We start from the raw sequence: 71823 nt of genomic DNA on the forward strand, positions 1-71823 counted from the left end.
AAAATAATTAGAAAAAGGGTAGTCACCTGTTCTTGACACTCCCTTGTCCTCCTCCTTTCCATTCATTCGCATGCAACTGCCTACTATCTGGGAGTCCTGCACCCCATGTGACCGCTGAGACCCTGTATTGTTTGCAGGTCAGGTGTCGGAGGTGGCTCCATACCGCTGATCAGTCCGGGGGGCCGTGTGTCAGCCCCTTACCGATCAGACATTTATGGTCTATCCTGATGATAGACCATAAGGCTGGGTGGGCGGAGTGCGGAAGCATGTGTTTTATGTGGTACGTGCCGCTGGCCCTAGGCGTATCAAGGCGAACATTGAAAACACCAGTCTTGGTTCAGACTGGATGATTGTTCGTTCCGAATCAATGTTGGTTTCTTCGGACTTTAGGTTTGTTGGTTCAGAATGGTTGGTGGTTTCTTCAGACTGGATGTTGATTCGTGAATTAAGGAATGTATAGGACCAGGTATTACGTGCCTTATTAATTAGTAGAAAAAGAGTATTAAATATTAAAAGAATATGAAACGAAAAATCTATTATTCATAATCTCTCACAAAATAACATATAAAGAGGTTTCTATGATCAGTAGAGGTGAGTTAGGATCTCCAATAATTGAATTAAAGGGATCCCATCATTAAAACTCAATTTTTTTGTCCCTAACAGGTAGGAATAACCTTAAGAATAGCTATTCTTCTCCTACCCTTGGATGTCTTCTCCACGCCACCGTTCAGTATAAATCCCGGTTTTCATCGGTATGCAAATGAGTTCTCTCGCAGCATTGGGGGCGGGCCTCAGCAATCAAACAGCACTGGAGGCGTTCCCAATGCTGCGAGAGAATTCTCCAGTGCTGCCTCCATCTTCTTCAGGAACGGGTCTTCTTCACGTCTTCTTCCGGCGCTGGCTTCAAACTTCTAGGCCTCAGGCAAAGCTGACTGCACATGCCCGCCGACCACAAGCAAATGGCCGCTTAAACAGTATTGTAAGCGTCCTTTTTCTTGTGGCCGGCAGGCATGTGCAGTCCTAGAAGTCCGAGTCCTAGAAGTTTGAAGCCAGTGCCAGAAGAAGACGCGAAGAAGACCCGTTCCTGAAGAAGATGGAGGCGGTGCTGGAGAGTTCTGTCACAACATTGGAGACGCCCCCAGTGCTGTTTGAGTGCTGGGGCCTGCCCCCAGTGCTGCGAGAGAACTCATTTGCATAACGACGAAAAGTGGCGGTGGCGTGGAGAAGACATCGAAAGGTAGACGAAGAATAGCCTTTCTTAAGGCTATTCCTACGTGTTAGGGACAAAAAATTCAGTTCATCCAGTCATGGCGTTTCCAACAAATATTGGTAAGTCTAACTCCCATGTGACCATACTCAAAATGATGCCAGCGGGTGGGTTAGAGACTTTATTAATATATCTATCCAGTCTCCAAAAATCGTATCCCATATACTGCATAAAGGATCATTTGAGTGGTACAAACCGACACCCATGGTCACCCATGAGGTCATAAAATTACAATAACCATAGTTAGAATTTCTGTTGGACTCTTGTAATTAACCACCCATAATGATTAAATTACGATAATGCTTCAAAGGAAAATCCTATACGAAGCAGACATAAAAGATTTCGTCAACTAGACCTCAGGGTCTGCGAGAGACCTCATTTACATAGCAAAGAAAACCGTGAATATCTAACGAACGGCTGCGCGGAGAAGACTGAGGTCTTAATGTTTGCGGTACAAATTGTTCTTCATGATGCAGCCATTAACTATTCTGTACAATGTACTGGGGCGCTGGAAAAAATCAGAATGGGGGGGGGGATATTTACATTTTAACCCCTTAAAGGGATTCTGCCATTAAAATGCTTTTTTTGTTGTTGATCACATGTAGGAATAGCCTTAAGAAAGGCTCTACTTCTCCTAGCTTTAGATGTCTTTTCCACGCCACCGTTCAGTAGAAAACCTGGTTTTCTTCAGTATGCAAATGAGTTCTCTTGCAGCCCCTTACGCTTACTGTGTAAGCAGCCATTTTTCTTGTGGCCAAGTGCATGTGCAGTCTACTCTGTCCAAGGCCTAGTAGATTGAAACCAAGCTCTTGAAGAAGACGCGCAGAGAGGCCGTTCCTGAAGAAGATGGAGGCGGCGCTGGAGAGTTTTCTCGCAGCACTGGGGACGCCCCAGTGCTGTTTGAGTGCTGGGGCCCGCCCCCAGTGCTGCGAGAGATCTAATTTGCATACCGAAGAAAACCGGGATTTCAAACAAACGGCGGCGCGGAGAAGACATCTAAAGGTAGGAGAAGAATAGCCTTTCTTAAAGCTATTCCTACATGTGATCGACAAAAAAAAATGCATTTTAATAGTAGGATCTCTTTAACAAAAATTCTAAGCTGTGCCAAAATTTAGTTTTTCTAAAAGTCTCTATATTCTGACATCCGTAACTTTTTAATACTTCCATGTACAGGGCGTCTTTTTTGCGGGGCTGGGTGTACTTTTCAGTTATACCATTTTGGGGAATTGCTATGGCTTTTATCACATTTTATTTAAATTTTTATCAAAGGCAGAACAGTGAAAAAATGGCGGCTCGGCACTTTTGATTTTTTTTTACCATATAGGAAAATTATTTTTATAGATTTGTAGAGTGGGCATTTTCGGACACAGGGATACCTAATGTGTATGTGCTTCACAGTATCTAAGTACTTTTATATGTGTTCTAGGGAAAGGGGGTGATTTGAACATTTAATATTTTTTTTAATTTTTTTTCTTTCTTTTTAAAAACATTTCAGACCCCTAGTAGTCTTGAACCCCAGAGGGTCTGTTCAATAATGCAATGCATTACAATGTATATAGAGTAGCCTGAAATAGAACATAAGGAAAGCCAGCACTAGTAGTTATGACAATGGGACGCCGACAATCCAAAAGAAAATGACAGAGGCGTTAATAGGCGTTAATAGACTATAATGGGGTCCATGTGCTTTCCGCGCGGTCTCCGCAAGGAACATGCGGACAGGAATGCACATCGCAATCTGCTTTTCTATCTGCATGTTCCGTGTGGAGACCATGTGGAAAGCACACGGACCCCATTATAGTTTTATAAACTGTTAGAAAGCCGACATTACACAGATTAACACACATTAACACAGTGTCAGCTTTCCCGATGTGTGCCTTGGTGTTGGAGATATTGGGGCCATTAATTTCGACGCCAATATCTCCCTACCCTTAGAAGGGTGTTCCTGATAGCCTAGCGTCATCACTGACAGTTCTAGTCTATTATAGAGTACAGCGATGGCGCTGAGCTGTAAGGGGGCATTCACATGGAGTAACGCCGGGCGTGTATCACAGCCGTACACGCCGGCGTTACGGCAGACTGCCGAACACTTCCCATTCACTTCAATGGGAGCGCTCGTAACAGCGGCGTTTACGAGCGCTCCCATTGAAGTGAATGGGAAGTGTTTGGCACTCTGCCGTAACGCCGGCGTGTACGGCTGTGATACACGCCCGGCGTTACTCCATGTGAATGCCCCCTAAGGCTCGCCCGTCTAACAGTAGGGAGATTTAAGTGCCTAAAATAACGGCACCGATATCTCCAGCCCCGGGGCACATACTGGAACAGGCAACAGTGTCGGCTTCTGGCGGTATATAAAACCGCAGATTGTTGAGGACATGAGATGTTCTCTTTAAGAAGGGCTGAACTACTTGTATTATTCTTTCTGGCTGTTCATGCAAAATAGGGAAACGGAAAGTAAATGCTAAGTAAGTCGGTCGGAGAATAGAAGAAAATGCTAAAGTGGTTTTTGATATGTTATACTTGGCCATAATAAATGGAAGTTTTTAATCGGTATTAAATCTTTTATAAAATACACGGTTTTACAATAATCAACACAACGATTCCCGCTATAATTGCTTTAACCCATCGTGCCAGGGATTGAACAGTATCAGCAGAATCTGCAATGCCATTGGCTTTGTCACGAACCGACTGTGGAAAAATATTTTGCTCTCCGACCCAGCGTGCGCTATTACTTATCATGTCGGCAACCTGGACAATATTATTAGCTTTTTTATAGATGTATCCCATAAAAGGATATTTAATGAGCAAGTGATTAAAAGAATATCTAAAGGTTTCCTTAAGTGTGGTGAAACTAGATTCATCACAGATGGTTAAACTTACTGTTTCTGTCCCCTGATCCGCAGAGTTCACCCCTTCAACCCTTTCCTTCACTCCATCGCCTCCTTCAGCCATCGTTATAACGTTCTTACGCTGGGTAAAACAACTGAATAAATAATGGATGATCCTGAGAAAGAAATTCATCCTTTCTTTACGCAGTATAAAATATTCGAGCTCTTGCTTCGATCTTTCTAGTTGCAAGATGTCCACCGCAATGAGAAATCAATAAAAAGTTCCATCAAACTTCATGCTGAATGCTCCTCCCATCACTGATGTCACACCTTACAGGGCCAATCACAACTTGACACTTGTGAACGTGTCAAAATGCGTCCACCAATCGCACGAAAAAAAATCATCATTGTTCCAGAAACTTTCACGACACGTGAGTGATGCAAACGGCAAAAAAAATTTAAAAACAAATAAGAAAATCTCAGATGTTTACAAAGTTGCTATTGACATGAACTTCTCACCAAATCTCGGTTACAAAACATCCAATCCACACATAGGCAAAAAAAACCAAAAATGATGTGCAATAATAGTAAAGCGTCTACGCTTTTCGTGAAAGCGACAGATACTACACCCCATTGTCGAAACCACATCCCTTAGCATATCAAAACACTTCTCGTCAACATGCATGGGCATGTCTAAAAAGCACGGCGCTATATTATTATGGTAGACGCATTCCGGGACACGTCTTACAAACTTGTAAAAGTGACACCTTCTGAAACGAAATCTATTTTACGCCATGCTAGCGATGATTTAATAACCGAAATAGGCGAGATCGCCTTAAATATCCTGAAAGGACGAATTCCGCTAAAGGATCGCCAGAAAAACATATTAAAGAAGTGACGTAAAGCTATAAGGAGACTGTGTGATAAATAGGGTTGAGCGTTCGGGATCGGGAAAGATCGGATTCCGATCGTCGATCGAGAAAATTTCACGATCAGGATCGGCTGGAAAATGATCAAAAATCGGACTTTAAAAACGATCCTGAAATGTCAAGATCAGCTCAACCCGAGTGATAAAACAATCCCCATAAAGAGAAAGAAACGCTTAGTGAATCAGACAGGTGGATTCATAGGTCCGCTATTGGGATTTGCGATTCCGTTAATAACGAGTTTGCTTTTTAATAAATAATGAACCGTGCAGAGAAAATGTGCCCAAACAGAAACTCAACAGAATAAGCCAGGTCTTTATACCACCACCCGCCGTAACACAGTGAAAGCACACAGACCTCATAGACTATAATGGGGTCCGTGTGCTTGTCGCGCGCTGCCCGCACGAATCATACGGACAGAACTTTTCTCTTCGCATATTTTGTACGGAAACCATACGAACCCCATTGTAGTCTATGTGGTCCGTGTTCTTTTGCTGGCACACCGTTTGCATTTGCGTTCGGTATTCCATTCAGGGGGGTCCTCATGCGCACTTCCAACCAACGCAGATGTGAACAAGGCCTTACAGCCTTACAGCGTGGATGGTTTAAAAATGAACCTGATTGAGTCGTTTGTAAATGTCACCCCTAAGCACCATTTCCTGGCCAAACCCTCCACACCTACAGGTGTGACACAGGCCAACTTGCTTCCTAAATTACGTCTTGTACCGATGCTACTGTGACGTTTCTAATCATGTAATGTATGAAAACCATTGTTATCCTTAAAAGTTGAATGCGAGATATAGTTGCTTATGCTTGAAAGAGGTATAATGTTATATGATAAGATGGCGCCTTCATCCAGGATGGGTGCAAGAAAAACAAATGCTCGGCTTACTGCCAGAAGACATCTCCCCAAGGTTACCACACAGGACCCGGAGTAGCTGGCTATATAGGGAACTGCTTAAACTTTCATTGAGATGTATCATACCAATCAGGAATGAATATGAAAACTTACCTTGTTGTTCTATCACTTCCTTTCTCTGACACTATTTAACCCTCGTGTGTTTAATAAAAAGTACGTCAGCACAGATTCCTCTGCTAAGAGAGGAGTTAATACCAACCTTTGCGTCTGGTATCAATATCTCGTTGCTAGCACTTAGCTCATGTCAATTAGGACAATGACAGTTACCTGGGACTATTGGTTAATTAGTCATAAACACGACTCTGAACTTATCACTACAGTCTTCTTGGTTAGATGGTAATGGATGCCTGATAGATTATATCATTTGAAGCTATCACCTGATAATACCTGTTAGGGCTCGTTCACACGTGGGCAAAGGGGCGGATTTTGACAGCGGAATTCGCTTCAAAATCCGCCCTTTTACAATGGTGGTCTATGCAGACCGCCGGGATTCTTTTCTCCGCTAGTGGCGGGCTGCTGCTAGCGGAGAAAAGAAGCGACATCTCCTATCGTCAGGCGGAAGATAGCGGCAGCACCCTCCTATGTCGGCTCATTCATTTGAGCCGACATAGGAGGGGAAAGCCGCGACCGCGATAGTCGTGGCAGGCGGGTTTTGGCCAGAGAGAGACGCGGCTCGACGCGGCTCTCTCTCTGTCAAAACCCGCGCGGACGGTTCACATGTGAACTGACTCTTGCAGATGCAAATTGCAAGTAGGCACCTTCTCTGATATCTGGTGGAACTGTCCCTTAATCTCTCCTTTCTGGTCTCAAGTACAGGATTATCTTTGCTAACTCAAACTCAGAACTAATCATCATGGCCCTGCCATTTGGTGACTTAAAAAAATGACTTTCTACTAGCATATTTATTGGCTGCTGTCAAATAGATTATTCTGCAAATTTGGCTCCAAAAAACCACCCCAGCTGTCCACCTTGGTGGACAGGGTCCACCAACTTGCAAACTTTAAAGAACTCATTACCTGGAAACTAACGACTTGAACTGATCTTTCTTTTCTTTTCTCTTCTTTTTTCTGACTAAACTAACTAATCCATCCTCACCTCCCTATCTCTGTCCCTCTCTCACCTTTTTCTCCTCTCCCCACCCCCCTTGCCCACTGTCGGCCTTTTCCCCATAACTGGCATTAATGCATGGATCCCCCGATATCTCAAACCAATCTCACTCTCTCCTCCCCCTCCCCCTGTCCTCTCCGGTGCACTATGGAATGCCCGCTCCGTATGTAATAAACTTGCCTACATCCACGACCTTTTCATTCAAAATGAATTTACATTTCTCTGCCTCACAGAAACATGGCTGACCCCCTCAGACACAACCTCCCCCGCCGCCCTCTTCTATCACTATCACTGATGAAAAACTCTCCTCCCTAATCTCCAAATCCCACCTCACCTCCTGCGTGCTCGACCCGATCCAGTCACATCTCATCCCCAAACTCACTGAAGTCATTACTCCGGCCCTAACTCATCTGTTCAACCTATCCCTAGCCAATGGATCCTTCCCCTCTGCCTTCAAACACACCACTGTCACTCCTATACTTAAGAAACCGTCCCTCGACCCGTCCTCTCCTGCCAACTATCGTCCCATCTCACTTCTCCCGTTTGCCTCAAAACTACTTGAGCAACACGTCCACTCCAAACTCTTCTCCTATCTCTCGTCCAACCTGCTCTTTGACAGACTTCAGACTCCATCACTCCACTGAAACTGCCCTAACAAAAGTCACCAATGACCTTCTAACCGCCAAAGCCAAGCGCCATTACTCTGTCCTCCTCCTCCTTGACCTCTCTTTTGACTTCGACACAGTTGACCACTCCCTCCTGTTAGAAAGTCTCTCATCACTTGGTATCTCAGACCTGGCCCATTCCTGGATCTCCTCATACGTCACCGACCGCACATTCAGCGTCTCCCACTCGCACGCCACCTCCTCACCTCGCCCTCTCTCTATAGGTGTCCCCCAGGGCTCCGTCCTAGGACCCCTCCTGTTCTCCATCTACACCCTTGGCCTGGGCCAACTCATAGAATCTCATGGTTTCCAGTACCACTGCTATGCCGACGACACCCAAATCTACATCTCTAGACCAGACATTACCTCCCTGCTGGCCAGAATTCCAGATTGCTTAGCGGCCGTAGCCTCCTTCCTCTCCTCCCGCTTTCTCAAACTGAACATGGAGAAAAAGGAGTTCATCATCTTCACCCCACCTAATGTGGCCCCTCCACCTGACCCATCTATCAAAGTTAACAGAACCACAATTACCCCTGTCTCACAGGCCCGATGTCTTGGGGTAACCCTGGACTCCGACCTATCCTTCAAGTCACACGTTCAAACCCTCAACACCTCCTGCCGCCTCCAGCTCAAGAACATCCATCGAATCCGCTCCTTCCTCACCTCGGAAACTACCAAGATGCTCGTCCAGGCCCTCATAATCTCCTGCTTAGACTACTGCAACACCCTTCTCCATGGACTCCCAGCTAACACCCTCGCCCCCCTCCAGTCCACCTTAAACTGTGCTGCTCGTTTAATCCACCTCACCCCCCGATCTTCATCGGCTGCTCCCCTCTCCTAGTCCCTCCACTGGCTACCCATAGCCCAGCGAATTGAGTTCAAGCTACTAACGCTAACATACAAAGCCATCCACAACCTGTCCCCTCCATATATCTCTGACCTCATCTCCCGCTACCTGCCCACACGTAACCTCAGATCCTCCAATGACCTCATACTCCGCTCTGCTCTCATTCGCTCCTCACACAACCGTCTCCAAGACTTCTCCCGTGCATCCCCCATACTCTGGAACTCCTTACCAAGACACATAAGACTGATCCCCACAATCACAGGCTTCAAGAAGGCCCTGAAGACTCCCCTATTCAGGAAGGCCTACAACCTCCAATAACACTATCACCTCACCACCAGGGGCGTAACTACCATAGAGGCAGCGGAGGCGGCTGCCACAGGGCTCGGGCCATTAGGGGGCCCGGTGACAGCCGCTACCGCTGCGTTTTTTTTTTTTTTTTTTAAATAGGCAGTTACGGCCCCTATTCACTTGCCGATCCTGGCTGGGTCGGGATCGGCAAGTGACACCGCGGGCCCCACAAACACTATCATTATACTCAGGGGTCTTTGCAGACCCCCTAGTATAATGATTGGTGGATCGGGAGAGGTAAGGGAACATAACAAACACTGTTACTTACCTCTCCACGATCCTGCCAGGCCTCCTTTCTGACGTCACATGAACCCGGCCTGCGTCCCGGGTCATGTGACATCTGACGTCATTTCAGAAGGACGCCAGTGGAGAAGACAGCGTAGGAGCCAGAGACAGGTAAGAAACAGTAATTTTTTATATTTTTATTCCCCCCGGGTCTCCTATTATTATACTCTGGGGTCTGAAAAGACGTCACGTCTCCCCGCCCTGTACCCGCCCACACTAAGCCACAAGCCCCGCCTACCTAGCGCTTTAGACACTAACCTGGGAGGCGGGGCAGCGAGGCAAGAAGAAGGAGGGCACCGGAGAAGCCATCTCTAGAGGTAAGTAGCTGCTAGAAATGTTTAGTTTAGCCTCCCATTCGAATGAATGGAGGCAGCCGGCGCGCAGGGGGTTAAGGCTGTGTGACGGCTGCTTCCATTCATTCCTATGGAACTGTAGCGGAGCCTTCACACTGAGTATACAGCGTATACTCAGTGTGAAGGCTAAGCAATGCATTGTGGGAAAAATCACAGATCTCGATCCCACATAAAAAGATCGTGTTCGGAATTCCGATGGCGATCGTGAGATTTTTTTGATCGCCGATCAGAATCCGATCTTTTCCGAATGCGATCGCTCAACCCTACTCACCTCGCAAGTCTCCATTGATGAACAAAAAGGATGTTCAAGACAAGCCTGTGAAATCCTGGAAGAATAAAGTTTGGTCAGAGGAGATTAAAATTGAACTCTTTGGATGCCGTAATACACATCAAAAGGCACTGCATATCACCCCAAATACACCAGACCAACAGTGAAGTTTGGAGATGGGAACATCATGGTGTGGGGCTTTTTTTCAGCATACGCACTGGCAAACTTTACATGAAGCAGGTAAGTATTGGATAAACCAATAGGGGGAGTATTAAGTATTAATATTACATTAAGGGGATCTGTTGAAGAAGGGAGGGTTGTCACAGCCCTCTATAGGAAACCAACAGTGGGTAATAGCCTTTTGAGAGCCAGTAGCTGCCATTCTAAGGCTACGATCCAGGGCATCAAATCCGCCCCCTCACAATAGAGGTCTATGTAGAATTGATACGCACAAAACAAAGCAAGGAACTTGTAGACAGACTAAGACTAAGAGATTACCCCAATTGGATGTTGTAAAGGGCTGAGGATATAGTAGAGAGGAGAGATAGGGACAGGGGTGAACCTGCCCCTTTCGCCGCCCGAAGCGAACGACAGAAAGCCCCCGGGAGGAGGAGGCGTGGCGGAGCGGGGGCAAGGCTTAGCGAAGGGGGAGGGGCTTAGCGCCGTTCGCAGGCAGAGAGCAGGCATGGAGAAGACCTGCTCTCTGCCTGAGCGTGAGGGGAGGCTGCTGGAGCAGTGCTGCGTCCACAGGGCCGCCCCAATCCACCGCTCCATGCTAAGCCAGTCCAGGACAGCTTGTCCTGGACTGGCTTAGGTAAGAAAAAATGCCGCCCTCCCTGGGCTGGATAGGGATACTTTGTTTATTGAACATCAAATTGTCAATAAAATGGAGGAACAAGAAATTAATTTTTACTACACCATATAGCCCTGAATTTAATGAGATCAAAAAAATAATAAAAAAGAACTTACCTATTTTAGAGGCAGATAAAATTACAGGAAAAATTCTAAAACGAGGAGTAGGTTTTGTACCGAGGAGAGGTGAGACCCTAGGAAATGCGCTATCCCCCAGCTATCTTTGTCCAGAAAAATCTGTTGAGGGTAATAGAATGACACATGGTTCGTTTAAATGTAAACAGCTCAAGTGCAAAACCTGTCCATATACCAGTAACATTACAGGCTTAAGAAGTTTGGCCACCAATTATGAAGTACGATATAATACACATATTGATTGTGGTACTAACATGGTGGTCTATTGTATTAGATGGGAGGTATGTGAGGTTGAATACATTGGGTGCACATCACGACCTCTGAAGGTTAGGATCCAGGAACACATCAAAGATAGTGGTAAAGGTATACTAGAAGGAATATCAGGTGCTTCAAAACATTTTGCATTGATACATGGAGGTTCTGTATCCACACTTAAATTTTGGGGTATCGATAAAGTTCAGGAATCACCTAGGGGAGGTAATACGTACCAACAGTGGATATGCAAATAAAGGTGAAGATGTTTGTATGTTTTCACAGGGAGTCTATACAGAAGTGCATTTTATATAATAATAGTGGCTTAGATCAAGTGGAATGATGCTGTAGAAAGTATGAATTAATTCGGGTTGTGTACGCTGTTCATGAATCAGTGTTGTTCTGTTGTTCTTACCAATAAACATAATTGTTAACACTGGGAGGGGTAACTAGGTTATGGAGTATATAAGAAAAGACGCTAGTTTCATTTAGAACACCCCAAAGGCTATGATTAAAGGACGCCGCGGTCCTGAAACGCGTCAGCCGGACATGTAACATCAGCGGTTTTTTATTCACATATTTGTATTTCCTATCTTTGTCGCATGTTTGTTTTTTTGGTCTTCCGTACCATTTTTAATATGAGGAATTAAAAGTTATTTTTTTACGACGATCAAGAGCTGCAGATCTACCTTTTTTCTTGCTTATGGATACAGACTGTCTTCTTTGAGTCTAAAGATTGAGATCGGGAAACGGTGAGCTGTTTATCATTTCTCTTTTTGGAAGTAATGTGAGAACCCTGGAGGAAGACAAGCTTTCCAATGACGTTGCTGCTTTTCCCCAAAGCCCCTAGGCCGAATGAAATAACAGAGAAAAGCATCAATATAACATAACCAACCGGGCCTAAAACTGTATAGAAATAGGTGCAATAAAAGTGAGAAAGAGTGCACGAAATAGAGGAATGAAAACAGAAGTGGCTGCACCACGCGGGGACACAAGGAGTGGCTATAGTCCCCAGGACTTAAGAAGGGAATGACATCAACCTACAGCCCCGTAAGGTGAGTAGCCGCTGCGTAAGGCCCGATTCACATCTGCGTTCGGTATTCCATTCGGGGAGTCCACTTGGGGACCCCTGAACAAAATACCAAATTCCTTAAAAATTGGTTAGCAAAGAAACCACGCAGACTCCATAGAATTTTTTGTTCCATGTGCTTTCCGCACGAATCATGCGGAGAGAAAAGTACTGCGGACACCCCATGGAAAACACACAGGCCCCATTACAGTCTGTGGGGTCCATGTGGTTTCTTTGCTAACCGCTTTTTAATGCATATAGGGGAAAGAATAGCCACTCTGTATCCAGAGCCGTATCTGAGGTAGGAGAAGAGGGAGAGGTACCTCTATAACTGCTGCAGAAGGCCACCACAGACAGCTGAAGTGAGCAGAAGATTGTAGGACTGGAATGGAGGAATTGCAGGGCAGTGCTGACAAGGCTGAAGTGCTGAGGTAGGAATGAGCGCCATCTTGGTAGACCCGTAATGCTCAGAGCCGGTTGAGCCAAACAGGTGGTGTAAATCCTCTCCTGGGGTTAAGCATACGAAAAATCACCAGGCATAAATTAATGCAAAAATAGAAAATCTTTAATTCAATAAAAATACACATATAACAAAAGCACATATAACAATACATATAAAATATACAGGAATAGCCGTCTAGGAGAAACACGTGTCGGGTGTCAGGCACAGCTGGTACAGTACGGTATGTAGCAGTAGTGTTCATGCATTTATTTATATATTAGATTTATGGTGCTTATTGGGTTATTGTCTAGCAGGGTTAGGTGAGGTGATTATGCAACTTGACAGTTCACCCCTGGAAGTTATTTGGGGAATCTCTCACATACCCATTCATATGGATACATAGAATGCAGAATTAACCCTGGATTGTTGGGCAAAAGTCCTTTTGTCTATAGCAGGGGTCTCAAACTCGCGGCCCCCCGAACAATTTTGTGCGGCCCGCACAAGCCTAGGGACGCCGGATCCAAGTTGAATCCGGACGTTTCACCATTTTGCCCACAGGCAGTGTTATATACTGCCGGAAAGCTGACAGTGCGCTGAGTTCAGCACACTGTCGGCTTTCCCGATGTGGGCCCGGTGTGAAGAGCTTACGGTTCGGTACCGTAGCTCTTCTATGGTCAGAAGAGCGTCTCTGACACTCAGTCAGAGACGTCCTTCTTCACAGCACAGCCAATCGCGCTGTGCTGTGAGAGCCAGGAGGAACGCCCCCTCCCTCTGCTCGCAGTACTCGTCCATAGACGAGCATTATCAGGGAGGGAGGGGGGCGTTCCTCCCGGCTCTCACAGCACAGCGCGATTGGCTGTGCTGTGAAGAAGGACGTCTCTGACTGAGTGTCAGAGACGCTCTTCTGACCATAGAAGAGCTACGGTACCGGACCGTAAGCTCTTCACACCGAGCCCACATCGGGAAAGCCGACAGTGTGCTGAACTCAGCGCACTGTCAGCTTTCCGGCAGTATATAACACTGCCTGTGGGCAAAATGGTGAAAGGTCCTCTTTAAACATTGAGGTGGAATGAAGGGGCTCATGACACTGGGGGCAGACGAAGGGAGGGGGGAGAACGGCATGACACTGGGGCAGAAATGGAGGGACATGAATCTGGGGGCAGAGATGGGGGGGGACATGAAACTGGGGGCAGAAATGGAGGGACATGAAATTGGGGGCAGAGATGGGGGGACATGAATCTGTGGCAGAGATGGGGGGACATGAATCTGGGGGCAGAGATGGGGGGACATGAATCTGAGGGCAGAGATGGGGGAACATGAATCTGGGGGCAGATGAAGGGTGTATATGTAACTGGGGGAAAGATGAAGGGGGGACATATAGTTTACGGGTGACTGTAGGAGGATTATACAATTTGGGGGGCACATGAAAAATGAATGGGCGGAGTCAACATAAAAGTGGGTGGAGCTAAATTTGCCACGGTGCGGCCCGCCGACTGGCTGGGATCTTGCTCTGCGGCCCACATGCTGAGTTGAGTTTGAGACCCCTGGTCTATAGGTTCATGCATGCAGTCACATACATTGCACAGTTAACCCCTCCATTAGGTCTTTCATGTGAGTTACTTTCTGCATGCAGGCATATATACTGCACAATTGATTTTTGGGGCAAGTCTTTGACCTTTTTGGTTATAACATGCAGGTATCCTTTTTGCACAGTTAACCCTTTTTTACCAACTGGTACACAGGGCCATCTTAATGGGTCATTATATATCTTCCTTAAGGGGTTTCAATGTTATCCCACTTGCACACCCAGCTAATTGTATGTACTCTGTCACTTTTTGCTGCTACAATACTCATTGTAACATCTTTCCATACCATCTTGTGCCTCTGTTTTTAGGTATATCAGTTTCCCTGTATCTTTTATATGTATTGTTATATGTGCTTTTGTTATATGTGTATTTTTATTGAATTAAAGATTTTGTATTTTTGCATTAATTTATGCCTGGTGATTTTTCGTATGCTTTGCGTTTATACACACCAGATGGTCTACCTTTTTGAGGTAGTTTGTGTGACATATATCCTTTCCTGGGGTTGTCGAAGACGGTGTGGAAGAGGAACTGGGGGACCCACATTTAGATTTCTCCATCTAGGGACCAAATCAGCGCTGGTTGGCTCAACGAGGCAGGAGCTCGCAGGTGTGCTGCTTCATGCCGCCATGGCCAGGCCACACCTCACTGTGGAGCATATTATACTGTGTGGGGCAACTATGGAGCATATTATATGGTGACCGTGTGGGGCCACTATGGGGCATATTACACTGTGTTGGGCCCCTTCTCTCTCTATATCACACAGTATCTGTGTTATAGCAGACATGTTATATTATCACAGGCTGTAATTACATTACACGTTCACTATAAAACAGATCCTGTGTGATGTTAAAAGCACCACGGTTCCATCAAACAGTTGATCAGCAGGGGCCCTGGGTGTTTAACCTCCACTGATCTCTTAGATCACTTATACTCTTAATATCCCTGCAGATCAGCTGTTTCCCACAGCACACAGCTCTCAGTATTGTTTCCATGCCGGACGCTGCGCTGCTCACTCACCATATTGATGATAGCCGCAGTTGTGGGAGGCTCTGGTCAAACTTTGCACTAGGACCCACAAAAATTTAGTAACACAAGTGGTTAATCCTCTTGTGGTGGTCTGCAGTTATCAAAAATATGTATTGGATAAATTCTTAATATTATAAGCAGAAGAGATTTGTTACAAGGGATGCAATAAAAAGCATTGCAGAACAAATGGGTCCTACTGTCACGACCTGAGTACTTTTATAAAAATGTGTGTGTTTTTCTGGTGGGGTTTGGTTGGGGATTTGACCCGGTGTTCTGTGGTGAGGTCGGTAAGTAACATACCTTTTCTTTAAATTTTTTTATAATAAGCCACTACCTGCTGGAGTATCCCCAGCAGGTAGCGGCCCATTTACCAACCTCCCCAGGCCTGCTCACTGCCGCCCCTGCGTCCCCTTCTACTATTGGCCGCTTCCCACTACCGCTATTATTATACTTGGGGATCTTTTCAGGCCCCCAAGTATAATAATTTAAAAGAATTTCACCGAGCAAACCACCAAGACTTCTATTCCGACTGGATAGTAGATTTAAAAACGGGAGCTTTCCAGCAGCAGTATCAACATCCGACACCTTCCAAAGGTGAAGTAGACACAAATCAAGCAGACCAATGGATGAGAAAAGAACTGCGCTTGCTCCAAATCCGTTGATTCAACACGTTCTTTTATTACGGTTCTAAATACACGACGCAGCGGACTGCGTTTCGGGGCTTCCCCTTTATCAAGTGTATTACCACTGTACACACTTAATCTTATGCCATGGGCAGGACGTCACTTGCTCTAGATGCTTCTTGTTGAATAAGCCTTTCATCAGCCCCAGATTCCTGACTTATGTGTGGTCCAGTGCGGGTCTGGAATAGGCTTCAGTTTCAGTTGTAGGTCCTCGGCTTGTTACTGGCCCATAAAAGGCTGTAGAGGCTGCACTTCAGGGTAGATCTGTATAATCTTGAGGATTTGCATCCAATATAAAACTCAATGAGCAAACAGGGTGACAACTTGTAAATCCTGAACTGAAGCCTATTCCAGACCCGCACTGGACCACACATAAGTCAGGAATCTGGGGCTGATGAAAGGCTTATTCAACAAGAAGCATCTAGAGCAAGTGACGTCCTGCCCATGGCATAAGGATAAGTGTGTACAGTGGTAATACACTTGATAAAGGGGAAGCCCCGAAACGCAGTCCGCTGCGTCGTGTATTTAGAACCGTAATAAAAGAACGTGTTGAATCAACGGATTTGGAGCAAGCGCAGTTCTTTTCTCATCCATTGGTCTGCTTGATTTGTGTCAAGTATAATAATTGGAACCCCAGGGGAGGTGAGGGAACATAATAAACAGTGCTACTCACCTCTCCGGGATCTGGTGTTAATTCTAGCAGGCTTCGGGCCTGTTTGGTAATGTCTCAGATGTCACGCGGTCTGGGATATTGCCATATAGGCCCAAAGCCTGTGTTAGTAGTAACAGCCTGTTACGGCTAGCACAGTCTTTGGGCCTATATGGTAATATCCCAGACCATGTGACATGTGGAACATTATCATACAGGCCTGAAGCCTGCTAGGATTAACATAGGATCCCGGAGAGGTGAATAACACTGTTTATTATGTTCTCTCACCTCCCCTGGGGCTCTGATTATTATACTCGGGGGTCTGAAAAGACCCCTGAGTATAATAATAGTTCATGGGTGTGCAACTGTGGGGCGTAATAGAGCTTGAAGGGTCCACTGTGGCCCCTGTAATCTCTATTATGCTCCACAGCGGCCCCCCAGCAACCTCTATTATGCCCCATAGTCTATTGTGCCACTTTAGGGCATAATACAGGCTAGCGCCCCCAACTTCCCTGCAGCCTGAGGTGGATGATTTGATGAACAACCCTCCGCCTCAGGCAGCCGAGAGGCTAGGTTCACCACTGGGTTCACATGGTGCCTTTTTAACAATAAATCGTATTATTACAGATGACGTCAGGTTGTTACCATAGTCAGAAGGGACACCAGGGATGCTTTAACAATAGGACCAACGGTGCACAATATCTATGCTATACACACATGCTGTATATATGCATACACCATATACACATTGTTATAATTGGGGGTAGTCCCTTCATGCATTCTCACATACATTACTTACTGCATCCCCACGTGCATGTACATGATGGTGACCGCACGGGCTCAGAAGCAGAGCCTGTGCGATCACCATGGGAGGTCGGCTGTATCTGACAGCCAGGCTCCTGCTGCAACAGTGGGGACGGTGATTACACTGATCCCCACTGTTTAACCCCCGCTGATTTATGGGAGGTTTCTATTATACAGCCCTTTATAATCTCCATCAGAACTAAAGTTGCCCCTAAAAAATGAGTTTTGGGAATTGTCTATTAAATCTGCAAAATCGCTGTTACACTTGTAAGCCCTGTAACATCCAAAATAAATTAAAGAATGTTTAAAAGATGATGCCAATATAAGGGCTCCTTCACATCTGCGCCCGGGGTCTCCGTTTTGCAGGTTTCCGTTTCCTGCACGAAACTGGGCAGGAGACGGAAGCCTGCAGGCATTTTTCAAACCCATTCATTTGAATGGGTTTGAAAAACGTCCGACAGTGAGCGCCCATGAGCGAAAACCATTTTTTTTTAACCCTTTCCTGACATCCGCCGTAGTAGTACAGCACATGCCGGTTGTGTAACTATGGCGGCTGCCTGGGAGCCGGGAGGCCGCCATAGCTGCCAGGTGTCTACTGCTTTACACAGTAGACAACCAATGCTAATGTCTCCGATCGGTCCCTGGACCGATTGGAGGCATGAACTCTTCAGGCACCTCAGTCAAAGCTGACCGAGGCGCCATTTTCCCGGCGGCACGTGGGCGCCGCCATTTTCTTGGTGATCGCCGGCACCCGGAGTAAGCTTCGGGGCCGACGTCACGTTACTATGACAGCCAGGAGCCTTGTGAAGGCTCCCCGACTTGTCATTACATTGCTTCTATTGCAGACTATGCTACATAGCCTGACATAGACGTGTCGGTATATTGCAACATAAAGGGGACACTCAGAGAAGACATCCAAAATCTGAATGAATGAATGACATCTTCTCATTGAATACTTTGTTCTGTACAAAGTTGAATGTGATGACAACAAAATCACACACAAATCATCAATGGAAATCAAATTTATTAACCAATGGAGGCCTGGATTTGGAGTCGTCCCCCCCCCAAAAAAAAAAATAAAAAAAAAAATAAAAAAAAACCTAAACATTGATCCAACTTTGACGTACTGTTTTTATAACCTGTCAGTATGAGGCTCAGTAGTGTGTGTGGCCTCCACGTGCCTGTATGGCCTCTATACAACACCGGATGAGGTTGCGGATGGTCTCCTGAGGGATCTCTATTGGGAGGCTTTTTTTTTGGAGGCTGATTTTGAGGCGGATTCTTGACCCAAAAAAGTCCACAGTTTTTTGGTCAGGATTTTGAGGCCGTATCCGCCTCAAAATCCTGACCACAAAAACAGCTCAGTTCTTTTTTTTTGGGAGCCATTTCTTCCGGCAAAAAGAAGCAAGATGCTCATTCTTCGGGCAGAGTTGTCTCATGATTCAGCCTGAAAACACTCCCTCCTCTGGACTAGGCCCATTTTTTTGGCAAAAAACTACTAGCGGTTTTTCCACCTCCATTTAACGTGTATTGATTTCCTGAAGAATGGACATGTCACTTCTTTTTTCCGCTAGTGGATTTTTCTGCTAGTGGAAAATCCGCTAGCAGGAAAAAATATAAAAAAAAAAAAAAAAAAAAAAAAAGCAAAAAAGCATTACAAAGTACTGTATGGTGAGGCTTTTTTTAGTCAGTATTTTCAGGCAGATTCCTGACCAAATGACTCCATGTGAACGTACCCTTAGGCTGAGTGCACACAGGGTTTTTCGGTCTGGACACTGAGGCAGAGGCTCAGGGTAGTTCAGTGGATCCAGTCGCGCACCCCGCTCCGGATTAGGCCCAATGAACGGGGCCTAGTAGGGAGTGTCTTCAGGCGAATCGGCCTGAAGAATGAGCATGTCCCTTCTTCAGACCTGACCGGCTCTCATTGATTTCAATGGGAGCCGTCTTTATGGTCAGGATTTTGAGGCGAATACGGCCTCAAAATCCTGACCAAAAAACCCCGTGTGCACTCTGCCTTAAAGCGTCTCAAAGTTCCTGCCATTTAAAGTGACGCGTCCGTTTGGAAAAACGAGGCCTGGTCCTTAAGGCACTTTTGGGCTGTGTCCTTAAAGGGTTAAATAATTTCCATCTCCTAATGAGCTCATCACTCCATGGCAGCCATGTCAGTCTCACTCAGGTGGGTTGTTTTTGGGTCTGCATTGACAAGTATTGTGCATGTGGGGGGTGAATAGTTAATTCTCCACCACCAGGTATATACCATCTACCATAAGTAATACGGCTGCCATATTATGTGATATTTATAGGACCATCTTGCATTATGTTCTCCTACAACTGTTTATCTAACTTTCACAGGGACTGCCCTCCACTTTGGGTGGCGATTCCTAGGGGCCTTGACATTTCTACTCCCTCCAGAGGCGGCCGAAACATACTAGCCTGTGGGCATTGGCACTGCCCATGTGTCTACCCAGTATTGCATGGAGCAAGTGCAGAATTTGTTGTGATATGTGCAGTAGGAGGAAAGAGGGCAAAATGAGAGGGGCGAGACTGAGCCCACCCAGCGGACACTTGTTTATTGTATACCAGATTTTGCGCCAACTAAACATCTTTTCAGGGCTACGAAGTCTGCACAACCCCAATACTTCAATATCAAAATTTGTTTATTGCACAAAAACGGCCTATGGGTCATTCCGTGTCAAGTGAACCAATGATTTTTCCCTCTATATTTTTAATTCTTTTGAGATTTTGTTATTTGGTAATAGTGTGTCAGAGAATGCAAAATGTGAAGAAAAAAAAATTCTAGAAATTTTTTGGGATTTTTAATTGATTTTCAAAGTTCAGAAAAAGTGTGAATTTCTGTGTTGCCTGTCTTTACATTTCTCCTCATAACTTAGGCTAGAAAAAACATAGAGAAACAAAATAAATGCCATTCTACTCAGAACTATACAGCCTTTCACCAAATATGTCACAAGAGTATCTTTGTTAACATTTTACCCATGTGAACGCAAACGCAAAATTTTAAAACGCATTTCCGAAAAAAACGTTTTATTTAAAAATTTCAAAAAAATGCACATGGGCCTGCTAGGCCCTTAGCCACATCTGTACCAAAATTCAAGTTGGGATCGCGATGGGATAATATTTTAAACTATAACTATTACAGTGTCATTCCGAAAATCTTGAATTCAGATCTGTTCAGCCTGTGGCCAGTGAAGTCCATGAAGTGGTAGAAGGCGGCACAGGATTGGCAATGGATGACATAACTGGTTATGTGACCTGTGAATACGATCGGCGCTGGTGGCTGGCTACTGAACTCTCCAAAGATTGTGAAAATGAAGACATAAAATTGACTTTTTTGCATCCTTCTGGTCCAGCACCATCTTTTGTGTATCCAAGAAAACCAGACATTTTACAAGTCAACAAAAATCAGATATTAACTCAGGTGGAGCCAAACACCATGACAGGCCGGACATACCCTGTGACACAAAAGGAAATGGCCATTGCTAGTAAGCGCTTATGGACAAGATTACATTTCACTCACTAGAAAGGACAAATTGATGATAAAAGGCTAGTAGTTTAGAAATGTCCTATTAATTGTTTGATTAGTTCATATTTTATAGAATGAGGATTTATCTACTGGACTATTTTTCTTAATAAATTACATGTTTAGTGATATAATAAAAAACAATTGTTACATGTAGAAATAGGTGTTATAAATATTGGTTCTTGTACTCTTGTTAACATATAATTAGGATGAGACTATTTAGAAAATCGCACTTGAGGATATGAGCAGCTTTTTTCTTTCGGTTTGTTCAATGCATTCAGGTTGAAAATGCTGAACAAGCTGTGTTCTGATGATAAGATGTATTTGTTCTGGCACTTACAGTATTTGTTTATGTTTTTTTTATTGTTGCATATAAATGTTGAATTCAGCAAGTTGTAATTTGAAAAGAAAAAAGGAAGAAGCCACACAAACATAAAATAAGATTCAAGGCTTAAAAAAAAAAAAAAAATATTGATCCCAATTTGGTCCCAAGTTGAAAACCTGTACAAATATAACCAAGAACACAAGTAACACAAATGCATTTTTTTTACAATTTTAAAACATACGTTTTTTTCACAATTGCGCATCAAAATTTTGAATTTGATTTCTCCAAAACAAAATATAAAGAAACATCGTCTTGTGACATATCAAATGAAAGCCGGTACCGCTCTGAGAAAAATGATGCCTCTCCCACCTATTTATCTTAATTCTAGCCCAAGATATGTTAAAAAATGTAAAGCCATACCAGGCCAAAATTCACACTTTCAAAACTTTAGAAGTTTATAAAAAATTAACTGATGAAGAAAAAAATTCAAAACTTTTTATTTGTAATTAACTTAAGTTGTACTTCATAAAAAATAAAAAAAAAATCTAAAGACGTCAGGTAAAAAAAATATTCCTATTTAGATCACTTGATATGGAATGACCCCTATGGCTCTAGTCAGTGACTAAATGGATCAGGGAAGCCACACCCCTTTAGTCAAGTCCCTCCCTCCAAATATAGTAAACGAGACGATGATCCCGATTTTACGGTCTAGGCGTCGCGTACATGTGAGCGTCCTGTGGTACAAAACCTTCATATTTCTAAGGTTATGTCTCTTTCAATGTGATACACACAGATACACAAGAACGAAACAGAAAATTCCAGAAATCCATTTCATTGAATAAACTTTATTTAATAAAAATTAAACACATTGTATAACAATGTCACAATACGGACTGTTCCAGACATGGCCTCCTGTGACCGGGTGCGGAGCGGAGGTCTGATGTCACCACGAGATCAGCGCTCTGACCAATCGGCAGATGTGCGCCTGCCCGTGATAAAGCTAATGGTATATAGCATCTTTTTTTTTTTTTTACACCAGTAGGATTTAAAGGGGATGTCCAAGTTGAAACAAATGACGTAGTCAGAAGGGGAGGGCTATAAAATAAAATGGATTTAGGCTTCCCTGTATCCTCCCCGCTGTTCCTGCGCTAGCCGTCACTGCTCTGTATACAGCCCGGCTGCAGTGGTGACATCGCATCAACGGGATCACTGTCTGCGGTATACAGCTCTGTATATACAGGGCAGAAGAGGTGACAGCGGAGAAGATGGAGGCAAGTACAAGTGCATTTATTTTATTGCCCCCTCTCGACTACGTCAATTTTTTAATCCCCGACAACCCCTTTAGCAGATGAAACACCAAAAATGCAGATTTTCGGAATTATTGACAACCATAAAAAGAGCAAAAATGTCAATTAACAGAAGCGGCTGTCACTGTCGGACAACCCTATAGCCGCTCATCTTGACAGGGGTGGGGAGGGGGGAACCAGTATTAAAATGAAACTTGTCCAGTTTCTTGTTTTTTAATGGACAAGGGTCTGACAACCCCATAAACATGACAGTGATGTTGTCAGAACTTGCAGTCACCTGTCACTCAGATCATGAAATCCTGGCCCCCGTCCGGACCCTCTAGATCACTGGTCTCCAGCTGGTCAGAAACTACTACCCCAGGCATGCTGAGAGTTGTAGTCCGCCAACTGGAGACCATGGATCTACGTGAATTACCGCATTCGTTCGGCTCCGTCTTCTGCTGCCATGATGGAGGACTGTTCCCGTCACAGTCTTTAACGTGTCCCCTAGGCTGTATTTGACTCATACAGCCAACATCAGTGACCGCCAGCCTTGGCGTAGCCTCGGAGCAACTGGCGGCATGTGCCCGATCCAACGCTCACCCTTTAAATTCCAGTCCAAGTGATGATAGCGCACCCATACCCACTGCCCATTGTAACGTTCGACTCTTCCCCCAACCAAGTTAAATCCGATGGGTGATCCCACCACCAACCAAGTCCCTGCTAAATGTCTCGTAGATGAAAGTCCTAGAAATGATATGGATTTAAGGGGATCCCCTTCCCCCGAGATGAAGTCCCCCAGGGATCAGTCCAAGTCAATCGAGGCCTGATAATTGTGCTGTAGTGATCTATGACCGAACTGAAGTATCCTGTCCCATAATCCTCTGAGACAAGAGGGGACATATTGTCGATGACTACCATTATGGAGGGCTGTATGAAAGGGTCTCGTCCCAGGTCACTGGCCCGTGTGCACCTCCTCCGAGGCGTGGACCGTGCTCAGGTACTGCCAGCTGAGGGCGGCCAGCAGCATCACACAGGACAGGTAGATGGGGGAGAAGCCATGGCGGGAAAGCAAGGGGCCATTGGACAGACTCAGTTTCTGGACAGTGGAGACAATGTTCTGTGTGCGTCCAGAGGAGGGGTCCGTCATGGGGATCTTCTGGTAGATCTGAAGGGAAAAAGCAAAGAAGGAGAACACAGGTCAAGTCATGTAAAACAGATGTAGAGTAGTCCTTAAAGGGGTTTTCTAAGATTTGGATAGCGATGACCATCCTGGATGACAAACAGGACTGTCACAGATCAGCTGCAGCGTTCAGGTGTCACTGACCAAGCACCAGTCACTTGAATGGGACTGAGCTACTGCTGTACCATGTGGTTGATGATGTCACAACTTAGCTCCTCCCCCTCCCTGAACAGACCATGTCTAGAAAACTCCCCCATAGACCCAAATTAATTGCCTCCAGACTATTGGGGCCTATGGCCATGAGACTGCTGTAAAGCAGATTACTAACGGCTGTGAACAGAGCAGAGGCGAAGCTCAGGCAAGATGGCTGCCAAATAATCGTGTATAGGGGAAGGAGGGGGTAAAACAAAAAAAAACACCCATGCACAACATGGTGATACTTTCCCTTTAAGAGGAAAACCAGTGAAAGAATCAGTATCACTGACCAATCAGATCGTCTCTGTAAGGTAGAGACATGGCCTTGGGAGCCACCTAGAGGCAGCTGCTTGGTAAGACAATATTATATCACTCGATTTCTTAGAGGACTGGTATGACTCCTTAGGACAGTCAGTGTGTGCTGCCGTAATAAATCTCTGCAGGCTTCAGTGTGAGGGGATAGGGGGCACAATGGGGGTCCCATACATCAATATGGCCGCCCTGTATATTACTCCTTTGCTATAAGGCTTTGTGCACGAATTCTTAGGCCTGGTTCACATCTGCGGTTGGTAATCTGTTCAGGGGTCTCCGAACGTAATACCGAACGCATTGACAAGCGGTACTTTCCTGCTCGCATAGCACATGGACCCCATTATAGTCTTATGGGGTCCGTGTGCTTTCATAAGCTCTAACCACTTGCCAAATGCGCTCGGTATTCCGTTTGGGGGTCCCCATATGGACTCCCCGAACGCAGATGTGAACCACGCCTTAGAATTCAAAATAAAGATTTTTGTAAGAAATCATCAGAGAAACAGCGCCATCCACAGGACACGTCTGGTACTGCAGGGAGACATCCCTTCTATCTAATCCCGCACAACCACTCTAATATCTTTGCTAACTACAAAGGAGGGGGTGTGCAAGCTGTTGGGCATTATGGGGTTAACCATAAGCCACGCCTCCTCACTCAGCCACCAGCTTACCCAAAATGTCGAAGTCGACCTAAAAATACTCCAGGAAGTCAACTTTTTTCCAAATACCGCAGGGTCTTGTGAAATTTTTTTATTAACCATTTAGTTACGGGTGGAAGTTAACACTGCAAGGGGTGAAGACTAGGCAGGAGACAAATTAATAGCGAGTCGGGGGGGGTCACTATGTAGTTAGTGGGGGTCTGACTCCAGTTACTTCCTCCAATGACGACGTTGCCTCCTTGTTGTTGTTTTACGGGGAACAGCGCCATGGATTAAGTAGTGGCTGTGCTTGGTATTGCAGCTCATGCCCATTCACCTAAATAGGACCGAGCTGCAGCAGGGCCATGTGACGGATGGATGAGACCTCACTACCATAGTCCTGGACCTCCCCTTTAAATAGAAGTATAACATGTGAACCCCAGATGTGACATGTTGTTGTCCAGAAGAGATACGGACACCACTGACCTCATTAACATACTGGTACATGATGGCTCTGACGGCCTGTATGTTGGTGGCATCCATCATCAGTGTCACCGCCTGTCCCTTGCGGATCTTCACCACTCCCTTAAACACCTGCTGGTTGTTGTAACAAGCGGCCAGCGTGGCGATCGCCATGACCTGAGGGTACGAGGAGGATTCGACAGATTAGTGTTACAAGTGGGCGTGGTCAGCGAAGGAGAATGATGGAAACCTCTCCTGTGTCGCTCACCTGTGGGATGGCGCAGAAGTTAAAGACGCTCTGGTTCCTGAGCCGGGACAGGTAGAGCAGGACGTCGGGCACGTGCTGCAGGGCGTTGGTCACCAGCTCGTTCAGGCACTGCACCGCCGGCACGATGTTCTCAGGCTTGGCCAGGTCGGACAGTTTTTTGCCGTATTTGCTCCACACCTGATGACGGCAGATTTAGGTTAATCCTAACGCTTAATCCTGCAGTCACCCCTAGAATTGGGGGGTCAGTCCGCACTTACCTCACTCGGCCAAAACTCTCGCCCTTCCAGTTGATCCTCCAGGTAATCTCGGATGATGTTGGTTTTCTGCAGGAAGAGTCCCATGGAGTTGGAGAGCCTCGTGTCTTCGCCGACTATGGCGTCTTCCAGTTCTGAGGCGGAGAACAGCCGGGACAGACCGATCCCCACTAATCCGGCCACATAGTGACAGTACTGAGGAGAGAGAAGGAGGCAAGGGTTAATACTGGAGAGACGGTCCGCTTGTTAAAGGGGCTTACAGAGAGTGACTGAGAATTTACCATTTTAGGCAATAAATCAAAGGATTTTGGGAAGGTTCCGACCCAAAGTCACGTGATCATCGGAGTCTCTCTGTGTCCTCCCTCCTCTTCTGTGGTCACAGATTGTTGCCTATATCATGGGGGCTAGCTTTAGTATTAAGAGGATTTAGTCTGATAGTCCTCAGGTAACGACTTCCTAACATGGGACGGAGGGAGGAGGCGGAGTAACTCTGGCGCCAATCACGTGACTTAGGGTCGGAATCAGTCCGGAATCCCTGGGATCTTCACCTAAAAATTTGCAGTGAACCCTATTCACTTGAACGATTTTCTGCGGTACCATGTGACCGATGAACGTGACCTCATGGGCACAGGGAAGAGGCCGCAGCACTCGTAAAAACCACAACTTCTTCGGACGCCCAAAGGGGAACCATCTACTGGGCATAACTATTTTTGCCGGCAATATGTGGGAGCCATTACTGAACATGGGAAATATTGGGAGGTTCTGTCCCCTTTACTGTTGGGGTGTCCATTGGAACACTCTCTGCCTGAAACCATCACATTAGGAGAAGAAAGCAGGTGCAGGACTGCACAGGGAGTTTTGTTGCCTGTCCGGGATGGTCACCTACATGTATGTACAGCACACGCATCACAGGGAACAGATAAAACTTATACACGGGGTGTCACTTTCAGGTCTCCTACCTTATCCCACTCCAGGAGAGATCCCACCTGCTTCTCCAAGAACTCGGCCATGCCCACTCCCATCTTGTGGCAGATGTCCGCTATCACTTGCTGGTACACCAACGCCAGGTTTCTAAACTCCAGGGAAATCTGGAACAGAAGAGAAGCTCAGAGTAAAATCGGGAGACGGCAGTATGTAGGCGATATATGGCACAAGTATATAGGTATGGTATCATATAGGCACAGTATGGAGCAAGCAATTATACACTAAATGGCACCATTCTATGGGCACAGTATGATGGCATTACATTGGTATTGACGTTACCATTCTATGGGCACAGTATGATGGCATTACATTGGTATTGACGTTACCATTCTATAGGCACAGTATGAGGGTATTATGTAGGTACTGTGGGCCACTATCACTCTCGCCTTGACTACTGTAACTCCTTACTAATCCGTCTTCCCCTCACTAAACTCTCCCCTCTACAATCTATTCTGAATGCAGCGGCCAGGCTCATCTATCAGGCTAGACGCTACAGCGATGCCTCCAGTCTGTGCCAGTCGCTACATTGGCTGCCTATTCATTATAAAATAAAATATAAAGTTATCACTCTCATCCACAAGGCTCTCCATAATGCCGCACCTCCATACATTTCCTCCCTCATCTCTGTCTACCACCCAACCCGTGTTCTCCGCTCACTCAATGACCTAACACTTACATCCTCTATTATCAGAACCTCCCCCGCTCGTATACAAGACTTCTCCCGAGCTGCACCACTTCTCTGGAATGCTCTACCCCGGACAATCAGATTCACTCCCAATTTCTACAGCTTCAAGCGCAAACTAAAGACGCATCTTATCAGACAGGCCGATCACAATGTCTAACGTAAACCCTTCCGTACTATAATTAGAATCCACGGCAGCGCAATTGCAGCAGCTTCAGGGATGGGGACTTCCGCTGGGCTCGGTGAGATCGGGCCATTTATGTGTGCAAAATACCCCTTGGACTGTTCCGGTGGCTGTTTTGGAGGCTGGTCCCCTACCAACCGCTCGTTCTCGACTCCCCACGTTAGCCCTCTTATACAAGGTATGGGATAGGGGGAAGAAACTGTTAGGGACTTGTGGCTTTACTACATTTACTCCTCTGTGGCATAATAATTGCTTGATTGAATTTACTGTGCTAACGGGCTTCGAGGGGTGGAGGGGTAAGCGTGTCCTGTCCCTTAGTCATATCCCATCCTTTGCGGACCTTCAGAGTGATTTTTCTATACCCCAGGTGTGGTTTTATCAGTATCTTCAGCTTCGTCATGCCTTCCATGTTCAGACTAGACGTACCCCCCTGACAGTTGGACTACACCCCGCACTGCAACATACTCTTATGGGATCTATTACTAAGGGAATGATATCTACACTGTACCGACAGTTATTAATGGCATACTTGGAGCATTTCCCGGACAAGACTAGGGAAAGGTGGGAGGGGGATGTTGGTGTGGTGGATGAGGAAACCTGGCGAGATGTGTTAGCCCTAACCCCAACACTGTCCCCTAGTGAAGCACAGAGACTGTCTCATATTTATCTCTTGCATAGGGTCTATAGGACTCCACAGAGACTGTTCCGTATGCATATCCGTTCTGATGCCATATGCCCCCGCTGTAATATGGAACCTGCACATCTCCTGCATATGATGTGGGAGTGTCAGGAGTTAGCCAATTACTGGAGTCAGGTACTGTCCTTGCTTGGCCGGGTGTATTCTATTGCACTTCTGCAATCACCATTAGTTTGCCTCCTAGGTCTTTTGGGGGAGGGTGTGGACACGGAAAGCCCGGATTTTATAGGGTTGTCCAGGGTTTTATACCAGGCAAGAAAATTGATTGCTTATCATTGGTTGGACCCGAGCCCTCCTTCTCTAGCGGAATTGATATCTAGAGTTAATAATACTATTAGGCTGGAGAGGGGCGTATATATACAGAGAAAGGCCCAAACTAAATTTGAAAAAATTTGGGGAGCATGGTTGGACACACCTGGCCTTCCCTCCCCGTCTCTGATTAGGAACAGATCTCTCACTTCAACTTTCTCTGTTTCCTTGATCCTCTGAATGCTATTCTTTATATGGAAATCAAAGGAGGTTCGGGAGATTTAGCGGGGGGTCCTAATGGACTCCCCCCCCCCCCCCCTCCCTCTTTATATGTCGGATTGTGTCTCCATATTTACTTTGAATTGTTGTTGTGTTGCTGTTGTTTTGTCGATTGTTTGATTTTATGTAAAGAAAAATTTGTTAATAAAAATTTATCTGATTAAAAAAAATAATTAGAATCCACAAAATTTAACCGTCCTCTGTCCCCACATTACTCCACATGATATGATGTCATCTCAGGATAACTTTATATGTCCAAGCTCCATCCACATGTTACAGGACACGACTGGTGACGGCTCATAAAGTCTTATGTTTGTGTAATGACAGTCACCTCTATTACAAAATTGTCTGACCCCCGTATAAGCAATGCCGCCCCTGCTACCTCTTGTGTCACCCCCTCTACCTCATAGATTGTAAGCTCTTGTGAGCAGGGCACTCAGTCCCATTGTGCGAATTAACTTTCGTTGCAATGTATTTTTTAGTCTCTACTTGAACCCTACAAATTGTACAGCGCTGCGGAATATGTTGGCGCTATATAGATTATTTTTTTATGCTGGGATTTTATTACGGCACCTTTATGTACGCAATGAATACATCACAATGCCCATGTATCTCTACAAACATTAATCTAGGCTGCAACCCTTCCCATGTACTAGTGTAGGCCCGCCTGACACGCCGCCCCCTGCTGGCCATATCTCAGGCTCACCGTTGGGAAGTCCTCCAGTACTTGGCGATCCTTCTCCTTGCTCTCGGTAAACCTCCAGTCCGCCTGGTACAGGAACGTGTGGAAGTTGTGCAGCATGGGGATTTTGGTCTCCAGACTGATGGTCATGTCGTCCTCCACGGTGTCCAGAGCGCGCAGCACCAGGTAGAAGATACACACGGCATGTCTGCAAGACGCACACAAGGAATTAGTCCGTACTCTGCACAGTCTTATGCGGACAAATGATCCATGCTGCTGCCCCGGACTATGAACATTTACACGACCTGTGCTCATTTAATGACACCTAATATATAACCGGCCTGCGTGGGCACTGCCAGTCTCACCCGTGTTACAATGTCAGCTGTAATGATCCCCCTCCCCCTTGTGGAGACAAAAAAAGTCCTCACCGGATTAATAGCGCGAGCAATAATGAGATTTAGCAGGTTTGTTTACTGGCATCAAGGATTTTCCATTATATAGATATAAGGTGCCGTAGATCGGGACTCCCGACGAATACAAAAATAACCCTATTGAGAGTTTGACTGCTGATGGTTGTTCTCAGAACTTGCACCAGCTCAATGAGGAAATGATCACTGTGTAATGGTGGCCATGTGCCATAGCCATGAACGCCTGGCCTAAAAGAAAAGGTTTGTTCTCGTACCGTGTTAGCCAGTGGGTAGGAAATATAAGAAAACAAAAAACTTGATAGTCTTTAGTAATTGGTTCAAACAATGTAAACAATTCCAGGTTTTTAGCAGTTCTCAGGTCAGTGATTTCTGTGAAATGCCATAAAACCATGTGACAGATTTAGCCCCTTTTCTACAGTGTTTGAATTAGAGAACGAAGACTGGACCTTCCCGTATCAAAACATTTCTGCAATGAGGATCATAATATCACCTTTTTGGTTTTAAGAGGGAATTTCAAATCAAAGAAAGAATGACGGAGTTGTGAGTATAAATTTATGACCCTGCTTCAAACACTGGAGAAGGGGCTAAATCAGTCACATGGGTTTATGGCATTTTACAGAAATCACTGACCTGAGACCCTGAGTACTGAACCTAGAAGGTTTACATTGATTGTACCAATTACTAATAACCCTCTCCCCCCCCTTCTTCCCTATGTGTCCTTTTGTACATATATATGCATCCTTCAGAAATGGTTTTAAATTTACTTGAGAAAAGAGCCGAGAGTTCCGAAACGTTGTAATCTGTCATCATTATTAGTTAGCCATTAAAAAGGTATCAACTACTGAAGACTATCAAGTTTTTTGTTTTTTTATATGGCCTAAAAGAGACAAGCAAGCAGCAGCCAAACCCCAGTGGTAGCCAATTCTCTGAGAACATAAGGATCAGGCATGTTAAGATCCAAAAACCCAATGCTTATCTGATGGGCGGCCTCCATGAACACTATAGGGTCAGCTGATCCCGATGAAACAAATCTAATGTGTATGGTGTTCTTAAAAGGGTTTCCCCAAAGTCAGTCATAGTTAGAGATGAGCGAGTACAGTTCGGATCAGCTGATCCGAACAGCACGCTCCATAGAAATGAATGGATGCACCTGGTACTTCCGCTTTGACGGCGGCCGGCCGCTTAACCCCCCGCGTGCCGGCTACGTCCATTCATTTCTATGCAAGCGTTCTGTTCGGATCGGCTGATCCGAACAGTACTCGCTCATCTCTAGTCATAGTATAGCTTGCAGTTCAGAGGGGCTGCGACCGCTAAGACCCTTTTTGAATGAGAGGACTCACAGGACAGGCGCTCCCCCCATCCAGTCAGTGATATACATGCACACTTGGCTTACACTTAATACACTGTGACATGTAGGATTTGGCAGTGAGGACTGAATGAGGGATGACGTGTGTACGATCACACAGTGTGTTCGCTGACTAGCCCATGTCACGCCAATGGCTCCTGCCACTGTAAGGATAGGAAGCCAAAATGGCTGCTGTAAAAACTTTCCTAAATCTCTGGCAGGGAGCCTGAGGAAACATCCTATGCCCTGGGGGGACGGGCTGAGACAACAACACGGAACGTCCTAATAACAGACACAGGACACGCTAGTCACATACCTACTAAACAACGCTCTGTGAGCTCACCAGCCTGGAACCCAGACGGATACATTGCACTAAACCAGGTGTTCGCTCACAGAGCATTGCTAGACTATATCCTTATTAACTGAAGATTTATCACAGCTATGCGACGCTCTGCGAGCTGAACAGCCTGGACTCCAGACTAATACATTGTTACAAACTAGCAGAGTGCTCTGAGCTCACAGAGCATTGCCTAGACCGGATACAATTATAATAACCTGCAGCTAAGAGGAGACAATTCTGTCCAGTCAGGGCAGGGCAATGCTGTACGAGCTAAACAGCCTGGATCTTAGACTGACACATTGTAGCAAACTAGCAGCGAGATCCGTGCGGGTGCTGGTGAAGTGTCGAATATGGGGGTACGAAACCTACAACAGTAGAAAGCCAATACGTCTATGGAACCAAGATGTATTCTATTACTCACTGTAGCGTTATAGTGCCAAGTGTTAGTGTAAACTCCCTGCGCGGGACTCAAGGAGAGGCGAGAGCCAAGTTAGCAGTCTGACACCTAATGAGGACGGGGCGGAAGAGAGGACTGCAAAATAATACCGCCCCCTCCTGAAGCTATACAAGGCGGAGTACTCCTGTGTGTAAACAGCGGCCAATACACCTGGGGCACCCTGCAAATTGATCTATTCGCTGTCTCCCATCAGGATAATGGGGCAGGGGACCAGGGGTTAGTAGAGGGGTGCCAGACCCCTCCCCCATCCGCAGCAGATTCTCTATTTCCAATAATCCAGAATAATCGATGCCGGATTAAAGGAAGTTTATTATAGATTAAAAGTGAACAGCCCCGTATCCTATTAAAGAATGGCACCAATACAGGCTACACGATAATCCAGAACATTGGATAATCCAACACAATCCATTCTGGATTAAAGGAATTTTACAGTCTATTAAACTAGAATCGTTTTACCAAAACTATTGCCCAATAATCCAGACCAATGGATTCCAGATTACAGGAAGTCTGTTACATAGTGAGCGAGCCTGGATTAAAGGAGTTTTACAGTAAGGTTATACTAGGATAGTTCAGGAGACCAAGACACCAAACCTACCATCCGATAATCCAGAAAACTTGTTACCGGATTAAAGGAATTTTAGCAAATACCGAAATCAAACCGCTCAGCTGCCATACAAGGGACAGGCGACAATAAATCCTGTTTGTCTGACCTCCAATAAACCAGAATCTCTCACAATCCAGCACCAATTGATGCCAGATTAAAGGGATTTTAGCAAATACTGAAAGAAAACTATTCAGCGGACATGGAAATGTAACAAAATTGACTTCCAATAATCCAGAACACTTGATAATCCGCAACAATGGAGTCTGGATTAAAAGGAATTTCACAGTCCATTCACCTGGGATAGGTCTTTTTACCAGAATATTTGATAATCCAGAATAATGGATGCCAGATTACAGGAATTTTAGCAAATTTCGAAGCCTTACCATGGCAATGCAACAATACAAGTGTGTTTATTTGACCGTCCAGTCATCCAGAATATAACTTTATGTCGGATTAAAGGGATTTTTTTTGCATTTAGTCACATGACCCCCCACAGAATAGCAGAGAGGTCACCCACCTTAGCTCCCCGTCCAGGGCTTGGATGACAGCAGCGAAGCTCCGGCTGGTCTGGTTCAGGTACTTGTAGCAGGTCTGCAGGCTATCACTCATGGAGTCCTGTTGGAGCAGAGTAACAGAGTGAATTCTGCACAGGGCGGTGTTCTGGGGTGTGAAGCACTTGTGCACGGTGCGGCCTTCCCTCAGCCCCCTCTCCTGCAGCCTGCTGACAGTCAGTAGTGACCGTTGCCCGCCAGGCTTCTGCACAGGCCCCAGGCTCAGCGTCCTCTTGAACAAGGAGACGGCCACTTTGCAGTTTACACTGGCCATGAGCCAACCTTTGGGGGGGAACCTTCTCCTGCGCCGAGAGCGGTCATGCACAGTGCCCAAGGGCAGGCTTTATAGACTGACACCGAGGGGAATGTGGCGTGCCCATAGACCCTGCTGCACAAGCGGCCCTCACAACAACCATGGAGCACACCCACCTCTGCTACACCGCCCACTTCTGCAATGTTTTCATGCTCTCGTCAGTGGGCCGGGCCTGGAGGTTAACTCTTTACACTCCAAAACTCTTAAAGTGACGGTACACCACGTGTCCCCAGACGTCTAATGCGGAAGGAGGAGACACGGTGCGATGCTCTGAGCCACGGAAATCTCCAGACGACCTGGATTAGTATAATCTGCTGGAGATTAGAAGCATCGCAGGAGTCGTCACAGGCTGCAGCAAGGGAAAGACATGGCTGTATGCCTCTGGAAACAGCGCCACACCTGTCCACTGGTGGGATCTGTTATTGCAGCAGTGTTTTACTAGATTGAATGAGGCTCGGCTGCAATACCAGACACAACCTACTCACAGGAGTGGCGCTGTTATTTTTTTTATTTTTGGAACAAAGCAACCATGTGTTTCTAGTTGAGGACATTCCTTAAGGCGAAGGCTATGCTGCCTACTCTGACCGCGACCAAAGATCTCTGTGTCACCCTGAAACCTTCATTTATGTTAGTCAAAGGAGTCGCATCGCAACCCCCTGGGTGCCGTGAACGCGATATCTAGTCACAAATAACGTCAGACACGGCTCAACTTTTTTTTTGCGACAATCACGGCACCCGCGGGGTCACAATGCGAGTCAATGCACTAACACGAGTGCAGGAGTCGCAGGCGAAACAAAGAGGTTTGGGTACAGCCCTAAAGCCGAAATAGATGTGAAATTCTGCAGTAACCCCCGATATTCACCCACCAAAGTGAGCTGAGATACAGGGGGCTGAGATACATATAGGCAGCTGAGATACAGTGAGCTGAGATACAGGCAGCTGAGACAGATATAGGGGGCTGAGATAGATATAGGGAGCTGAGATACATATAGGGGGCTGAGATACAGTGAGCTGAGATACAGGGGGCTGAGATAGATATAGGGGGCTGAGAAAGATATAGGGAGCTGAGATACATATAGGGAGCTGAGATACATATAGGGGGCTGAGATACAGGGGGCTGAGATAGATATAGGGGGCTGAGATACATATAGAGAGCTGAGATACATATAGGGAGCTGAGATAGATATAGGGAGCTGAGATACATATAGGGAGCTGAGATATAGGCGGCTGAGATAGATATAGGGGGCTGAGATACATATAGGGAGCTGAGATACATATAGGGAGCTGAGATATAGGCAGCTGAGATAGATATAGGGGGCTGAGATACATATAGGGAGCTGAGATACATATAGGGAGCTGAGATATAGGCGGCTGAGATAGATATAGGGAGCTGAGATACATATAGGGGGCTGAGATACAGGGGGCTGAGATAGATATAGGGGGCTGAGATACATATAGGGAGCTGAGATACATATAGGGAGCTGAGATACATATAGGGAGCTGAGATACATATAGGGAGCTGAGATATAGGCGGCTGAGATAGATATAGGGGGCTGAGATACATATAGGGAGCTGAGATACATATAGGGAGCTGAGATATAGGCGGCTGAGATAGATATAGGGGGCTGAGATACATATAGGGAGCTGAGATACATATAGGGAGCTGAGATATAGGCGGCTGAGATAGATATAGGGAGCTGAGATAGATATAGGGAGCTGAGATACATATAGGGGGCTGAGATAGATATAGGGAGCTGAGATACATATAGGGGGCTGAGATACAGTGAGCTGAGATACAGGGGGCTGAGATACAGTGAGCTGAGATAGATATAGGGGGCTGAGATATAGGGAGCTGAGATATAGGCGGCTGAGATAGATATAGGGAGCTGAGATACATATAGGGGGCTGAGATACAGTGAGCTGAGATACAGGGGGCTGAGATAGATATAGGGGGCTGAGAAAGATATAGGGAGCTGAGATACATATAGGGGGCTGAGATACAGGGAGCTGAGATACATATAGGGAGCTGAGATATAGGCGGCTGAGATACATATAGGGAGCTGAGATACATATAGGGAGCTGAGATACATATAGGGAGCTGAGATAGATATAGGGAGCTGAGATAGATATAGGGGGCTGAGAAAGATATAGGGAGCTGAGATACATATAGGGGGCTGAGATACAGGGAGCTGAGATACATATAGGGGGCTGAGATACAGGGAGCTGAGATACATATAGGGGGCTGAGATATAGGCAGCTGAGATAGATATAGGGGGCTGAGATACATATAGGGAGCTGAGATATAGGCGGCTGAGATAGATATAGGGGGCTGAGAAAGATATAGGGAGCTGAGATACATATAGGGGGCTGAGATACAGGGAGCTGAGATACATATAGGGGGCTGAGATACAGGGAGCTGAGATACATATAGGGGGCTGAGATACAGGGAGCTGAGATACATATAGGGGGCTGAGATATAGGCAGCTGAGATAGATATAGGGGGCTGAGATACATATAGGGAGCTGAGATATAGGGAGCTGAGATATAGGCAGCTGAGATGGATATAGGGGGCTGAGATACATATAGGGAGCTGAGATAGATATAGGGGGCTGAGATAGATATAGGGAGCTGAGATACATATAGGGAGCTGAGATAGATATAGGGGGCTGAGATACATATAGGGAGCTGAGATACATATAGGGAGCTGAGATAGATATAGGGGGCTGAGATACATGGAGATGTTTGCAGACTCCTCCCAGGTAATACAGAGGAAACACACGATTAACCCCTTCACGACCCTACAGCTGACCTCAATTACAACTCCCACCACCCTCAGGATGTCAGGGCATGATGGGAGTATCACCGCTGATTCCCTGGGCTGCAGACCTGCCCTAATATTAGAAGGAAGGGTATGGAAGGGTATGACCAAAAACCAAGAGCAAAGCCCCTTATAGCTCAACTTCCTGGCACTGTGTGAGTGTTATAGGGGGGGCGCAGAGACTAGGCCGGGGCCACATGGGGATTTGGCCACAAACGAAAATCATCATATTCCCCTTTGACACCTGAATTAAGGCAAGTGAACGTGTTCTTAGTCCGACCTTGTGGTTACAGGTGTCATGGGGTGACGTGGTGAGATGTGCTCGGCGCATACATTACTGTGTAGCTTCAGCCTGGGGCTAGTTACAGACAACCCTGTGTATTTTACAGTCAGCAGAATAGTAATGTGTCTTCTGTATGGTCGTGTGAGTACTGAAAAATAGTGAGCGCAGCTCTGGAGTATAATACAGGAGGTAACTCAGGATCAGTACAGGATAAGTAATGTAATGTATGTACACAGTGACTGTACCAGCAGAATAGTGAGCGCAGCTCTGGAGTAGAATACAGGATGTAACTCAGGATCAGTACAGGATAAGTAATGTAATGTATGTACACAGTGACTGTACCAGCAGAATAGTGAGCGCAGCTCTGGAGTATAATGCAGGATATGTAATGTATGTACACAGTTACAGTGCCAGCAGAATAGTGAGCGCAGCTCTGGAGTATAATGCAGGATAAGTAATGTAATGTATGTACATAGTGACTGCACCAGCAGAATAGTGAGTGCAGCTCTGGAGTATAATACAGGATATGTAATGTATGTACACAGTGACTGTACCAGCAGAATAGTGAGTGCAGCTCTGGAGTATAATGCAGGATAAGTAATGTAATATATGTACACAGTGACTGCACCAGCAGAATAGTGAGCGCAGCTCTGGAGTATAATACAGGATGTAACTCAGGATCAGTACAGGATAAGTAATGTAATGTATGTACACAGTGACTGCACCAGCAGAATAGTGAGTGCAGCTCTGGAGTATAATACAGGATAAGTAATGTAATGTATGTACACAGTGACTGTACCAGCAGAATAGTGAGCGCAGCTCTGGAGTATAATGCAGGATAAGTAATGTATGTACACAGTGACTGCACCAGCAGAATAGTGAGCGCAGCTCTGGAGTATAATACAGGATAAGTAATGTAATGTATGTACACAGTGACTGCACCAGCAGAATAGTGAGCGCAGCTCTGGAGTATAATACAGAATGTAACTCAGGATCAGTACAGGATAAGTAATGTAATGTATGTACACAGTGACTGCACCAGCAGAATAGTGAGCGCAGCTCTGGAGTATAATACAGGATGGAAGAATAAGTAATATATTTAAAAGAAGTCTGTCAGTAGAACATTTTCTATAAGGTTAGGGCTACACTGCGACTTTCAACTGCAAATCACGTGACCAAAGGTCGTTAGGCTTCCCTGTAGTTCCTTCACAAATGTTACTGAATGGAGTTACAATGTGACCCCCTAGGATGTGTGACTTCCTAGTTGCGAAGAGCTTGAATGCTGCTCAATTTTTTGGTTGAGTAGTTACGGCACCCTGGGGTTGCGATGTGACTCCATTCATTAACATTAGGAAGGAGTCACAGGGCGTTCTAGCGATCTTTGGTTGTGTAATGGAGTCCTCACCACAGTTAGTGTCGCCTAAACCTAATCCCAGCACCTTGAAGAGGGAATTCTGCAGTTTCCAAATACGCCTCTGTTATTCTGCTTTGCAGCTTCATTTTCATGTAAATCACCATGTTATTCATATAAATGAGGGGCGAGTGCTTTGGGGTCATGTCATAGCCTCTCTCATTGGACCCGTCTCTGATGTTCTTGGCGCATGCGCGGAGGTTTACACCCTTGGTTTCACTTAAAAGGGGTTGTCCCAAGAAGTAAATTCAGCAGGACCCTTGAGACCTGAGGGCAGCCGGGCTAAAGGTGTGCAGGACTGGTGGCAGTCGGCGACCCATTCGCTACAAGTGGGGTGTAGGAGACAGCTGAATCATGTACTTGGGCTATCTCTGGCGCTCCCTCTGAAGTGACTGAGAGCAGAGACCACCACCAGTCCCGTCCACGTTCAGCTCTCAAGGAGGAAGTTCCTGCAAATTTTACTTTTAAATACAGCCCCTTTAACAACTGCGCATGCGCAGGAAGAACCAGAGAGGATCCCAAGAAGCCTCTTCTCTAGGTAAGTATAAAGGTTTACTTTCAATGTTGGTTATGGGGAGTACCAACCCCTGGTATAAAGGGGTCCTAAATATTCTCTTTAAACTATGTTTTGGGGTTTTTTTTTTGCCCCTATAAACCTATGAAGTCTCTTCCTGTTCTTACGTTGCGATGTTCACATTCTACATAATTCACTACAGCGCATCGTGACCCCATTACTCAAGTCAGGCGGGGAGTCATAAACCGCTTCCCCATTACAGGTACGTTCATATGTCTCTATGGTCTAATACCAAGTACCGCAACTAAACCCCCCTCTCCGTAGTCACATATATTTAGTTAAAGGGGTGTTCCGACTTATTTTGCTATCAGTTAAAGGGGCTTTTCCCTACACTATAGGATCTGCTGGCGTCTGACACCCCAACCGCGTACAATCTGAGGGAGCTGGATGCAGCTAATAGGAGTGGCGCAGTAGCCCCATCCTTTGCGTGGTGGTGGTTTCAGGGTATTACATCAATAGCAGCCAAATGGACACGCTCCCCTTCCACCACATCTGCTTCTTATGCCCGGAGGCTGCCATTAGAGCTGATGTGTGCGGGATCCTGGGTGCAGAACCCCCCATAAACATATAAAAACCTATTACTCGCCTCTCTCCAGCCCTCTATTTCCAACACTGGCAGCTCTATATACAGCAGCGCTCCGCAGCTTGTGCCGGGTGACCTCTTCACAAACTGCACCCGACCGCTGTGACCTCCCCAAACAACCCGACGACCTACAAACTGAAGACAGGACACAGCACCGCCGGAGACGGGAGTGAAGTTTTTCACATTTATGGGCCCTTCAGCCTAAAATCAATGAATGAATGTCGCCATTTGTCCGCCATAGCAGCGCAATTTCGTACACGATTGTAAACGCGTGACGTTATTGATTGTTTGATGCCTGATTTGGGGTAACTATACCGGGACGTCCCCCATTATGGCGATTTGGGGGCAGCACAATCCTAGCGGACTCCATACAGATCACTACTGACCAATCAGAGCGCAGCTTTCATTTTGTCAAGGAATAAAAGCCGTGTCCTGATTGGTTGCAATGGGCAACAGGGCAGCTATGCTGTTAGCTGTGGTAATCCCGCGGCTTAGTGTCTCCTCACGGATAAGCCGATACACCGCTGCCCTCCTCTAGGTCTATGCCCTTACCCGGTCCAGCCTGGGCATGACAGCCCGGCAGCCGCCCAGCTTGAACCTGACCAGGTTGTAGATCTCCTCCGGATGCCCCAGCGACCTCAGGAAGTCCATGGCTGCCGTGTATGATACGCGATTCCCGGCTACTGCATCACCACACGTTCCGCTATACTCAGCAGCCGTCTAGCTCTAGCCCCGCCTCCTCAGTCATTACTGACCAATAGCCGTTCAGCTCCATAGTGGACTGACCACTCCGATTGGAGGGAAGGCTCTCGTACCAGAGAGCGCCAACCAATTAGAGAAGACCTGTTGCTGAGGTGACGCATAGCGCTAAAAAGAGATTGGCTGAGTGGGAGTTGTGACGTCAATACCATCGGGTATGTGGGCGGAGCTAGCTAGTTCCAGGTAATTGAGAAACTCTAGGTATTGGGTCAGTGGAGAATGAGGCATGATGGGACATGTAGTTTCCTGGGCGCATGTGCAATGCATTTTAGCTTCTATTGAACTACAAATCCCGGCATACTTTACGGCTGTATCATAAAAAGAACAATTCATAGAATAGCCTTCAAAAAACAAAAAAATATTGTAAATTTGGTGAAAAAAAATGTACACAATTTATTAAAATGGCGTATTCTTGACAATATACATGCGGCAAATTCACACCATTACACATTATCATCATTTGGGGTCACTATATTATTTCGTCACATCCCCTTTAAAATTTTAGCCCAAATTTTGTCATTTACGTCACATAATATTAAAATAGTGAACGTCTGTAATAAATACTGAGCGCGACACTTCGCCATCGCCACATTTTAAGGTGTCACAATTACGGAACAATGGCGGACACGTATTAAAGTCGCCGCAAAGGGAAAAAGTGGGCCACTTGCCCCTAGTAACCAATTGGGGCGATACTTTCATTTCCCAAAGGGGCTCTGTAAAATGAGAGCTAAGGGCAACAGCTCCATTTTGCCTTTACACCCGTTTCGATCAGTCCCATGCTACTAGAGGGTTCAACGGCACGTAGATTGAAGAAACTGCCCCACAAAATCGGCGCAAAGGGGCAGACGTGTGAGAAATGCCCATTGCAACCTGTCAGCTTCTGCCATGTTTTTCACAGTCTTGCTGGTTGCTACCCCATTCTACCTTTGCACCAATTTTGATGTTTGTTCCAGTCACAAAAAGATACGTGGACGGTTAGTTAATGGGGGTGACCACCTTAGACACGCCATTCGCCCGGATGACAGTATACGTTGGCACGTATAGTTTGATATACGTCCCCCAATGTCTGCTAGAAACATAATACATGTTGTAAACCGTATGGTTATACAAGACCGACAACCATTTTTAAACTTTTTTGCTTAGGCTACATTCACATCTGCATTGGAGACTTTGTTGCAGTCAATACGAGTTGTTGTTGCTGCGTCTAACTGGTTTTTGTGATCCATCGAAAAAGCACAAAGACTAATTTTTATTTTTTTAGACGGATTTGCCAAGGGCGGACACAAAGTGCAGATGTAAGCATGGCCTCCAATGGCTTCAGCTTAAACACAATGGACACCATTATAGTCAATGAGACACTTCACCAGTCTCTGTGTCTCCGCTGTGTTATCAGCCCACCTCTCCATTGTTCGGCTCCCCGCAGGAGTCTTAGCCTTAGGCCAGAGGTTTCTGTATACATATAATAGGGGCAAAAACCACAGAGAAAAAAAAACTCTGCAGACTGTCTATGAAAAGTTACCCCTCGTTCACATCAGCGTTTGGATTCTGTCCGGGGGAGTCTGCATGAGGACCCTCCGAACGGAATACCAAACACAAGTGCTGGTGAGGTAAAAGCACACGGACCCCATAGACTATAATGGAGTCCGTGTGCTTACCGCCAGATCTCCGCTAGGATCTTACGGACAGGAAAGTAGTTGATTTGTGCGGGCAGTGCACGGCAAGCACACGGACCCCATTATAGTCTATGGGGTCTGTGTGCTTTTACTGCACAGCGCTTGCAATTGCATTTGTATTCCGTTTGGGAGGTCCCCATGCAGACTCCCCCAGACGGAATCCAAACACTGATGTGAATGAGGGGTTACTCACCTACTCCTGATACATCAAGTAGCACTACCTTGAGAGTGACAAACGCTTTTATTTTTTCTTTTTTTAAATTCTTACACTACCACCAGCCCCCAGAGAGTTTTCCTATTTGTCCTGGAAAAGCCCTTTAAAATCACAGAGCTGAGCTTCAAAACCAGACAACCTGTGTAAAGGTGTAGCGCCATTTTGGGAAAAAAGCAGTCATGCTTTTCTAATGCTGTACAATAACTGATCTACACAGGCTAAATCTCACGTGTGAATCAGGAGTAGGAAAAAACAACCAAACACTTTTACAGCGACATTCACATGCAAATATTAGTAGCAACCTAAAGCTGAGTCACACCACGTATTGGCAACACGCTGCCGAATTCCACTTGTTCTCTTCCAAATCCCTATAGAAAAAAAAACAATCGAGCCCCCCTGCTTGAGGCTAAACTGGCTGCAAAAGCCAAAGATTGGGTTACATAGGGCCAGAATTCGAAGTGGAATCAGATGCAGTAGACCACCTCGAATTCCATTGTGTGAACAGACCCTTAGTGTAGGACTGGACGATTATGATCTAAAGATGAGGTCACTGCTTGCTGGCAAGTAAGACACACAAAAGGTGCAAAGAAAAAGATTTCTGAAGAGGCTGTGGCCTGTCCATGAATAAGTTGTATGTCCCTGCACCAGATTGGAAATCTGCACCATGTCGGAATTGGCGTGGTTATCATAAATATGTTGAGCTGAGGAGATCCTGCCCAAAATTTGATCTCCGGACGCAGATCCGAGTTGAAACCCGGACATACCTCCCGCCGACCGGGACAGGACACCGAATCCGTGAATGTCCCGCGGAATCCAGGACAGTTAGAAGGTATGAGGCTATAACATATTTTACATTTGTCTCTGAGAATGTGGGCGTGTACAATAAGGAGCAGGCTGCCGCTCCCCTATCCATTACTGATATCATTCTGCCAGGAGTAACTGTACATTACCAAACAAATTGCCGGGAAAGGGGACCATAATATAGGGAGATGTACTGGACTGTAAATAAAGGGCATATACATACAGCCAAACAGATAAAACACAAGAAAACAAACAATTTATGAGCAGTGTCAGTAAAACTGCTGCTGTCTGTGAATAACACAAGCAGCCAGGAGTAGATACAACTACATAGAAGACTTTTCTTACATTGTAAACTGTGAGATGCTACAGAATCTTCAGTCCTTTGCACAGAACAACAGTTTGCACATGCAGAGGAAGGCTGTGAGGAGAATCAACCCCTCCCGTCTGCATTTAGTATGTGAACACAGAACAGAACCTCCCCCCTCCATTCATTGTGATCCCATGTTGCTTATCTAATGTAACTATGGACAGGCCTTGGCTAGCAACAGAGAGAACTAGCTAGAAGGGAGACACCTAGTGGCAACTTTAGAGAGGTTTTTCAGACAGAAAGCAGCAACATTTTTAATTAAAGTGCATTACGTTTTGATCCAGAATCACATGCACTAATGAAATGAAACTAAATGGTCTGAAAAGTTAGTGACCACTTCAGACAAAAGTTATGGAAGTTTTGAAAAGAACTTTAATTTTTTTTTTTTTAAACTGGACAAATAAAGATTCTGTAATTCTGTATTCTTAACAGTCACTTTAAAGTGGTTCTTCAAGACTGGATATCGATAGGTCATCAATATCAGATCAGTACAGTGATACCCAGCACACCCACCGATCAGCTATTCTCAGCACAGCTACAATTCTGTAGCCATGCTGACCTACTGCAGGTCCTAGCCACTGTCATTTGTAGAGTTATGCTCAGCTCCATATACAGTGCTGAAAAACAAAAAAGCTGATCAGTGGGGGTGCTGGGTGAAAGACCCCATCAGTCTCATAGTGATGACCTATCCTATGGATAGGCCAGCAATATCCGATCTTGTAGATCCCATTTAACCCAGAAAGATTAGCTGTATACTCCAGCCAACCTGTTGAAAAAGGAAACTACTAACTACAGTATGTACAATATAACTAAATTATATAATCAGTATAATACCGCCCCTATATACAAAAACCTGTAGGACACGTCTGTGCTCTACGACCATTCCCCTGTGGATTATTCCTGTTCCTTGCGCTGTACAAGCTCCTGACATGTAGGACAATACCAGGTAAGTCTCTTTAGCCCGAGTGGCGGTCCGATACTTTCTTTCACGACCTCGTGCCCCATGTGGCAGTATTCCTTCATGTAGATGTGGTAGTGCTGCGGCTTTCCCCGCGTCTTGCTCTGCAACCACTCGCCAGTGAAGCTGACGGCATGGTCAATGAGGGCACGAAGGGTTTCTACAGGCAGCAGGGACCCCAGCGAGAGGGGGTGGACACCAGCCAAAAACAGGATCTCGTTCTTAATGATGTTCCCTGGAGAGATTTATACATCAGTCAGGGGTACAGAGGACATTAATATTATACACAAAGTAGGTGATACATTTCAGAACAGTGGCCCCGATGCTGGTTGTATGCAGGGTTCATCGAGGAAACGCCGGAGTTTTTTTGTGGATTAAGTTTTGGCTCCGGATTTGCAATTCTAGTCTGGGGGGCTTAAAGGGAGTGTGTCACTAGAACCCAGTAGGTCAACCCAGCCCCACGGACAGATTGGTTTAGATGACCCTACCCTATACAATGTTTTCCCTTCTTGAATCATCACCTTTGTTGCTGAGATATTACCAGTTTTTTCAATATGCAAATGAGGTTTTGGAGCAATAAGGACGTGCCAGTTGCTCCGAAGAGGTAAGTGGCAACATCCTCAAATTAATTTAGGGGATTGTAGTCTGAGGTCAAAGCTGAATTAAAGGGGCTCTATCACCGGATTTTAGCAATATGAGATAGGCTATTCAGGCCCCGCTAATCGTTTTATAAAAGACCACCCAGTTGTAAAGTATCACCGTAAAAACGTATATGTAAATCAGGGATAGGGAACCTTCGGCTCTCCAGCTGCTGTGAAACTACAACTCCCAACATGCTGCATTCACTTTCATGGGAATTCCAAGAACAGCAGAGCCAGTATGCATGCTGGGAGTTGTAGTTTTGCAACAGCTGGAGAGCCGTACGTTTCCTACCCCTGATGTAAATGATACTTGCCATGCACGGTGGGCATTGCGTGCACCCCTCTACGTCATTCTTCGTTGACGCCCTCCTCTCATTTCTTCTTGGTGAGACGTCCTCCCTCCCTTGCAATGTTCCGTCTCCATCTTCCTTTATTCCGGCAAGTTTCAGCGAAATCCCGCGCAGTACAGTCAAGCATTTCACTACACAAAAAATGGCACCAGAGCGTGCACAGTAGTGCTCCGGCGCCATTTTTGTGTAGTGAAATGCGCGAATAAAGGAAGATGAGGCGGAACATTGCAAGGGAAGGAGGACGTCTCACCAAGAAGAAACGAGAGGAAGGCGTCAACGAAGAATGACGTAGAGGGGTGCAGGCAATGCTCACCTTGTATGGTAAGTACATTTACATATATGTTTTTACGGTGATTCTTTACAACGGGGTGGTTTTTTATAAAATGATTAGCGGGACGCCATTATAGTGTATGAGGTCATGGGTTTCAGCATGTCAGTGAGCGTTTACACTACCATCTGTGTCCGACATATAGTGTCCGCTCAAAATCTGTCACGGACATTAGGAGCAGACACTAGCTGTGTCCGTGACACTTGTCATTTATTTCAATGGGCATCGGGTGCGTTCTTTTGCACTCCGTGCCCGTCCTTTCCTGTCCGTGAGTGAAGATGTCCGACTTCTCAAGCGGACAGAAAAACCCTGGGTTTTTCTGTCCGCTTGAGAAGTTGGACATCTTCTCTTGCGGACAGGAAAGGACGGGCACGGAGTGCAAAAGAACGCACCCGATGCCCATCCAAGTGAATGACAGGTGTCACGGACACAGCTAGTGTCCGCTCCTAATGTCCGTGACAGATTTTGAGCGGACACTAGGAGCGGACACTACATGTCGGACACCGACGGTAGTGTGAACGCCCCCTAACCGCTTTTTTAAGGTGATTTTTTTTCTCATGTCCCCAAGCTGACCTGAAGAATGGAAACCTGAATGCTAGTGTGAAGTGCAAGATAACAATTTTTCCAGGGATTGCTAAAAAGTTTGTGATACCTTGTCGATCATCATGGTGGAATGACTACTGGACCATGTCCTTACCTACTCCAGAGAAATGCCGCTGATCCATCAGAATAATACAGACTGGTCGAGGAGCTGACAACGCACGTAGAGCCTTCTCCTTGTCAAACTCTGGTGACAATATATCACAGGTGGGCTCTACGTCCGGGGATGAACACCATAGTATCCGGCAGTTGTAAAACACAACGAAACCCCCGGCACTGAAGTGCAGAATTAACCTAGGAAGCAACAAGAAGATGAAGACTTGGACTGACCATATAACACGGCAGGTCTACTTAGGGTGTCAGGAAATTGGGTAAGGTAAGGGACCACTGAGCAAGACTCTAATCAATTGTTCACCATTGGGGAAACCCCCATGCCGAAAGTCTGATCAACGTACCTTACCCATGTAAAGACTCAAGTGGGCGGCAATTTTTTGGATCCCACTCAGATGCCTTCCATGATTCATTCATGTCCTGTCCATGGGGGGGTTCCGATCCCATATTATACAGCAGGATAGGACCTGCTCTACAGTTATTGGTTAGGAACGAAGCATCGAAGCCCACTCAGACAGGCCACTCTGAGCCTAAAAGGTGATAGAACTTTTGACTGTTGCCTTACTACAACCACCATTAAGTCCCGACCACCAAATTCTCCGAAGTCGGTGAAGTGTACCTGGGTGTCGGGTCTTTCCAGTCACCTCTTTTGTTCCCTTGCTTGGCACGAGCAAACTCATTGACTCTGATGCTTCCGTACAATCCAAAATGGAAGCGCAGCCATTTGCGTCTGGGATTTTCTTCCTCGTTCTGCAAAGAGCTGAGGTCTGGAGGAGGTGTGGTGGTCGCTTCACTTGGAGGGTCATCATTCAAGATCTTCTCTTCGGATTTTTCAGCAGTAGCTTCAGGTGTGACGCTGCCTCCAAACGCTACATAGATATTCTTCCCATGTACCTGTACAGGATGACCTCAGAGGTAAAGATGGTCGGACACCAAAGACGGAGTAAGTCTAGACTTGCAGTGGCATATGGTCGGTCTCGTGACTGTAAATTTTAGTCTGGACCACGAGACTGGACGTTGCTGAGAGTCTATCACTGAGGCCTAGTGTAGACAAGGGTTAAGGAATAACTGTAGCAAACAGGACAGGTGGAAAATTTCAATAAAAGGGTATATTGTACTTTTTTTGGTAACTTCAAAATTTGGAATACCCCTTTAAGAGATTGTCCAAGAAACTGACATTTATCCATTTTGAACAAGTGGCGTCCCACCAATAGGACCTCCACCGATCTGGAGAACCGGGGTACTTAACACAGCGGTTCCAACAAGAGTGCCTGGTCATATATTGCGCGCTACTCCACTCATTTAAGTGGGGACCATCAGAGGTCTTCCTGAAGTCCCCATTGAAATGAATGGAGAGGCGCGTGCTGTGCAACCAGGTGCCTTGTTTGGAACTAGGAAGCAAAACACCCAGATTCTCGAGATCGGTGGAGACGCCAGGGGTTGGACGACCACCAATCAGCAATTTACCCCCTTTAATAACTGTATAAGCCGGGAAACCCCTTTATCCCTTTACCTGACAGTCCTGAATCCACTGCCCCATCAAATCCTGCAGGGCAATCTGCTTGGTACTGCCCCCAACCTTCACCACCTGCTGTCCTACAAAGGGGGAGACAAGGGAGCAGAAGCGCCGCACTGTGGGTCCTTCCGGCATCTCTGAAACCTGAAAAACAAACATTCCCGCGTCAAGAAGGGTCAGCACTGAAATGAGACAACGCAAAACTTCTCTCTCAAACGTTTCCAAGCGAAGCTGCTCAAGAAGTTATGGCTTCTCTAGTTTGTAGACTATGTAGCAGAAGCTTCACTACAGCCCTTACAGGACCTTTCACACAATGGCCCAGATTTATCAATAGTTACACCGCGTAACTGATAACGAGCCAGATTTATCACAGTGACCTTGGATGATAAATCGAGTTGTTCACATAACCAAATCTGATGCCTAGTTTAAGGCCGATTTCGCCTCCCTTTCTTATCAATGGGAAGCAGCGATCGAGCAGGAAGCGGAAACAATACGCCTCCTACTTTAGTCTCGTCATAGACTCTGCCAGCGGGAGCTGGAAAATGAAGAGGAATCGGAGGCGGATTTTACGCTAGAAATCCAGTGTCAATGACCCAGGAAAACGTATGCCCATTTACCCAGCACAGCCCGGCAGAGGGGGTGCCTCATCATAAATGAGGTGCACGCTCTACCGACACCGGGGTTATGAAGACTGGTGCAAGGAACTCCGGTCTTCATAAACATACCCCCAAGTGTCTATACGCATGGCCATTTTTTTTTTTTTTTTTAGATAGTCATGTGAATAGATTCATTGACATACATGGGTTCTATGGAAATAAGTCCTGTCCATGGACTCGCACAGGCAGGGCTTGATTCACACAAGACTGCAGTTTTTTAAAGGGATTCTACCATTAAAACATTTTTTTTTGTGGATAAGACGTCAGAATAGCCTTTATAAAGGCTATTCGTCTCTTACCTTTAGATGTGGTTTCCGCCGCGCCGTTCCTTAGAAATACAGTGTTTTACCAGTATTCAAATTAGTTCTCCCGCAGCGATGAGGGCGTCCCCACCGCTGCCAGAGAAGTGTCACTAAGCGCCACCTCCTTCTTCGTCCGCCGTGTCATGTTCAATGTCTTCCGGCGCAGGCTCGTAACTTCTAGCAGAGCAGAGCAGACTGCGCAGGTGCACAGGCCACGGGAAAATGGCCGCTAACAATACAATGCAAGTGGCCATTTTCCCGTGACCTGTGCGCCTGCGCAGTCTGTTCTGCTAGAAGTTACGAGCCTGCTCCGGAAGACCTTGAACATGACGCGGCGGACGAAGAAGGGGGCGGAGCTTGGAGACACTTCTCTGGCAGCGGTGGGGACGCCCCCATCACTGTTTGAGCGCTCCCATCACTGCGGAAGAACTCATTTGCTTACCAGTAAAAAACGGTATTTCTGAGGAACGGCGCGGCGGAGACCACGTCTAAAGGTAAGAGACGAATAGCCTTTCTAAAGGCTATTCCAACGTCTTATCCACAAAAAGAAAGGTAGAATCCCTTTAAACTAACATAACTCAGATCTATTGGTTTCAATTGGATCTGTAGTGTGACAGGTGATACAATTGCGTTTATAGGTCTTTAGTGTGTGTGTTTCATGTGCATGGCTGTATACATATAGTATATTGTTATTATAGTCTAGATTCCTTACCAGTTACATTGCTTAGTACAAAGCTGCACAAAGTAACCTGTAGAATCCCCCCTGTAACAACAAAGCATCACTTTACCTTTACACACCTGTGCCAATCGCCAAAAAAACGGAACACCCCTATTACAGCGCATTCATTGGTTCCTCCGCGGGAGTTATGCACTTATTGGACGATTCCATGTCCATTCCACAGGGAGAGATTGCTACAATGTAAGCAGATGTATAGTTGTACCGTTTGGTAAAGTGGCGTAACAAGAAGTTAACACACCCCTATTATAGCATATTGGCTGCTTCCACTGCAGATCTTTTACACTAGCTGGATAGTACCACTTCCCATGCATGGGGGGGATATAAGCATTGGTCCGGTTGTAGTACCACACAAAGTTTAGATGGGGTTAAACCATTTATACTAAAGGGGGTGAAACAGGTACGTATCGAATAGCCAGGCAATTAAGACACCCCTATTACAGTACAATCCCATCTTCCTCCACGGGGTTATGCATTGAATTGACCATTCCATTTCCAGTACATGGGGGAAGATTATCTGTAGGAATAAACCATTTGAACTCACAAGGGAGTGTTCCATCAGCCATATTGGTGAGTGAGTGGAGTGAATAGTCATCTCATGACGATTTTCAGTGTACTGTACAGCCTCCTGTTCACACCTCTGCGATTTATATGTAAATAGTAGATATGTAGGTGTAAAACTAGTCTGCTAAAATGGCGTAATGTGCTGTAGTCTACGGGTAGGAGATGATTTTGAGGTGAATTCCATCTCAATCCTCCCATCTGAGGGAGTCAGCAACGTGTCTTTCTTCAGTGCACCGAATAACGTGTTGTCCTGCGTGATTTTTCCGTTTTTTCTGTGGCTAAATCAACATGGAAACAGCACTGTATGCACAATTAGCCCCATTGTGTCTGAGGTGAATCCGCGTGCAAACCTGAAGGTCTATGTGGCGGTTTCCTCAGATACGGTTTTTGGAGAGGAATCTGAGGTGAACAGTCCCTAATACTACCATATGGCCATCTGTGCTGTAATATGTTGGTCGTGCGGTTTTGAAAAAAAATGCAGCTTCACGCTGCGAAAATACGAGATTTGACTGCACCATGTGAATGTACCTTAAAGGGATTCTACCATTAAAACCCATTGTTTTGTAGATAAGACGTCGGAATAGTCTTTAGAAAGGCTTTTCGTCTTTTACCTTTAGATGTGATCTCCGCCGCGCCGTTCCTTAGAAATACCGGTTTTTACCCGTATGCAAATTAGTTCTCTCGCAGCAATGGGGGCGGGCCCCAGCGCTGGAAATGCGATGGGGGCGTCCCCACTGCTGCTCGAAAACAGGCTCCAGCAACACCTCTATCTTCTGCTGGATCCTCCCCTTCTTTCTTCGGCGTTACCTCCGATGCCTGCGCAGTTGGCTCTGCCAGTGAGACACTAGTAGAGCCGACTGCGCATGCCTGCGGCCATAGTTCCGAAGCAGCAATTGCGCACATGCGCAGTCGGCTCTACTAGTGTCTCACTGGCAGAGCCAACTGCGCAGGCGTCGGAGGTGACGCCGAAGAAAGAAGGGGAGGATCCAGCCGAAGATAGAGGCGTCGCTGGAGCCTGTTTTCGAGCAGCAGTGGGGACGCCCCCATTCGCATTTCCAGCGCTGGGGCCCGCCCTCATCGCTGCAAGAGAACTAATTTGCATACCGGTAAAAACCGGTATTTCTAAGGAACGGCGCGGCGGAGATCACATCTAAAGGTAAGAGACGAATAGCCTTTCTAAAGGCTATTCCAACGTCTTATCTAGAAAAAAAGAGTTTTAATGGTAGAATCCCTTTAAAGGGCTAGTTCATAAACAGTGCATCGGCATTCTACGATGGATTAGGCCCTAATGAATGGGCCGGAGCCTCTTGCCCCGGACGCCGCGGCGGATTCAACTGCAGCAAGATAGGGCAGCTCGTTTCTTTTATCCGCTACTAGCTAGCGGAAAAAGGAAGCGAGCGACTCCCATTGAAGTCTATGGGAGCCATTTTTTGGCAGTGGATTTTGAGACGGATTCCGCTTCAAAAATCCCCTGCTAACGTCCCCCGTGTGAACTAGCCCTAAGCATCACATACATGGACGTTTATGGAGGAAGGAGGATATGTTTTCTCAGGTCATCTTCAGACGACAGTCTTTTAAGGTTAAAGGAATTGTCCAGGATTAGCATTTTTTTTTTTTTTGCAATGTGGCCAAGGAAGTTGAAAAAAAACAACAAAACATACTCTCCTGTCCCTGGTGCTCCGGTATCTCCAATGGCAGTGCAATCCTGCTACGTCGGGGTTTTATTTTGGCTGAAGTGACCACTGACTGTTATTCTGTGTGGTGATCGGAAGAGGGTCCATGATACTATGTAGGAGCCAGTAAAGGAAGCAATAGATGGGCCCATAATAAGGGCAATTACTGCGTGGGAGCCAGTAAAGGATGCATTATACTGTGTGGGGATCAGAAAAGGTGCCTTTATATTCTGGGAGGGCCATTAAAGGAGGCCCAATAATGTGGGGGGAATGGGGAGTCCAGTAAAGTGGGCATATACTCTAGGGCCGTGATGGCCAACCTATGGCATGCGTGCCAGAGGTGGCGCCAAGAGCATTCTCTGTGGGCACCCATCTGTGGAACAGATTATACTAGGTGGGGCCACTTTGAAGCAGATTGAACTGTGGAGCAAATTGTACTGTGTACGGGCCATTGTGGAACAGATTGTACTGTGTGGGGGGCCACTGTGGGGAAGACTGTACTGTGTGGGCGACTTCACTATTTATCACGCAGTATCTGTTTTATAGCAGACACATGATATTATCACAGATCAGCCACACCGTTTTGGCACTTTGTGATAGATTAGTGGGTTTTGGGTTGCACTTTGGGCCCTCGGGCTTTAAAAGGTTCTCCATCACTGCTCTAGAAGGTCAGTGAAGGAGGCATTGTAATGTGTGAGAAGCAATAAAGTGGGAGTTATACTCTTGGGGGGGGCAATGAAAGAGGCATTCTAATGTGTGTAAGTTAGTAAAGGGGCAAAGGGAGCATTATACTGTGAGGGGGCCAGTAAAGGGGCAGTATGGGGGCCCATAATGAGGGCAGTTATTGCATGGGAACCAGTAAAGGGGGCATTATACAGTGTGGGAGACAGTTAAGGGGATGTTTTTTTGTGTAAGGGCCAGTAAACAGGCAACAATACTTTGTGGGGGCCAGTGAAATGGGGGTTACAATCTGGGCGGCCCAGTGATGGAGGGATTATGCTGTGTGGTGGTCAGTTTAGGGGGCATTATACCGTGTGAGACTAGTGAAGGAGGCATTATAATGTGTGGGGGGCAGTATTTCCTAGTTATGCCCCTGCTCCTGGACAGGGAGCTGTAGCTGACTCCATTGTTTCTGCTTCCTGGTTCCTCCAACACACAGAGAATACTAGTCGGTGGCCGTAGTACTGACGCTCTTCAGTGATAAGTACTGTATTTCCTCTTTGTCGTGAAGGACATCGAAGCAGTGCCCATTGGGGAACGAAGGCAGCAGGGGAAAGGTGAGTATCACCACTCCTTTGGTTTTTTTTTTTTATGCCATTTAATGTCACTTTTTAGCAACCTTTTTTTTTTATTTTTTGGGCTGTTATTTTTGTGACACATGGACTGTTTTTTTTAATACTTTAAAAAAAAAAAATTAATTAAATTTGTAAAATTCTTTTTCACCCTATGGGGTGCCAGTAGAAAAAAGGAACCCATTGAAGTCAATAGGATGCTTTTTTTTCAGCGCTGAAATTCAACACCATTTTCTTCCGTGTGAATGGACCCTAAGTAATAGTTGTCTCTTTTTTTGTTGTTGCTAATGCCGTAATTATAATGCTATTTTGTTTTGTGTTTTTTTTTCGTCCAAAACATGGAGATGCCGGGGATTGAACCCGGGGCCTCATACATGCGAAGCATGCGCTCTACCACTGAGCTACATCCCCATTGTGTCATGTGTCTTGGGATGGTGTCAATTGGAAATATCCAAATTGTTTATGGCTATTGTGCATAAGGCCTTGCTGCTACGTGTAATACCGCACCACCATGCAGTAGCAAACATGCACCAACAGCTCTGTAATATAGACCTATGCTGTGATTTTTGGCTAAGGGTCTGATGATCTCTTTTCTGGGGGAGTAGCTCATGTAATATGATTTTAAGTGACATTGCAGTCTTCTGTGTTGTTTTAGATAAATGTGATACTTGAGTAAATATATTTTGCAAAACGTGGAGATGCCGGGGATTGAACCCGGGGCCTCATACATGCAAAGCATGCGCTCTACCACTGAGCTACATCCCCTTGCCTTAGTGTTGTCTTCTATTGTTTTTGTGGTGAGTGCATTTCCTGTGTGAACTGTGTTTTAAGCATTCTGTGTTACTGACCCTGTTTTGATTCAGTCTAAACTTGTTTGGTTAGAACTAAAAGTAAAATTATTATGAAGAGACCCCAGAGTATAATAGGTGGAGGCCCTAGTGAGGTGTCAATAATTTAACGAACATTTACACTCTCCTTTCCATATTATGATGCTTGGCGTGCCCTATGTCAGCACTGAGGCCCACTCACAGCCCTCAGCAGTAACGTCAAGCAAATAACATTATACAAGAGGCTGAGAGAGAGCACGAGACACTGCGAAGAGCTGGGAGGAATTGGTTCTGAGGATTAGTTCTGGACCAGTTTGCTTGTCTGTAATTGATTGATCTCCAATTGACAAAACATGGAGATGCCGGGGATTGAACCCGGGGCCTCATACATGCAAAGCATGCGCTCTACCACTGAGCTACATCCCCTTTATATCTTGTGAAGGAAAAACATTCCCAATTCTGAGATAAGACAGTCAAATACGCCACAAGGAGCCAATATAGTGCTTAAAGGGATCCTATCATTGGATACCTTTTTTTCTGCCTATCACGTAGGAATAGTCTTAAGAAAGGCTATTCTTCTCCTACCTTTAGATGTCTTCTCCAGGCCGAAATTCAGTAGAAATACCGTTTTTTTTTCGGTATGCAAATAAGTTCTCTCACTGGCCCCAGCGCTCAAGCAGTACTGGGGGCGTCCCCCATGCTGTGAGAGAACTCTCCAGCGACGCCTCCATTGTTTCAGGAACGGGTCTTCTTCCGGCAGCGGCTTCAACTTCTAAGCTGACTGCGCATGCCCGCTGGCCACAAGAAAATGGCCGCTTACACCAGCTTACTGTGTAAGAGTCCTGAAGAAATGGCCACTTACACCAGCTTACTGTGTTAGCGGCCATTTTCTTGTGGCCCGGGCATGCACAGTCAGCTCAGCCTGAGGCCTAGAAGATTTAATCCCAGCATGGAAAAAGACACAGGGAGAGGGCGTTCCAGAATAAGATGGAGGCGGCGCTGGACCTTTCTCTCACAGCATTGGGGACTCCCCCATTGCTGCGAGAGAACTCATTTGCATACCAAAGAAAACCCGGATTTCTATTGAACGGCGGCGCGGAGAAGACATCTAAAGGTTGGAGAAGAATAGCTTTTCTTAAGGCTATTCCTACATGTTAGTCAGAAAAAAAGAGTATCCAATGATAGGATCCCTTTAAAAAGTGGATACCTGCAGTAACCTATAATGAGGTCAAAAGGTTTCTGCCTGTATTTATGTGGAATGGGGGACAGAGTCCCTGAAAGGTCACCCAACGCTAGTATGACCTCAGCCTTAGTCACTGTGATAACTCTGGTGTAGTATCAGGCAGCCTATATAAGTTTACACTGTCTATTAGTATATTTGGGCCTGGTCTACAACTCTATCCAAAATTGATCTCATCCATGTATAAGCAGACTGCCACCTACTGTCCACTTTATGAATATGTCTCTACTTTTTTAAGCGGATTCGGGAATTGGGACCTAAATGGAATCCAGGCGCAGGTATGAACCTAGTCTAATGCAGTTTCTCGGATCACATCCAAATATATCCGTTTTCTAGAGAATTCATTCTGTAACACAAAACATGGAGATGCCGGGGATTGAACCCGGGGCCTCATACATGCAAAGCATGCGCTCTACCACTGAGCTACATCCCCTTATACCTGTAGGGCTTTCCACTGCATTATTGTTTTTGTGATTGCAGCCTCGCCTGTGTGAACTGTGTTTTAAGCTTTTGTATTGTTTTAAGGACTCTTTATCTCATAGGATATCCCAATGCTTGATTGGGATGCAATGATTGCTAACGTCGTTATGCTACACTAATTCAGTAAATTTAGAGATGCTTTGTACATGGCACCAGCCACTCACCCCCTGAGCTGTAACCACAGTTGACACGAGGCAGAAGATCACGTTACAAAGGAAGTATTCCCTTTTTAAATGAATTCTTTACCTAGACGTTCCGCGTTTCCACATAATATTCTTGTATGAACAGTGCCCTCTTTTGGTACCATTGGAATACTACAACAGCCAAGTTATTGGTATGACCTGGCATACATTGGAGAAAACAGAAAAATCTCTACTGAAGTACGTAGTTGGAGCAAAGTGGACGAGTGGTGTGAAAGGAATAATATGTCTACTCCTGTGTTGTAAGGGTGGAAGATGTAAGAGGTTGAGCCAACATACTTGTTATCCTTGCCTCCTATTTGGAAAATTCTTGGAGTCTGTATGTAAATTTTTGTGCTGGAAGTTTTGTGGATCATATGTATTTAAAGAAGGAAATCAGCAAAAACTGGATCAGTAATAATGCTAGAAACTCATTTATACTCACCTAACCTCATCTGTTGAGATCGTGACGTTTGGGATGTCACCCAATCTCAGACCCCAGGCGCATGACGTCTTATAGGCTGAGAGAGTGCTGGACGCCACAAGAAAACTCAAAAGAGATAACACAACGATTCCAAAAGTTTTGTGTTCAGATGAGCGCAAAGCATTCGCAAAATTTAGGACTGCTCAGGTTAGTGACAAACCAGTTTGTTCATTTCTAATTGTGATATGTGTAAAAACTGATTCGCGAAAACACAGGGATTGATCTCGGGGCCTCATTCATGCAAAGCATGCACTACATCCACATTGTTACATGTAAAAGTAACTTTACAGGAAATATGTAATTATTGCTAAGTACACAGTCCAGTCATATTAATGTGACCACCGCGTACTTTTGATGTCATCGTTAAATAACCAATGGCAGAAGGCACGTGTCATCAGCCATGAGGGTGCACTCATCATTGTGGAAGGCACGATGGATCAACACCAGTATGCATCTATCCTTGCGGACCATGTTCACCCCTACATGCGAATTGTTTTTCCTCAGGATGATTATATCTACCAGCAGGACAATGCGACGTGTCATAAAGCTCGCAGTGTACGTGCGCGGTTCGAGGAGCACCAGGATGAGTTTACCTTACTCCCTTGGCCAGCAAATTCCCCGGACTTGAACCCAATTGAGAATCTGTGGGACCACCTTGATCGGGTTGCTCGCGCCATGGATGCTCAACCATGTAACCTAACGCAGCTGGACATGGCACTAGAGTCGGCATGGCTCAACATCCCAGTGAACATCACAACATCCCCTCTCTTCCTGCACGTCTCGCAGCGGTCCGCTCTGCCAAAGGGGGTTATTCTGGATTTTGACAGGTGGTCACATTAATGTGAATGCACTGTGTACCTTTCTACAATATTACAATTTTCCTTTGCTTTTTGGACTTCATAGTGACTATGTCTGATTGTCTTAATAAATGCCCTGTTTGGCCAACATCTCTCTCTAGTTACCGTATTTTCCGGACTATAAGCCGCACATAAAAACCTACGATTTCCTCAGAAATCGTAAGTGCGGCTTATAGTCCGGTGCGGCTTATATATGGATGGAAGCGGCGGCAAAGACTGCGTGCCGCTTCCATACATACATAAAAGGCACCGTAAGGGTGCATTCACACTACCGAACGCCGGCGTGTATCACAGCCGTACACGCCGGCGTTACAGCAGGGCTGCCGGACACTTCCTATTCATTTCTATGGGAGCAGGCATGCGAGCGCTCCCCATAGAAATGAATGGACAGACACTTCCCATTCATTTCTATGGGAGCCGGCATGCGAGCGCTCCCTATAGAAATGAATGGAAAAAAGCAGTCCATTCATTTCTATGGGGAGCGCTCGCATGCCTGCTCCCATAGAAATGAATAGGAAGTGTCCGGCAGCCCTGCTGTCACGCTGAAACAGAACGTGAAACTTACCCAGCGGTGCAGGGCGGGCGGGCGGGCATTCAGGCCTCCTCTGCCTCCGATGTTCCGTCCTTCTCCTCCGGCGCTCGCTGATAATGGCCTGGGCGCATGCGCAATATCATAATGCTTCTACTGCGCATGTGCCCTGGCCATTATCAGCTTGCGAGCGCCGGAGGAGGACGGAACATCGGAGGAAGAGGAGGCCTGAATGCCCGCCCACCCTGCACCGCTCGGTAAGTTTCACACTCTGTTTCAGGCTTTTATTTTAAAACGGGGGGGGGGGGGGGGGGGGAGTTTAATCTAACGTTTACCGTTGGGCTCTATCAGCATGATTTTGCTGATAGAGCCCCTCCTCGCCTGCCGAGCGCTTCCAATAGAAGCGGCTGGCACGCGGGGGGTTAAGCGGCCGCTGGCAAAGTCTGCCTGCCGCCGCTTTCAATAAGATATAATGCGCACCGGACTGCGACTTATAGTCCGGTGCGCCTTATATATGAACCAAGACGGACTATAAGGCGCTCATGGGCAATGCGGCTTATAGTCCAGTGCGCCTTATAGTCCGTAAAATACGGTAAGTCCTCTTCCAGCTAGCAGCTTTTTCTACATACTTTCACCTGATGGCCTGTCATGTAGCCTTCTAAATAGGAGCAAATTTGACTGGTTGTAGTCCCATGTAATATATGACATTTAGATTTGTTCACAGGTGAGCAAATCATTCACAGAACACTAAAAAAGTAAAATGTATAAATTCATTTACCAAAAGTTCTCTTAAAAATCAACATCGGTCCTAGCAAAAATATTGATGACCTACCGATGAGACCACCTCAGAATGGCAGATTGAAGAGTTAATGGCTTTCCCGTGGGTTCAAATTCACTTCACAGGACATATGAAATCACGTTCATGAGTCGCATAGACTATTTGCAGCAAGGTACAGCAAAAGTTCAGTAAGTTCCTCTAAGTTTATTTAAAGATCTATCTATGTGGCCACCTTGACACAAGCAAAGGAGATTTCTGAGGACCTTAGAACAGTGGTTCTTAACCAAGGTTCGATCAACCCCTAGGCCCTATGCACGGTTCATTTTGTGTACCAGTAAAAAACATATACCTATGTCTTGAATTTGGAAAAAAATCATATTTGATTTATCACTAAAGAAGGGTTCGGTGAATGTGCATATGAAACTGGTGGGTTCAGTACCTCAAACAAGGTTAAGAGCCACTGCCTTAGAAGAAGAGTTGTTGGTGCTCATTAGGCTGGGAGAAGTTACAGAGTTTGGACGCCGCCAATCCAGACAGATTGTGTAGAAATGAAGGAAATTGAAGACCATCATTACCCTCCCCAGAAGTGGACAACCAAAAAAGTTTACACAGAGAGCAAATTTTTGATTTACTTGGGAAGGTTTGTGTGTTGACAAAATAAAACGCTGAATTCCAGCATAAGAGCTACATTACATTGGTAGTATCACGATTTGGGCCTGTTGTACTACATTTGGGCCAGGACAGCTTGCCATAAATTAATTCTTCATTATTTTGGAACACTCAAAAGGAAAATATCGGAACATCTGTCTGTGAGCTGAATCTCAAGATAAGGTGGTTCATACAGCAAGACAATGACCCTAAACGCTCAAGTCATTCTGCCAACGAAAGGAAAAGGGTCAAATTTATGCAGAAATTCAGGAAACTCTGAAGGACTTGGAATCTTTCAAGCACAAATGTATGTACGTATATGTCTATATCTATAATGGTACACACACACATATATATATATATATATATATATATATATACTAGCAGTTACCCGTGACTTCGTCTAGGGGTTGGTGGTGGCGGTGAACTGCTTATATTTCTTGTTCCCCCATCTCTGCCCTCAGTTTGTTGTCCCCTCCTACCCGCGACTTCCTCCGCAGCCCCCCTGACCCTGGCGCGAACCACCTGCAGCACGACCCGTGGCCCCCCACGTCCCTTTCCTTGCGGCTGCGACGGGCCCCTCCTACAGGATGGTGGGTCAGGAGGCAACGGCCTTGCTGCTGCGCCTCGGCCCCCCCTCTTTCCCACTACCTGCGTCCCCGGCCCTGCCCTTACCCACCACCCGCTCCATCGGCCCCCTGCCCCCATATAGAGATTACAGTGACCTCCTACATCTCCCTCTTCCCCCCCAGCACCAGCCACCTGTGACTCCGGTGACCGTAACCCCCCCCTCCCTTCCACATGTGCAATCTGGGCCCCCCTCTACTCACCCTTGGCCCTGTGGTACCATTTCCCCCCCAGCAGAACCCCTTCCTAACCACTACCACCTCCCCCAATCCCCCCCATTACACACCACCTGTTGTAACCCCCCCACCACCTCCACTAAGCAACCTGCCGATCAGTGTCCCCACAGCACTTACCATGATGATGCCGGGGAGCTGTGTGTGTCGCGGCTGCAGCGTCAGCAGTGATGCGTGGTGTTACCCGAGGCGTCTGTGTTCCCAGCTGCAGAGTACGGGGATTACGTGCGGCTGGCCGTGTTCGGCCATGTTCCGCTTCTGTATGGTATGCCGGCCAGAGGCAATGTGTGGCGGCCGGCATATGAGCGGCGTATGGAACCATGCGGCCAGCCGCCATGTTCGTGAAAGTGTGTGAAGAGAGTGGAGTAGTCTGGTGGGCGGAGCCGCGGATCCTCCCAGTGGTGGGGATCGGTAAAGATGGCTGAGCCGGAGAGTGAAACAGGTCGGCTCCTGCAGAATGGTGAAGGTGAGAGTGCTGAAGTATATGTGAATGTGATTGTGTGTGGTTAGGGGCTAGGTTGTAGAGAGGAATGTGAAGTTTTGGGCCAAAGTGTGTGATTTTGCAGAGATGGTGATGTGAGTTGGATGTTTGTGTGGATCTTGGGAAAAACATATTATTTTGACAAAAAGTAGCCTATTGCGCAATCCTGTGTATTAGCTATGTTTGTGGAAAATTTTAGCCAAATCAGTGGAGCGGTTTTTCCGTGATTGAGGAACAAACATCCGAACATCCAAACACACAAACTCACAAACTTTTTATAACATTAATAGGAGATATATATATATATATATATATATATATATATATATATATATATTTAAACCTCTGTGAAACAGTCACCAAAAATTGCATATAAAGTAGTCTTCTAAAGTGGGGTGGTCTTCTCAGAGAAGATGGGTCAATATGGAAAACTGAAAATCTCACAGAAAATGTGGTCTGGGTGAGGGGGTGATGTTCTCAAAGAGGTCTCAAGCTTCTTCAAAAGACCACCCAAAAGACATGGAGTACCAAGTGGTCCTTTTCATGCATGTGTTATCATTAAATCACTCCTCTTCTGAAGTTTGTGGTGGTCTCCTCAAACACCGGATCCATGAGGATGATTGGCCTCAGAGATCATGGGACTGGACCACTTTGGAGACATTGGAGCACCAGGGATAGGTGATTATTATTTTTTTTTTTACCTCCCCTGGCCTAATAAAGAAAATAAAAAATATCCTGGACAACCCCTTAACCCATGAAGAGTAATTTCCTTGTCATTAACTCTTATTATTTAATCCATATTTGAAAAAAAAATGAGCAAAAGGTTTTTCACTTTGTTTTATTTTTTTGGAAAATTGGAAAGTTGTTAGACGCGTCGTCTGCAACGACTTCATATTCCTAATGCTTACGTGTATCTTTTACCTGCATGTTTGCGTTTTATGCCTTTTGTTACTTTATACATCCAACTTTATTTATAACGGGAAAACAACTTTTTTTTAACAATTTCAATAATAATAACAACAACAACAATATTTATCATCATCATCGGAAACCCTTAAGTCATTGAATCTACAATTTTCACTCAGTTATCTGCAGTAAAGACATTTTCATCAATCATGTACATTGATTTGTGATTGCACATTTAGAAGGCGGAGAAGGTCGGATCGAAGTCACTGTTACTCATTACCCTTAAATTAGCTGTTGGTCGAACCCTACTGCTGACCGAGACGACAATGTCCATGTGAAGTCAATGTCCATGGGAAGTCAAAAAAAGGACATAGCTGGACTTCATTCTTTGGCTATATTTTAATGCTGATTTTTTTTTCCCACTCGGTTATGGTTTCTCTACCAAGAGATTAGCCATGACTATGTAGCCAGAAAGTGTCTCTACACTAAGGGCTCCTATCTTTGTAAAATGTTAGTCAAACCAGATACCTTCCCAAGCGACTAACCATGAGCTGTTCTTCAGGCTGCCATATTGTTGTGACTATCCAGTTTTTAGAGCTGTGATGGAAGAACTGTGTTTTCTAGGGTAAGTATTTTTGTAGGAAGGCTTCTATGGCTGATACATGGACCAAAAATAAAACAAAGATTAAAACTATTTCTAAAAGGTAGAACTTGTCTCTGGAGTGGTTGAAGGGCAGCTGGCATGGCCAGAGGACTTGACAATGCAATAAAATCCAAGCTTAAGCTACTTTGGAATTGGAACCTTCTATGGCTACACCTTTCGCCATTTCAGTAATTGGTTACTTTCACCCCCCCCCCCCCATCTACATCTGTGACATATTTTAAGCCTCCCTATATTTTTATATGAGTGGACTACACTTCTGAAAGACCAGATTTTTCCACTACAGTTGGTCACCTAAACCAGTATTTACTCTTTATTCCAGACTGGACAAATTCCAAAAACTACCTGTCCAAGGCAATTTACTACTGTTGCCTAACTTGGCCATACACATTAGATACTCTAACGTGTGCTGGACTCCTCTAGGGATCTACCATTGAGAACATCTGCTTATGGGTGAGAGTTGGGACACCACCATAAATATTTTATGGTTGGAATAGCCTGCTGAAATCAATGGGTGCTGCTGACATTCATCTGATGTGTATGGCTACCTTACATGATTGATGATTGTCTGCCAAACCAGCCAATTTGGGTGACACCAGTCATGTAGCAAAGTCGTTTGGGGACATCCCAACTCTACCCCAAATGGCAGATGTCAGAGATTGGGTTGTTGGATTTCAACTGCCCATCATTTTTGATCTTGGGAAGATGCTGCCTAACTATCTGGCAGCCAAAAAATTACACTAGTTTCAGACTAGTGTTCTGGTTTCCGTTCTTTGGGTCCACTTATGGACCTGAAAACCGGAAACCCTATTAGCTTAAAAATCTTATTAGCCTAAAAATGGTTACCCGCAGACCCTATAGACTATAATGGGATCTGCTAGGTTTCCACCCGAAATTGGTGGAGAGAAAAGTCCTGCTTCCAGGACTTGTCTCTGCATATTTCAAGCGGAATGGGGGGACAGAGTCCCCGAACGGTCACACAGCGCTAGTGTGACCGTAGCCTTATAGATGCTGTGGGCACTCCTTAAAAACGAATCAGGTGCTAGTAGAGACTAAATTCTGACAAAGTTCAAAAGAAAAGAGATCCATGGCACTCTTCAATATCTGTAAGCAGTTCTCATTCATTTTAGGCCTGGTTCACATCTGCATTCGGTATTCTGTTCAGGGAGTCCGCATGGGGACCCCGAACGGAATACCGACCGCATTGGCAAGTAGTGAGCTTATGAAAGCACACAGACCCCATACACTAAAATGGGGTCCATGTGTTTTCCGCGCGGCATCTGCACGGAACACGCAGACAGAAAAGTACTTCATGAACTACTTTCCTGTCTGCATTACTCGTGCGGACTCCACGTGGAAGGCACACGGACCCCATTATAGTGTATGGGGTCTGTGTGCTTTCACTGCTCACCGCTTACCAATGCGTTCGGTATTCTGTTCGCAGACTCCCCAAACGGAATACGGAACACGGATGTGAACCAGGTCTTACTAGTAGGTTATACTAAGGCAATAGATGACAACAGCATTGGCAGGAAGTGACCGACTGTGACATGTAACATGATGGCTTATCCTCAAGTGAATGTTTTGACCATTTTCGGACCTTTATCAATAGTATTTCAGCCATCTATACAGTCTGTTCTAATATGTGCTGTGGATCTCTTTTCTATTAAACTATCTGTGTATAGTAGCTGTTAGACTAGCTGTCTTAGGCCGGTATCACACGGGGTATTTTGAACCGGAATTTGATGTGGAGGCCGCCTCAGGGTCCGGTCCAAAATACAGGTAGCTGTGACTGGATGCCGATGCAGTGCACTGGCATCCAGTCGTGCACTCCACTACAGATTAGGCCCAAATGAATGGGCCTAGTCGGGAGGAGGGAGTGTCTTCAGGCAGAATGAGCATGAAGAATGAGCATGTTGCCTCTTTTTTCCGCGAGCCGGAAGAAACGGCTCCCGGAAAAAAGAACTGACCGTCTCCCATTGACTTCAATGGGAGCTGTCTTTTTGGTCAGGATTTTGAGGCTGATTCGGCCTCCAAATCCTGACCAAAATACCCCGTGTGAACTCAGCCTTAGGGCCCTAATAGACAAGAACATGTTGCAGGCAGTTATTGGGAATGAATGCTTATACAAACTCATGATCCCAACAATCAGCCCAAGTGTTCCCAATCACCCAATGATTGAGCATAAGCTCATTCATTTATTGATTGGCGGAACTGGTCCATTGAATACATCTCTCAAATTTATGAACCCCATCCTTATCTTGTCCTGTAGAGTATGTTTACCTTGATAACTATGAACCTCTCAAACCCATTTGGCCAAGATTTCCTAGTTCTGAGCCTGGCCCTGAATTTTCCATGTAATATAGCCTGCCATGACTGGTTCTCTTTGCAAGCATTAAAGTATAGTCAAAGAGTCTGTACAGAAAATGCACATTTTTCAAAATTTGAGATCAACAGGAAGTAGAGGCAACCATTTTGGTGTGGACTAAATCAACTTGTATGAAAAATCGATCACTTCATCTCGAAAGTTATTCTGAAGAAACAAAAGATTCTGTCTATTTGTTCCAACCTGAATGGAGTGTGGTAATTTGCTTAGACTGGGATGACTACTGTGAACATTCATTACCCACAGACCCGGGCATCATAACAGGCATGTATGTATACAAATGTCATACTTAAATAAATCGCAATTCTATCTTCATTTTACATTTTTTAAAAAACTTCAAAATTTACGAAGCTTAAATAACAGTTTCATATTAATCAAAACTTCTCTGTACGGATTTGCTATTTACAGAGTGATTGAAAGTGCCCACGCTGCTCTCCACGAGGACACGAAACACTTGTATTTGTTATAGAATTCTTAAAATTGTGCAATTTTTTTAGTGTCTATAAGACGTGCACAATGACTTCCTTAAGAACTCTTCGAAAAGGGAAAAAAGTAAGATAAAGTCAATACCGCCATTTGCTTGGATGAACATAAAAATGACTAATACAGGAGCACTTTAAAAAGACTCATTGGGAACAAGATTTTAAAAAAAGACTCACAGCAGTGGAAGCGCTCAGCGGCGCCTCCTTTTTGATGAAGAACAAAATGTCTTTTTGTTCTATCCATGACTGTAACTAGTAAATGATCCAAAATGTCTTCTAGACACTTCCAGTGTTGCTCATTAATGTACATATTTCTCCTTCCCCCTTCAAAGTTTACAAAAATTTTCTGTAGTTTTTGAAACTTTGTGGCAAGCTCGATTTCAGTATGGAGAAATTACTTCTACTCTCCATCCGATTCACATTAAATACCATCCAATGTATAAAAGTCCTTCGCTCTAAGAATAAACTTTAAATTATTTTACTAAAAGTTTGTTTCTAAAGTTGATGAAGTTTGTTTTTTTTTTTTAAGTCTCTTGAGAGCTCAATTTTTTTTTTTTGCAATTTTTTTAGAAAAAACTTTTTGAGTGACCTCCCTCTGGTAGAGTTTCATTGAATTTCAATCCTTGGCTTAGAAACCGAATGTTCAAGTCATGACTGGAGGTGCTGAAGGCCAGTGGCGAGAGTCACATTAGGTTAAGACCAAACTATTCCAGGAGTCATTTTTTGAGCTGGATTGAGGAGATGTGTTGATTGGGTGATGGGTCTGAGGAGATAGCTTGAGACCGATCATTGAATGAATAGATGATGCATGACTTGTGATGGTAGATAAAGCCGATGCCTGCAAACATGAAACACTGGTCGTGAGTACATGATCAAATATTGGCAAGCAGAACATTTGACGCAACTGAGAAGCCTCAGTATTGTAGTACCTGAGATATTGATATTGATGAATGTCCATATGGAGGAGACAGTCCGGGTTCAATTTTTATGGGGCGCATGTCTTCTGTAGTGGTGGTAGATGGAGTGGGGTTGTCAGTGCCATTTGGCCCTAGTGCAAAGAGCAAGAACAACTCAACAAAAATATCAGCAAGACAAAATGCAGATAATAGAAGCAAAAAATACCAAGCTAATCCACCATATGGGAAAGTGTACACTAAAAACTGAAAGAGGGGAGTGAAAGAAAAGTTTATTAAGGAAAGCAGTACCATTGAGTGGAAACTCTGGTACCCCCTTGGGCCACCTCTAACTTGGATACAACATGAGGTACAGTTAATTCTGTATAGTATTCTATGGCAAATTTGGTTGCAGCTGGGCCTGTACATCCTATATCTCATATTTTGGCGTATCTGGAATCTCATACTTACTCAATTGACGATAAATCTGGTGATAGGGCAGGCAAGGAAGTGTTTCAGTCTGACAGAGAGATTAATGGGAAACCGTTGCTTTGTGTGGGTGAGCATTATCCTGCTGAAAAATGCCAATTGGAAGCCTTGCCATAAGAGGCAATACATGTGGCCACAGCATGTCCTGCACATATTATTGAGCTGCTAGTGTCTCTCTTATCACTATTAGCAGTGATCAACCGCTGTATGTGACGATCACATGAAACAGAAGAACACAGCAGCAGTTGGGACAGTGTGTTGGTGCAAAAACAGGATTGAAGTGCTCACGAAGAGGCCTCCATGCTTGAACCATCATTGGAATCCCATAGTACTCAGGTTTCTATGTTCAGGTTCCTCATTTCAGTGGAGAGCAGTTATAAAGAGTGTCTCTCACTCTGGAGGACCTGAGCTGTCCTGCATTACTCAAGCAACCCATCTATTCAAACTTTCACTGTGCTTTGCTTCAATTCACCTATGGTGGCGCTACAGAGAAATTGAATACTTAACACAGGCCAAACATAGCAACTATAAGAATAATAAGCCTCTGCCAGACACCTCTGATAAGAACAAAAGGACATTACCAGAGTAGGGAGACCACCGTACACCTAAAATGGGCAGCCTGTCCTGGTGAAATCATTGGGTTTGGTTGGAGACCATCTATTGTGTATGACTACCTTTGTCAGCTGTTCAGGGGGAAACGTTCACCTTATCAGCGGTTCCTTCTAAAATGGACTGCAAAAAGTGCACAACCCGTTAGTTAACATGGGAAAATACAATGTACAGTGTAAGAAGGTGACAGGCAGAGTCAGGGGTGAACCTGCCTTTTTCGCCGCCCGAGGCAAATGTAAATTAATTAAAAATTCTGCAGTGTTTTTAAGATTTTCTCTAACTTTCTAATTGGTGACAGTCTGCATGCAGGGTTCTTCTGTCCGCTTGAGAAGTCGGACATCTTCACTTGCGGACAGGGAAGGACGGGCACGGAGTGCAAAACAACGCACCCGATGCCCATTGAAATGAATGACAGGTGTCACGGACACAGCTAGTGTCCGCTCCTAATGTCCGTGACAGATTTTGAGCGGACACTACCTGTCGGACACCGACGGTAGTGTGAACGCCCCCTAAGAAAGTTAAAGATTTTGTCTAAAACTGCAGAATTTTTAATTACTTATATTTGCAAAAATGTTTAACTTTTAATTATCTACAAATATAGATATGATTATGCACATGGGAATACCATTTTAACCTCCTGTAACCATGTTTGGCCACTTTACATTTGCACATTTAATGTTTAAAGGGGTTTTCCAGTAAAATTTAAAAACTAGCTGGGCGTGGGGGTAAAATAAAAAAAGAAAAGAAATTATACTCACCTACAACTTGTCCTTGGTTCAGGTGACGTGCCCCCGTTTTATTTCCAGCCCATAGAGTGCTTGGTCCAGAAGTTGGGGGAGTTAGGTGACCACCAAAACCGATCACTGGCTTCAATGACCAGTGTGACGCAACGGCCAGTGTCACCAACACCCAACATATCACCGCTAAGGCCAATGATTGGCAACAATGTTCACCTATGCCTTGCACTTGCAGCACTGAAGGATTGAGGCACCTGCCACCCGAACCAGGGGTCTTATTTTACCTGGACCCCAATTTATTTTTTTAATCATCCCTTTTAAGGGTATATCATTTTTGGGTCATTTTACCTGCTGGAGTTTTAGACTTGCTCAGATTCTTTGGTTTACGTTTCCTTGTCTGGATTCCCTCCTTCTTCATTGCAAGGGGTCTGGGAACACCATGCAACTTCATATATAGTCCGCAGGCGTTACATACAGGCTCACCCTCTGCATTACGACGCCACAGGGTTGTAGTGGTTGTATGGCAGTTGGCACAAGAAAGGCCAACACGGCGAGAAGCAGACTGCAAAGAGAAAAGTGGATTATACCCTTATACTTAAGGTATAATTTGCAAAAGTTAATGATTAGTCACTAGGTGGCGGTACAATGTCAGGTATGTAACAGGATGATTCAGTACCGTATTTTCCGGACTATAAGGCGCACATAAAATCCTACGATTTCCTCAGAAATCGCAAGTGCGCCTTATAGTCCGGTGCGCCTTATATATGGATGGAAGTGGCGGTACGCGAGGAGTTAAGCGGCGGCGGATGGAAGCGTGCTATTCGAATAGTATTCGCTCATCTCTAACTTCAATTGTAACTTCTTACAATTGAAGTTAGAGATGAGCAAATACTATTCGAATAGCACGCTCCCATTGCAATGTATAGAAGTGGCACGCAGACTTTGCCGGCGGCCACCGCTTAACTCCTCGCGTGCCGAGCGCTTCCATTCATTTCAATGGAAGCGTGCCATTGAAATGAATAGAAGCGGCTGGCACGCGAGGGGTTAAGCGGCCGCCGGCAAAGTCGGCGTGCCGCCGCTTTCAATCACATATAAGGCGCACCGGACAGCGCTGCGCCTTATAGTCCGGTACGCCTTGTATATGAACCTAGACAGGACTATAAGGCGCTCATGGGTAATGCGCCTTATAGTCCAGTGCGCCTTATAGTCCGCAAAATATGGTAACTGTATTCAAAGCATATGGATATATTATTGCAGTTCCATTGACATGCAAATCAGTTTTCTATTTTTATGCAAAATAGCTGAGAAGAGCTTCACTCTCTGCTCCAGTTAATCTTCACCAAATGCAGACAGAGTGTAAAAATGTAGACAAGATCATTCAAGTAAGAGCTGGGTGGTAGAAGACATCATTCAAGCAATGGGGGTGCAGAGCTGGGTAGTAATTAGCAGCGATTATCTAGAGCAGAGAGTGAATCAGGAGAAGAAATACCCATAAAGCCCTTTTCAGCTAATTTGCATTAGAATAATTTCCCTGAAAACGGAGCCACAATTCAGAATAAGATAGACAAATTTGGAAAGAAGCTGCCCTACAAAGTACTGTTATTTATTTGACACTAATTTTCCTGCTGACAGACTCCCTTCACTTTTGTAAATTGGGTTCTGGGGATAATATCACTCTCTTAAGGAGAGAGCACCTTTGCAGGCATATGGAGACTTACAAAGCCATTTTTGCTCCACTGGGGGATTATGGGAAATATGCATATCTGATTTCCAGGATGTAATTAGGAAAACAATGCCTCTGCTTGCTGCCCTCTAGAGACAGCCACCTTAATTTTTTGTTACAACTTGCATATAAAAAGAGTCACCCAACGTCTGTCAGCCAGGACACCTCACACTCATTGGATGATCAACCTATGCCGTAAATACATAACTCGGTAGGGAACAAAAAAATCCTTACCAGCCTTCGTTGGGGCTTGATCAGTGGTCGGTTGATGCCATTCATTTTGTGGTACAGCCCACATGCATTGCATAAGTAATGGCCTGTACCATCCCTCCTCCAAAGAGGGGTGGACATTGCTCCACAGTTGACGCATTCTCGGCCTTCTGAAAAATCGTCAAAAAATTCTGAAAGAGAAATTAAAGGAATTGAAATTATTAGTGAAGAATTACAACGATGTAAACTGATTGTACAATTATTTTGGTTTTTCACGTGTGCCATGAATATATTTATAGCCACTGAATGTGCTCCAAACAACTGGTATATAAAAAGGAGTCAATGTTTAAAGTGATAGCGCCTCAGAAACCTTGTAAATCACTTTATTATGCTCATTTCTTCTACCTCCAGAGTATAAAATGTATAAATATTTAGAATCCGTCTCTATTAAATCCTACAGCGAATGAAACGCGTTGCACTCTCTCTGCGTTAACAGTAATAACAACACCAAATAAGGCTTAATGATCCAAGTGCTACAGCCATATGAGTTATAACAGTGTATGGAATAATATATGCATATCTACACTCTTCAACACTGCTATTGTAACACCAAGAAGGAAAAGCCATAAGGTTATGCAAATGGAGAAAGTAGCAGGTGTCGCTAAGAACTACAGATGACCAAATTTTCAAGCACCTAGCTCCAATCTGTGACACGTGGAAGGGACATGAAACCAGATTGAAAACTGAAAGTTTTGTAGCCACGTGAAAACGCAAAAATTGGATGAAGTGGCACAGGATGATTGTTCGATGTCTCCTGATCATCGACGTGCCAGGTATCTTCACTTGTCGTGATCTAAGATGGACAAGTTTGTTGTTCTCTGGTTGGGAGAACAACAACAAACTGGAATGACAGCAAGAGGTGCGCAGAAGTAAACCTCTAGATAGACGTCCAGCTATAGGTGCTCCATGGACCACATGCCACCACTCTTAAATGATAGAGGATGGATCGCACCAAAACAGCAATGGAGGCTGGAATGGATGTCTATACTTTTCAGCAATGAGTCCAGCTTTTATTTCAGATGCAGTGATAACTGGAGAGTGGTGTGAAGACAACGTGGGCAACGCCATGTAGATGCCTTCACAAGGGAACGTAATTTCAAGACTTTTCCTCCAAGCTTACTGTATATGCCCTCTATTTCCTTATATACCCCCTTCATATGATCCAGTTGTTAACTAAAAGTACTTCTGATCTGGTAGACTTGAGACTGTTGTATCTCCTTTTAGAAAAATTGTGGGTATGGAAACACAGTGCCAAGCAGACGGAGGGTCCTCAGTACCGTCACCCAATATACTGTTGGAAGCCACTTGAAGATACCTCTTAATGGCAGCAAACACAGGCACTGTTTTCCTATTTTACATCTTGGAAAACAGATTTACATATTTTTCCCATAATCCCCCAGTGGAGCGAAAAAGGCTTTTGTAAGACTCCATACACCTGTGAAGGTGATCTCTCCTTAAGGAGTGATAATATCCCCAGAACCTAAAAAACATGCCTGACCTTTCTATCTGCAGTCAGGGGACCATCAGGAGGTCCACATAAACATTTGATCACTGTGCAACTTCATTCTGGAGACACAAATGAGTAAAGTTTTCACCCAAAAAACCCACCGTAAATATTGAGCCTTAAAAAATTAAAGCTGTGCTGATTGTCTGCTGCGAACAACAAAGACATAGAGCAGATTCTACATGTCTGAATCTCCACCATCCCATGGTGTCCAAAGGCCTCGTGATTCTGCAGATAAGACTGAGTCACGTAAAATGTTGCAGCCATTGTCTGCTGCACTGTTTGGCCACGCACTTCTATTGGTGCAATGTTAATTTAGCAATATAACTCTGAGTCACCACCAAGAAACCAAACATCAAGTGTAGCCCCAGCCTGACACAGACTGGTAGCGATTTTGTTCCCTGTACTAATATTTTCTTTGTTAATAGGGCAGGGGATTGAGTCTGCATCTTTTGAAGATCTTTATGACTTTCAGCTACTTAACTCGGCTTTAAATCCTGCCATTATGGGATTTTTTGACACGTTCCTCTCCTTCGTTCCCTCACCTCCTCCTCCTCCTGCTATTATTATACAAGCAGCAGACATGGAAGGAAACTCTTCAGCATACTACAAATTACCTCGACATCTCCCATGGGTTTTAGAACAATGGGGCCCCAGGGGTCAGTCTACGGCTGCACCAGACCATAAGTGCAACAATTTCCCTTTTAATAGAACCTGACGGACAGATCAGCTTTATAAGAGGAAGAGATGGGAATTCATCAATCACAGATCTCATTGTAGTAACAAACAGGTCACTTTCACTCCACAAGTATACAGACGTTGTACTCTCTGCATAAGGAAAAATTTGAGATAACTACATGCAATGAATTCAACTACCACGTACAGTTAATACAAGAACATAGGAATATTTAACATTTGGTTTTAGAAAATATTTCCTTTTCCGTTTGGTACTCGATGACCCTCAGAATTAATCTGGTGTCCATTGAGAACAGTATGAAAATAGATTGTACAGAGGAGGAAGCTGGATGG

General features: G+C 45.3%; 3 protein-coding genes and 4 non-coding genes across 9 annotated transcripts in view; all 7 read right to left on the reverse strand.

Moving 5' to 3' along the window:
* Window positions 1–22010: 22010 nt before the first annotated feature.
* On the reverse strand, window positions 22011–39952 carry FDFT1 (farnesyl-diphosphate farnesyltransferase 1). Of its 3 annotated transcripts, none has more exons than XM_075269311.1 (8): window positions 39783–39952; window positions 33215–33312; window positions 29548–29731; window positions 26726–26854; window positions 25770–25961; window positions 25513–25689; window positions 25269–25421; window positions 22011–23625 (listed from the first exon to the last, which is right to left on the reverse strand). In XM_075269311.1, exons 1-8 carry the CDS (start codon window positions 39879–39881, stop codon window positions 23413–23415), a joined length of 1245 nt encoding a protein of 414 aa, XP_075125412.1. In that variant the 5' UTR covers window positions 39882–39952; the 3' UTR covers window positions 22011–23412. The 3 variants fall into 3 exon arrangements, with proteins under 3 accessions (XP_075125412.1, XP_075125413.1, XP_075125411.1); XM_075269312.1 differs by lacking the exon at window positions 39783–39952 and adding an exon at window positions 33678–33696; XM_075269310.1 differs by lacking the exon at window positions 39783–39952 and having other exon boundaries at window positions 33215–33657.
* Window positions 39953–43886: 3934 nt separating this feature from the next.
* NEIL2 (nei like DNA glycosylase 2) lies at window positions 43887–55557 on the reverse strand. Its single transcript, XM_075266838.1, has 6 exons — window positions 55483–55557; window positions 49305–49418; window positions 47546–47692; window positions 46652–46926; window positions 46019–46215; window positions 43887–44237 (listed from the first exon to the last, which is right to left on the reverse strand). Exons 2-6 carry the CDS (start codon window positions 49347–49349, stop codon window positions 43939–43941), a joined length of 963 nt encoding a protein of 320 aa, XP_075122939.1. The 5' UTR covers window positions 49350–49418; window positions 55483–55557; the 3' UTR covers window positions 43887–43938.
* On the reverse strand, window positions 53111–53182 carry TRNAA-CGC (transfer RNA alanine (anticodon CGC)). The gene has a single exon. It is a non-coding gene; the product is annotated as a tRNA-Ala (tRNA).
* On the reverse strand, window positions 53465–53536 carry TRNAA-UGC (transfer RNA alanine (anticodon UGC)). The gene has a single exon. It is a non-coding gene; the product is annotated as a tRNA-Ala (tRNA).
* TRNAA-UGC (transfer RNA alanine (anticodon UGC)) lies at window positions 53953–54024 on the reverse strand. The gene has a single exon. It is a non-coding gene; the product is annotated as a tRNA-Ala (tRNA).
* On the reverse strand, window positions 55200–55271 carry TRNAA-UGC (transfer RNA alanine (anticodon UGC)). Its single transcript has one exon. It is a non-coding gene; the product is annotated as a tRNA-Ala (tRNA).
* A 6364-nt stretch (window positions 55558–61921) lies between the features above and the next one.
* The window catches only part of GATA4 (GATA binding protein 4), a 32979-nt gene continuing 23077 nt past the window's right edge, over window positions 61922–71823 (reverse strand). The window contains exons 3-6 of the mRNA XM_075269301.1: window positions 69255–69421; window positions 67646–67859; window positions 65499–65617; window positions 61922–65407 (exon numbers count right to left, since the gene is read on the reverse strand). Of these exons, the coding sequence (XP_075125402.1) occupies window positions 65258–65407; window positions 65499–65617; window positions 67646–67859; window positions 69255–69421 (650 nt within the window). The 3' untranslated portion in view covers window positions 61922–65257. The remainder of the gene's footprint in view (window positions 65408–65498; window positions 65618–67645; window positions 67860–69254; window positions 69422–71823) is intronic.

Source organism: Leptodactylus fuscus, chromosome 3 (assembly GCF_031893055.1).
Source record: "Leptodactylus fuscus isolate aLepFus1 chromosome 3, aLepFus1.hap2, whole genome shotgun sequence".
Lineage (NCBI taxonomy): Eukaryota > Metazoa > Chordata > Amphibia > Anura > Leptodactylidae > Leptodactylus > Leptodactylus fuscus.

Bases quoted from the DNA above. Each gene is read 5' to 3' on its own strand.
- FDFT1 (XM_075269310.1), bottom strand. From the start codon at position 33,522: ATGGCCAGTGTAAACTGCAAAGTGGCCGTCTCCTTGTTCAAGAGGACG. The intron at 25,690-25,769 runs GTAAGTGCGGAC...TGCCGTCATCAG, and splicing joins GAGAGTTTTGGCCGAGTGAG to GTGTGGAGCAAATACGGCAA. The intron at 23,626-25,268 runs GTCAGTGGTGTC...TTTTCCCTTCAG, and splicing joins TGTACCAGTATGTTAATGAG to ATCTACCAGAAGATCCCCAT.
- NEIL2 (XM_075266838.1), bottom strand. From the start codon at position 49,349: ATGCGCTGTAATAGGGGTGTTCCGTTTTTTTGGCGATTGGCACAG. The intron at 47,693-49,304 runs GTGTGTAAAGGT...TTTGTTTTTCAG, and splicing joins TTTTTTGGCGATTGGCACAG to GTTTCAGAGATGCCGGAAGG. The intron at 44,238-46,018 runs GTAAGGACATGG...AAATCTCTCCAG, and splicing joins GCGGCATTTCTCTGGAGTAG to GGAACATCATTAAGAACGAG.